Raw genomic sequence first — 60,000 nt, forward strand, 5'->3', positions numbered from 1 at the left:
GTAGTTAGTGTGTAGTCAGTGTGTAGTCAGTGTGTAGTCAGTGTGTAGTTAAGTGTGTAGTCAGTTTGTAGTCAGTGTGTAGTCAGTGTGTAGTCAGTGTGTAGTCAGTGTGTAGTCAGTGTGTAGTTAGTTTGTAGTCAGTGTGTAGTCAGTGTGTAGTCAGTGTGTAGTCAGTGTGTAGTTAGTTTGTAGTCAGTGTGTAGTTAGTGTGTAGTCAGTGTGTAGTTAGTGTGTAGTCAGTGTGTAGTCAGTGTGTAGTTAGTTTGTAGTCAGTGTGTAGTTAGTGTGTAGTCAGTGTGTAGTTAGTGTGTAGTCAGTGTGTAGTCAGTGTGTAGTCAGTGTGTAGTCAGTGTGTAGTTAAGTGTGTAGTCAGTTTGTAGTCAGTGTGTAGTCAGTGTGTAGTTAGTTTGTAGTCAGTGTGTAGTTAGTGTGTAGTCAGTGTGCAGTTAGTGTGTAGTCAGTGTGTAGTTAGTTTGTAGTCAGTGTGCAGTTAGTGTGTAGTTAACTGTGTAGTCAGTTTGTAGTCAGTGTGTAGTCAGTGTGTAGTCAGTTTGTAGTCAGTGTGTAGTCAGTTTGTAGTCAGTGTGTAGTCAGTGTGTAGTCAGTGTGTAGTCAGTTTGTAGTCAGTGTGTAGTCAGTTTGTAGTTAAGTGTGTAGTCAGTTTGTAGTCAGTGTGTAGTCAGTGTGTAGTCAGTTTGTAGTCAGTGTGTAGTCAGTTTGTAGTCAGTGTGTAGTCAGTGTGTAGTCAGTGTGTAGTCAGTGTGTAGTCAGTGTGTAGTCAGTTTGTAGTCAGTGTGTAGTTAGTGTGTAGTCAGTGTGTAGTTAGTGTGTAGTCAGTGTGTAGTTAGTTTGTAGTCAGTGTGTAGTTAGTGTGTAGTCAGTGTGTAGTCAGTGTGTAGTCAGTGTGTAGTCAGTGTGTAGTGAGTGTGTAGTCAGTGTGTAGTCAGTGTGTAGTCAGTGTGTAGTTAGTTTGTAGTCAGTGTGCAGTCAGTGTGTAGTTAGTTTGTAGTCAGTGTGTAGTGTGTAGTCAGTGTGTAGTCAGTGTGTAGTCAGTGTGTAGTCAGTGTGTAGTTAGTTTGTAGTCAGTGTGTAGTTAGTTTGTAGTCAGTGTGTAGTGTGTAGTCAGTGTGTAGTTAGTGTGTAGTCAGTGTGTAGTCAGTGTGTAGTTAGTTTGTAGTCAGTGTGTAGTGTGTAGTCAGTGTGTAGTCAGTGTGTAGTCAGTGTGTAGTTAAGTGTGTAGTCAGTTTGTAGTCAGTGTGTAGTCAGTGTGTAGTTAGTTTGTAGTCAGTGTGTAGTTAGTGTGTAGTCAGTGTGCAGTTAGTGTGTAGTCAGTGTGTAGTTAGTTTGTAGTCAGTGTGCAGTTAGTGTGTAGTTAACTGTGTAGTCAGTTTGTAGTCAGTGTGTAGTCAGTTTGTAGTCAGTGTGTAGTCAGTGTGTAGTCAGTGTGTAGTCAGTTTGTAGTCAGTTTGTAGTCAGTTTGTAGTCAGTGTGTAGTCAGTGTGTAGTCAGTTTGTAGTCAGTGTGTAGTCAGTGTGTAGTTAGTGTGTAGTCAGTTTGTAGTCAGTGTGTAGTCAGTGTGTAGTCAGTTTGTAGTCAGTGTGTAGTCAGTTTGTAGTCAGTGTGTAGTCAGTGTGTAGTCAGTGTGTAGTTAGTGTGTAGTCAGTTTGTAGTCAGTTTGTAGTTAGTGTGTAGTCAGTGTGTAGTCAGTGTGTAGTTAGTGTGTAGTCAGTTTGTAGTCAGTGTGTAGTCAGTGTGTAGTCAGTGTGTAGTCAGTTTGTAGTCAGTGTGTAGTCAGTGTGTAGTCAGTGTGTAGTCAGTTTGTAGTCAGTGTGTAGTCAGTTTGTAGTCAGTGTGTAGTCAGTTTGTAGTCAGTGTGTAGTCAGTGTGTAGTCAGTGTGTAGTCAGTTTGTAGTTAGTGTGTAGTCAGTGTGTAGTCAGTGTGTAGTCAGTGTGTAGTTAAGTGTGTAGTCAGTTTGTAGTCAGTGTGTAGTCAGTTTGTAGTCAGTGTGTAGTCAGTGTGTAGTCAGTGTGTAGTCAGTGTGCAGTTAGTGTGTAGTCAGTGTGTAGTCAGTGTGTAGTAAGTGTGTAGTCAGTTTGTAGTCAGTGTGTAGTCAGTGTGTAGTCAGTTTGTAGTCAGTGTGTAGTCAGTGTGTAGTCAGTGTGTAGTTAAGTGTGTAGTCAGTTTGTAGTCAGTGTGCAGTTAGTGTGTAGTCAGTGTGTAGTCAGTGTGTAGTTAGTGTGTAGTCAGTGTGTAGTCAGTGTGTAGTCAGTTTGTAGTCAGTGTGTAGTTAGTGTGTAGTCAGTGTGTAGTTAGTGTATAGTCAGTGTGTAGTTAGTGTGTAGTCAGTGTGTAGTTAGTGTGTAGTCAGTGTGTAGTCAGTGTGTAGTGAGTGTGTAGTCAATGTGTAGTGAGTGTGTAGTCAGTGTGTAGTCAGTGTGTAGTCAGTGTGCAGTCAGTGTGCAGTCAGTGTGTAGTCAGTGTGTAGTCAATGTGTAGTGAGTATGTAGTCAGTGTGTAGTGAGTGTGTAGTGAGTGTGTAGTCAGTGTGCAGTCAGTGTGTAGTCAGTGTGTAGTCAGTGTGTAGTGAGTGTGTAGTCAATGTGTAGTGAGTGTGTAGTCAGTGTGTAGTGAGCGTGTAGTTAGTGTGTAGTCAGTGTGTAGTGAGTGTGTAGTCAGTGTGTAGTCAGTGTGTAGTGAGTGTGTAGTCAATGTGTAGTGAGTATGTAGTCAGTGTGTAGTGAGTGTGTAGTCAGTGTGTAGTGAGTATGTAGTCAGTGTGTAGTGAGTGTGTAGTCAGTGTGTAGTGAGCGTGTAGTTAGTGTGTAGTCAGTGTGTAGTGAGTGTGTAGTCAGTGTGTAGTCAGTGTGTAGTGAGTATGTAGTCAGTGTGTAGTGAGTGTGTAGTCAGTGTGTAGTCAGTGTGTAGTGAGTGTGTAGTCAGTGTGTAGTCAGTGTGTAGTCAGTGTGCAGTCAGTGTGTAGTCAGTGTGTAGTCAGTGTGTAGTTAGTGTGTAGTGAGTGTGTAGTCAGTGTGTAGTCAGTGTGTAGTCAGTGTGTAGTGAGTGTGTAGTCAGTGTGTAGTTAGTGTGTAGTGAGTGTGTAGTTAGTTTGTAGTCAGTGTGTAGTTAGTTTGTAGTCAGTGTGTAGTCAGTGTGTAGTGAGTGTGTAGTTAGTTTGTAGTCAGTGTGTAGTCAGTGTGTAGTGAGTGTGTAGTTAGTTTGTAGTCAGTGTGTAGTGAGTGTGTAGTGAGTGTGTAGTTAGTTTGTAGTCAGTGTGTAGTCAGTGTGTAGTGAGTGTGTAGTTAGTTTGTAGTCAGTGTGTAGTCAGTGTGTAGTGAGTGTGTAGTTAGTTTGTAGTCAGTGTGTAGTGAGTGTGTAGTCAGTGTGTAGTCAGTGTGTAGTCAGTGTGTAGTTAGTTTGTAGTCAGTGTGTAGTGAGTGTGTAGTGAGTGTGTAGTTAGTTTGTAGTCAGTGTGTAGTGAGTGTGTAGTGAGTGTGTAGTTAGTGTGTAGTTAGTTTGTAGTCAGTGTGTAGTGAGTGTGTAGTCAGTGTGTAGTGAGTGTGTAGTCAGTGTGTAGTGAGTGTGTAGTTAGTTTGTAGTCAGTGTGTAGTTAGTGTGTAGTCAGTGTGTAGTGAGTGTGTAGTCAGTGTGTAGTGAGTGTGTAGTCAGTGTGTAGTGAGTGTGTAGTGAGTGTGTAGTTAGTTTGTAGTCAGTGTGTAGTTAGTTTGTAGTCAGTGTGTAGTGAGTGTGTAGTTAGTGTGTAGTCAGTGTGTAGTGAGTGTGTAGTGAGTGTGTAGTTAGTGTGTAGTCAGTGTGTAGTGAGTGTGTAGTGAGTGTGTAGTTAGTTTGTAGTCAGTGTGTAGTTAGTTTGTAGTCAGTGTGTAGTGAGTGTGTAGTTAGTGTGTAGTGAGTGTGTAGTGAGTGTGTAGTTAGTTTGTAGTCAGTGTGTAGTGAGTGTGTAGTGAGTGTGTAGTTAGTGTGTAGTTAGTTTGTAGTCAGTGTGTAGTTAGTGTGTAGTTAGTGTGTAGTCAGTGTGTAGTGAGTGTGTAGTGAGTGTGTAGTTAGTGTGTAGTCAGTGTGTAGTGAGTGTGTAGTGAGTGTGTAGTTAGTTTGTAGTCAGTGTGTAGTCAGTGTGTAGTTAGTGTGTAGTCAGTGTGTAGTGAGTGTGTAGTGAGTGTGTAGTTAGTGTGTAGTCAGTGTGTAGTGAGTGTGTAGTGAGTGTGTAGTTAGTTTGTAGTCAGTGTGTAGTTAGTTTGTAGTCAGTGTGTAGTGAGTGTGTAGTTAGTGTGTAGTGAGTGTGTAGTGAGTGTGTAGTTAGTTTGTAGTCAGTGTGTAGTGAGTGTGTAGTGAGTGTGTAGTTAGTGTGTAGTTAGTTTGTAGTCAGTGTGTAGTTAGTGTGTAGTCAGTGTGTAGTGAGTGTGTAGTCAGTGTGTAGTGAGTGTGTAGTTAGTTTGTAGTCAGTGTGTAGTTAGTGTGTAGTCAGTGTGTAGTGAGTGTGTAGTGAGTGTGTAGTGAGTGTGTAGTCAGTGTGTAGTGAGTGTGTAGTGAGTGTGTAGTTAGTTTGTAGTCAGTGTGTAGTTAGTGTGTAGTCAGTGTGTAGTGAGTGTGTAGTTAGTGTGTAGTCAGTGTGTAGTGAGTGTGTAGTCAGTGTGTAGTGAGTGTGTAGTCAGTGTGTAGTCAGTGTGTAGTGAGTGTGTAGTTAGTTTGTAGTCAGTGTGTAGTGAGTGTGTAGTTAGTTTGTAGTCAGTGTGTAGTCAGTGTGTAGTCAGTGTGTAGTTAGTTTGTAGTCAGTGTGTAGTCAGTGTGTAGTCAGTGTGTAGTTAGTTTGTAGTCAGTGTGTAGTCAGTGTGTAGTCAGTGTGTAGTTAGTGTGCAGTTAGTGTGCAGTCAGTGTGTAGTCAGTGTGTAGTTAGTTTGTAGTCAGTGTGTAGTCAGTGTGTAGTTAGTTTGTAGTCAGTGTGTAGTCAGTGTGTAGTTAGTTTGTAGTCAGTGTGTAGTCAGTGTGTAGTCAGTGTGTAGTTAGTTTGTAGTCAGTGTGTAGTCAGTGTGCAGTCAGTGTGTAGTCAGTGTGTAGTTAGTGTGTAGTTAGTTTGTAGTCAGTGTGTAGTCAGTGTGTAGTTAGTTTGTAGTCAGTGTGTAGTTAGTGTGTAGTCAGTGTGTAGTCAGTGTGTAGTTAGTGTGTAGTCAGTGTGTAGTCAGTGTGTAGTTAGTGTGTAGTCAGTGTGTAGTCAGTGTGTAGTCAGTGTGTAGTTAGTTTGTAGTCAGTGTGTAGTTAGTGTGTAGTCAGTGTGTAGTCAGTGTGTAGTTAGTGTGTAGTCAGTGTGTAGTTAGTGTGTAGTTAGTGTGTAGTCAGTGTGTAGTCAGTAGTGTTGTTGTGTGTCAGAACAATGAGGCGCCTGCTGAGTGTTACAGGTGTTACAGCAGTGACACATCTGCTGCTGTCAGGCCTGCAGGTATCAGGCTGTTGTTCTCCTTCATCTCATAGTGGACAGAAATTATTTTTTGGAGCGGCACAAATAATCTGTGTGGCATCAGATTTGATGCAGAACAGCTGATTGTTCTGTAAATAGTTTGAAATGTTTATTTAAAAACGCTTTGGCTGCATTTTTAGGTAAAGACTGAGGCAAAACTCAGTTACTTTTTTGAAGAAGTAACTATATAATTAATTACCCAGCATTGGTCATTGTTTACTGTATTTGCAGACAGAGTTACAGACTCTCTAACAGACCACAGACTCAGAATACAAGTCAGAGCTTTATGAAAAATAAAGAAAGAAAGCTTTGTTTTCAAACTTGGAGTTTAAGTTATTTTTCCTTCCAATAGTGTTAACATGCTACAGGTCATGAACAAGATTGTTTTTAATTGTCATTGTAAGTGGGCTAAAGCAGTTAATTTAAAGTAGTCTAACATAAATGCTGTAATTTGATTACTTTAATAAACATGTAACTTGGATGCTGGCGTGACCACACTGCACACGTCTGCTGTTGGGGCGCTCAGTTTGTGTTCGCTCAGACACGTGAAACATTAGAGGGAACGTTGGTTAGGACACCAGTGCTAATGAGGTCAGATGCATATTTCATGTTTCTGTATGAAATGGTTTAAATGTGATCACTGTGTGATGAACCAGTGGGCTCACTGCACGCTGTGCTTCATCCATCCTCCTCTTCATCGCATTCATTAACCTTTGAACCAAAGCAGAAGAGGAGCAACAACTCCTGAAGGAGAGCAGGACGATCCTTAACTCGACCTGCCAAACACTGATGACCCTGTTGGAGAATGTGGCCAATGTGCTGAGTGTGAGGTTCATGATGAGCCACCAACACAGTCAGAATGAACATTATCACTTTCTTTTCCTCTCACAGTTTCAGCAGTGGGACAAACTGTAGAGACATCAGTGTGAAGAGAGCTCGGCTCAGGTACGGCTCGCTGCGCTGACGGCCCACAGGGGGCGCCGTGCAGGTGTTCCTGTCACGGCCGACGGTAACCTCGGGATGAGTCGAAGCGTTCAGAAAGCTTCTGTGTACTTAGTGTAATTAGTCCATGTAAACTGGAGGAGCCGCCCAAAGTGGTGACACGCTGCACCTACGAGTCTGACTTTGTGACAAAGTGAGGACGGATTTAAAAAGCGGCCCTTTGGGGCCTCGCATGCTATAACTCACTTCTCCACAAGAGGGCACTTAAGAGTTTTGCAGCTTTACAAAATGAGGACTGTTCAGAAAAAGCTGACTTTGCAGATTCTTACAAGTCAGACATCAAAGGGCCCCGAGTGGCTGTACTGTGGACGCCTTCCTGTCATTACTGAAACCAACGCTGTGGTTTCCAGACATCGGACTGCGTGAGGACGCGGCGGGAGGCTGAACTAAACGAAACCTGGGAAACGTGCGCCACACAAACACGGTGTTAAGATTCACTTTAAATGCACTTCTGTGCGCCCGGGTGACTGAAGAGCAGGTCAGTGTGCATCCAGCTTACATAATGGAAAAGATCACAGGTCATGGTGCTCGAACTGCTCAGAGGTCAGAGGTCACGTTAGTTTGACAGCCACAACCGCACGTTTAAGCTGAGAGGCCGTCCCGCGGCGCTTCGATGACCTGGGAAGTTGGCGCGGCAGGAGGACATGCGGGCTGAACCGCAGGACGCGCCTTTATGGTCGATAGCACCGCCCACGTGTCGTGTGGCGTGCCACGTGACTCAGGTCTGCAGGCAGAGCGCCGCCTCGCAGTGAAGCTGAACGAACGAGCAGCACGGCGCAGGTCCCCGCTCAGGTGTGTCTGTCACACTCGGGCCAGCGACGATCACACAAACACCTCCACCCGCTCCTCTGTCACTCCAACCCTCCGCACGTCCTCCTCCGTTCATGAACCTCCCCTGACGTCTTCCTCTTTTCCACCTGCCCGACTGGCCCATCTTCATTGTCCTTCGTCCATCAGAGCAGAGGGCGCCGTGTGCTGCGATTAGCTAGGAGAGGACACGCCCAGCACACAGACGCAGCTTCCAGCACGCCTAATCCCAGCGTGAGCTCACTTCCTGTTCTCGCTGATTTTGAAATAAAACACGGAGGTTGTGTCCGTCTTCTTTATACAGTCTGTGGGAGATGAGCAGGTGCTGCAGGAAACACTGAAACACACACACACTTAATGCTGCACGCTTTATTAAACTCCTCCTACAAAAACACGATAGAAAAAGACTCAGACTCAAACACTGAACGTCGTACAGAGACGAAACACACTGTGAGGAAGCAGCGCCTCCTGCAGGACGCCACGGGTTACTACAGCCTCCCCGCTCCGTACTAAAGCTGTGATCGCTCACCTGCTCAGGTGTGTTTGTCGCCTCAGAGCTGCTCAAAATGACTCTGCCTCCATTTTTGTCATTTGTCCAGCTCGTTACAAAAACATTAACGAGTGACGTCGTTGTGTCCGAATCGTCACATCGAACAGGCTGAAAACAGCAAAGACCGCCTACAAAAGCACTGATTGGATAACGCAGCAGCTGATGCCTCAGGGAGGCGGGTGGCGGTCACTGGGTGGTGCAGCAGGATGGAGGTGGAGGCGCTCCCTCGCCTCCTCTAAAATCACTCTAAGTGTCAAACATCACAGCCAGTGTGCAACAAACATCACGTGACACAAAGACGAGCTCTGATTGGTCGCTCAGAGAGCAAAAAAATAAAAATAGAAGAGGCAGAGGCGCGGCTCCTCCTCCTCACCACTCCTTCTTCTTCTCGTCCATGGAGACGCCCCCGGGCCCGAGCGCCACCACCAGTAGCAGGCCGCCGATCACCGAGGTGGTCTGGAAGAAGTCGTACTTCAGGAAGTCGTGCATGGGCGTGTAGGACGGCACGCTCCAGAAGGCGTTGATGGTGAAGTTGATGCAGAGCAGCCACGCCACCAGCGTGAGCGCCGCCAGCTTCGTCTTAAAGCCCACCGCCACCAGGACCATGAGCGCCGTCCCCACCACGTTCTGCAGGAACTGAACACAACACGCCGTCAGCACAAGGACGACGGTCACGCCCATAATTATTCAGACCCCCAAAGTTACTTTTATTCAACCTGCAAGTTTTCGTCTCCCAAACGATGTGGAGACGAGGCACCAGAGGCATCGCCGCCGCAAACACGCTTCTCTGCTTTTGTTCTCATTGGAGCAAAACGTGCCCCGCCCACAATCATTCACTCGTCTCAGTAATAGAAAAACCTTTAATAGTTATTACAGCAGACGAACGCGTCCTATAATCGCACGTCTCCACGTTTGCTCATTTGTCTTTAGCAGTGAGCTTTCAGGTCGCAGGGTCCCCTTGCCCTGATCTCTAGCTCCGCCCACAGTCTCTGCTGGACTCTGTGGGCGGAGCTGCTCAATGTTAATGTTTGTGTCTGCTAACCGTTTACTTTGCTGTGCTTTGGGTCGTTGTAGTGCTGAGCTGTCTGCTGCTGCCTGATGATGAGGAGGAGGATCTTCATGCTGTTTTTCGTGGTGGCGTTTCCTGTGATGAGCTTCCCCCCGACCCCCAGGGTGGCTGTAGCTCAGGTGGCAGAGCGGATCAGCCACTAACCAGAAGGTCGGTGGTTCGATCCCAGACTGTCCACCAAGCCGCTGCCCACTGAATCGGCTTGGACTGTTCGGACGGTGATTTTAGGACTGTGGATTTCCCAGAGACTGTGACAGTTTGTGAAGAGCGCGAGTCATTCTGGACACTTTTTGCTCAAATGTAAATAAAAGCGACGCCTCTGGTGCCTCGTCTTCTTCTCTTTTGGCAGACGCCCGTGTCATTTCCTGTCAAAAACAACTTGTTGGTTGAACAAAAGTAAGCTTCTGTCAAATCTTGCCAGGAGTTTGAATAATTACGTGGACACGTGTGGACACGTGTGGGTTTGACTCACGCTGAGCAGGCTGAGGTCAAAGTGCAGCAGCGTCATGAACATGAGGACGAGGAGGACGCGACCTCCCAGCTGCAGGAGGTGCTTCGGCGAGCTCTGATGTCCGAGGGAAGGAACTCCGGCGAACACGCTACGCGCCTCCCCCCTGCACTCTGCCAGGAGGAGGAGGAGGCCCCCGCCCAGCGCCAGGTTCCTGCAGAGGAGGACGAGGAGGATGAAGAACAGCAGATCATGTCTTTGTAGCTCCAACCTGCAGCGTCACGCAAACGTGCAGAACGAGCCGTTTCTGTCCACGACGTCGATAAAGTTATTTCAGAAAGGCGTGACGACTTACCTCATGAGGAACTTGAGGTCCCACAGGATGCTGTAAGCCACCATCTGCAGGTCACACAGAGTCACATGATCAGACTCACAGGTAACATTCTGGGACTCACCTGTTTGAAAGTTCACCTGCACCGTGTTGGCAGGACGAAACACGACCTTAACTTTTTCAGTTTAACAGATCTGACCAATCACAGCACTGCATTTGGCATCGAGTGCATGCGCAGCTGCAAACTCGCACCAGTGCTGAACACGCCTGACCACAGCGAGCTGCTGCTCCGGCTCAGCCGGCGCTGCGACATCAGAAACACAGACTAAAGCTTCCGCTCTGGATCCTCAGAGACTGCGCATACCAGCTAGCTCCTGTGTTCACTGAGATATTCAACATCTCTTTATCTCAGTCGGTGATCCCCACATGCTTCAAAGAGTCCATCATTGTTCCTGTCCCGAAGAAACCCCACCCTGCTTCTCTCAATGACTATCGCCCTGTAGCCCTCACCTCAGTAGTGATGAAGTGCTTTGAACGCCTGGTCAGAGACTTCATCATTTCTTCACTACCAGACACACTGGACCCACTACAGTTCGCTTACCGTCCAAATCGTTCCACAGACGATGCCATCTCTCATCTCCTCCACACATCACTCACTCACTTGGACACTAGAAGGGGGAATTATGTTAAAATGCTCTTCATAGACTACAGCTCTGCATTTAACACCATAATTCCCTCCACACTCACCACCAAGCTGGAGCATCTGGGACTCAGCTCATCTATGTGTCAGTGGATCTCCAACTTCCTAACTGGCAGACCACAGGCAGTAAGGATGGGCGGACATGTCTCAGCCTCCACCACTCTCAGCACTGGAGCCCCCCAGGGGTGTGTTCTGAGCCCCCTGCTGTACTCTTTGTACACATATGACTGTGTGGCCACTACCAGCTCCACCACCATCATCAAGTTTGCTGACGACACCGTCGTGGTGGGCCTGATCTCTGATAACAACGAGACGGCCTACCTGAAGGAGATTAGGAATCTGGAGAACTGGTGCCAGAGGAACAACCTCCTTCTAAACGTCAGTAAGACAAAGGAGCTGATAGTGGACTTCAGCACTAAGCAGGAGAGGAACTACCAGACCCCCGTCATCAACGAGTGCCCAGTGGAGAGAGTGGACAGCTTCAAATACCTCGGAGTTCACATCACGCAGGACCTGTCATGGTCCTGTCACATCAACACCGTGGTGAAAAAGGCCCGACAGCGTCTCTACCACCTCAGACGCTTGAGAGACTTCCAACTGCCCTCCAAGGTGCTCAGGAACTTTTACTCCTGCACCATAGAGAGCATCCTGGCGGGAAACATCTTAACCTGGTTCGGGAACAGCACCATGCAGGACAGACGAGCTCTACAGAGGGTTGTGCGGTCAGCTGAGCGCACCATCCGCTCCGAGCTCCCTGACCTGCACTCAATCTACAGCAGGCGGTGCTGGACCAAGGCCAGGAAGATGGTGAAGGACCTCAGCCATCCCAACAACAGACTGTTCTCTCTGCTGAGGTCAGGAAAGCGATTCCGCTCCCTGAAGACCAACACAGAGAGACTGAGGAGGAGCTTCTTCCCGCAGGCGATACGGTCTCTCAATCACACCACCACACAGTACTGACCCACACATATGGTTCTTACACACACTGGACTTTCTGGACTTTGTTTTTGCACAACACTGGTCACTATATTCTTCATTTCCAGTTAATACTTGTACAGCTGCTGTTATTGTGTATATATTTATTTATATTTAGATTTCTTCATACATTCTTATATAGTTCTATATTGTGTATTTTGTTGTACAGTTATTTCATTTTCAACTTTAATTTATATATTTTATTTTATTCTTTCCTAGTTAAATTTACCCTTTTTAATTTTTCATATTTATTTCCTATCTTATTCATAGCCTTTTCCTTTTTTGTTTTCTTTAGGTCACGAGCAGTTGTCCAAGCATTTCACTGCATATCGTACTGTGTATGACTGTGTACGTGACAAATAAAATTTGAATTTGAATTTGAATTTGGATCAAACCGGGAATCGTCCCGGCCGCTGCCTGCTCCCGCCACCTGGATCGTCCACGTTTCTTCCTTTTCTCCTTCGGAAACATCGTCACCTCTTCCTGTGCGCTCCACTTTACCCGGAAATCACAGCGCTTTCAATGTGTCTACAGTACACGCCCCCCCGCACACACACACGGTCAGCTGTGGCTCTTCTTTCAGAGACAAAGAACAAAACGTTTATGTTTCAAACAGGAAACGTTTACTCTGATTTATCATTTAAGACCACAGCAACTTCCTGTTTGGGAGTCTGAAGGCGTGACGGCGCAGTGAAAACCGACTGAAGCTCGCTGACCATCACGTCAAAAACCTGCAATACTAAACATGAAACACGTGTGTGTGTGTGTGTGTGTGTGTGTGTGTGTGTGTGTGTGTGTGTGTGTGTGTGTGTGTACCTGCAGAGCGATGATCCCAAACAGAGCGCCGCAGGCGTGCTGAACAAAGTTCCTGCTGAGGATCAACACGCAGCAGCCTGCAGACACACACGTGTTACATGTTTAATGTGGAACAACTGAGAGCTCTAAATCACCAATAATCAATCAATCAATCAGAGACTGGTGCAACAACCCAGGTGCTCGCAGAGATCATTACACACACATACGTATAAATGTACAGGCAGGGGACCTCTGTCCCTAACTGTCACCAGTGTGCGAGTCCTCGGAGCCCCGTCTGCATTCGGACCTGCTCGGATCACCACGGTTTTCATTAGATCCTAGTACCTGGTACCAGGTGCTTTAGCAGGTGCTCGGCCGGGGTTCCCAGCGATCTGAGCAGGTATTAAAGTGTGACATCATCAGACTGCATGGCACAGATTGGCTGGTCAGTAGCGTCAGTGTGACGAAGAGCTGCAGATCGAGCAGCAGGTACACCGTCGCCTCCACGTCCACCTTTGCTGTAGCGTTCGCCTTGCATACTAATTATGCTGCAGGACGCTCAGACACGTTGCTATGACGACAGCCACGCAGGTTAGGTAGTCCCAGACAGTAATGAGAACCAGGTTAATGGAAAAGGGCCTCATATGTGTACAACGAGGTGTGAAACGCCCGTCCCCACAAGAAGGTGTCAGGGTTACAGTTAGGCTGGGCGTTCAGTGATGGTTAGGATGAGCATTTTGTCAATTAGATGAAAACGTGTGTGTGTGTGTGAGTGTTACCCAGCTGTCCCAGCAGGTTGATGAGGACGAAGAGGTTGGCGATGAAGAGGCCACAGCTCCAGGTGGAGTCGATATACTCGCTCTGCTCGCTCCACTGGAGCCACATCCTGATGCCGTCCTCGAGGAAGGTGCTGACCAGGCAGAGGCGGGCCACGTGGGGGAGGTAGTGTTTGGTCACCCGCAGGAACTAAAGCAGCGGGGTGATCAGCACACTGTTAGTCACTTTATTAATGTAGCACCGACTGCGTTTTTGTACATGCGGGGTTTAAAATACAAAGAGGCACCAAGAGCTGCAGTTCCTCTGACATCCAGCAGAGGCAGCAGTGAGTTGGTCCCCACAGACTCCCATGTTCAAAGAAGTAAACATGTTTACAGCCGGACATCATGCTGCGAGGTCACTGTACTAACAGGCTGAAGCTAAAAATCAGCACAATGTTTCCTTAGATTAAAAACACATCAGCTGCTGATTCATGAGCCACAGCTTCAGGTAGACACGCCCACATATTTATTATTACTTTTAAAATACTTTAACTTGACTCTAACACGGTTGTTTAAATGTGGATTAACCAAGAAGATGATGATCATCGTGTGTGTTTCACGGCTGCGTGGAGGACGTGAGCTACCTGCTGCTGCAGCAACACTTTCTGTGTCGCTCCGTGGCGGAGGGTTACTTTCAGAACTTCCGGTCAGCTGCGCATTGATCGAACCAGACTCCGGTAACAGGTGTTTTCATTGAACCGTTCCCGGTTCGTCAGCAGTGATTCACGGCTGTGAGAAGAAACTATACCGCTCGGGCACGTCAGGACCCCGGCCTCGCCTCCGCGTGAGACCCAGCTGAACCACGAATTCGTTACTTTACTCTCAAACGTACATTTTTATAAAACATTTAAATGTTAATGTGTAAAGCAGCCCTGGAGCGATCAGAGCTCTCCTGAGGTCGAACATCATCTCAGAGGAAAGTCACCCATCATTATTTCCGTTTTCCTACAAGCTGCGAACGTTTCACCAGACTCGATTTAAAATCTGTCACGTTTCAACTTTCCTCGAGTCTCCACAGACACCGTTGGTTTGTAGAAAACACCTGAACACGATCATCCATCGTGTAAAGTCGTTCTTCATTTCGGCCAACAGAACAACTCAATAAAGATCGCATTTTTGGTGTTTTAGTGAGAATGAATCTGCACCACGGTCTTTCCTGTTCCAGCCTCCCGATGACGAAATCTGCTGCTTTGCTTCAAACTTCATGAAAGTTCATTTTAAAGCAACGAAGCTGTTCCGGGGAGCAGCTGGCCTCTGCTTTTCGAGCTGACTAAACTTGTTTTGCAGCAGAAATCACCGAGCTTTCAACAACCAGATGTTTGCGATAACCGGACCGAGTCCCAGCTCAGCGTGTCGCCGCTCCGGGTGCGCGAGCTTACCTGGTCCGCCACATCCTCCGCCTGGCTCATGAGGTCTCCGTGTCCCATCTCTGGCTCCGACGGTAAGGCACTTCAGTGCGGAAAAGCAGCTGCCAGCTCACGTCCCGGTCCGGTCCGCAGTGATGATGAAGATGCCCCGCTGCTGCCTCCTCCGACCCACAATCCTCCGCCCTGAGCAGGTAGGGCGCCCCCTGCGGCCGGGCTGGGTACAGCATGCCACGTGGACCGGTGTTCTGACAAAACGTCCTACCTAAGTAGTTTATGCACATTTGTGCTGTCAGCGCAAATGTAAGTAGGTATGACGGTTTGCCACTTAACTTTGCCCATCAGAGTATGTTTCTAGCTCTTATTAACAAAGGTAGGATGATTTGCCACTGAATTTCGTGTTGTGCGCATGCGTAGAAACAACGGGTAGGATGGTTTGTCAGGTAGGATGGATTCCCAGAACATCGGAACATGAAAGTCTAACCCAGCTCAGATGTGACCCGAACACGTCGGTGGTTCTTGTTCTTTCACGTGGGCTGTGGGGATGTAGAAACACAATGAACATGATGCACGGCTGAGCCACCAGGGGGCGCTGAATGACATAAACACTGATAACTCTGCAGGATGAATAACAGTGTGATCGTTTCATTCTCTCATAATGGTAATAATTTATTTAACGAAACAGAAGTGTTAATAACAGTTTTATGACATCACACACCACGAGAAACAAAGCCGGTTATGAAAACATGATTTATTAATGTTTGCATATTAACAACGATGAAACTGACCGCTGTCAGTCATTGTGCAGGTGTCAGGTGGAAACCTGCAGCTGTGAAACGTTTCTCTCACTGCAAACAGAACACACATGGACAGCAGTCCACCTGTGACCTGCAGCTCCTGCAGCAGCCACCAGTCAAACAAAAGAAAGGTGATCAGAGCTCCACCTGGATGCAGCAATGCATTGTGGGACACGGTGAGGCGGTCAGGGTGGAGCAGATCGGTCCTTGTCCCTCTGTCCTCGCCGCCTCCTCCTCTGAGCACGGTGTCTCTAAAACAACAAACAACAGGCAGCTGGGTTACCTGTGTGTGTGTCTTCCTGTCTAGCTATCTTTGCGAGGACCGAAATCTGCATTTACCATACTTGTGAGAACCAACAGTCACTTGTGAGGACACACAACCTGGTCCTCACAAATTTGAAGCATTTTTGAGGCTCCAAATGTGGTTTTAGTGTCAGGGTTACAGCTAGGCTAGGGCCAGGCATTCATTTTTAATATGGGGCTAGGGAAAGGAAGGTCCTCACTAAAATAGCTGAACGGGGTTGTGTGTGTGTGTGTGTGTGTGTTAGTATTAGAGTGAAACCTGCAGGTACAGGTGAGATGAGGTCACCTGTCAGGTTCCCTCCTCCTGTGTGGTCTTTAGCTCGACTGCAGCAGCTCTGAGCTTTCACTCTGGGCTGTACCTGCTGCACAGGTGCGTCTGTGCTGCTGCAGGGACATTAGCTCACCTGTGACTGTCCACATATTTATGCTGCGCACTCTTCGCTGACACACCTGTTACATACATGAAGTTAGTCATTAAATATAAAGCAGATATGTACCTGCAAGTGGAGGTAGTGTGTGCGTGTCCTGCAGTGTGCGTGTCGAGCTGCAGCTTCACTGTAGAAAAACTTTTTGCAGAGTCGACACATGAAGCCACAAACAGGAACCACAAAACTGCTTCCTGTGGGGACAGAGAGTAAAGCGTCACTTCCTGTTTGTCGCAGAGACACGAGACAAAATCCACAGACACACTGATCTACGCCTTCTGGATTTTCTCTCTACAGATCGTCCACCGGGGGGCGACAAAGCTCCATCAGCTGGTTTCGACCTCCGGGACGTACCGCACGCCGTGCTGGGGTCATACTCTGCTCGCCGCTTGTCCTCCTCTTCCTCAGCCACCTGAAACAGTTTAAAGTCGTCACTCCTGAATCGTGATTTCACTCGACGCCACAGGACGTCCTGATTTTACCTTTTCCTTTGTTGCTGCATCCTCTTCCTCGTCAGCTACATCCACTTCTTCCTCCACCACCGCCCCCTCCTCCTCTTCCTCCCCCTCCTCCTCGAAGCAGCCGACAGCATCCACAGTGATGAGCTCCTCCTCCTGAGCCTCCTCCAGGAGCACCTGGGAGGAAACAGGAAACATCAGCTGTCCCACAGAGGGGCGGGACATCCTGCTGAGCAGCGCCCCACAGAGTGGATCCCGCCGTTGACGGTCACGCGGACAGTCGTTGCTTCGGTTTGTTTCACTGAAGTTTTTAGTGAACACAGACTCAGGATACACGTCACCACCAGCGTCTGCGACACTGACCACCTGACAGCCACAGCCATCCGGTTGTTCAGTCTGACGTCACTAGCCGTGTCTGGGTCTAAACTCCGCTGCAGGTCCATATATCAAACGATCACTATGGCATTACTGAGAGTTGAAAAACTGTCTAAAGTCTTTCATCTTTAATAAAATGATCAGCGTTCTGCTCTACCAGGTGTAACAATTGAGTTTAACATCCAGGCATCCATGAAAACGGAATTTATGACATTTAACGGAGTTAGAAGTTAGCAGGGAGTTAGCTCGCTAGCTTCTATCTAAATACAATATAGCATGTCCTGACTGCGGGGTTTTGGAAACAAATTAAAACGTACAGCTCTGTTATCACTTCCAGCATAAATGAAGACAGAAAACTAAACAGCAGTGACGTTTGTAGGGTTACTGAAGTTGGGCTAGCTGGTATATAATGATGTGCTACGTGACCGCTAGCGACATAGCTATGTTAGCATAATATAAACAAGCTAACTTTTTTTTCCACTCGATAAAAGTTAACGTGAGTGTTCTCGGTGGTCAGAAACAAATGTAATCGCATGGCAGGATGCTGTAAAAGGACCAAACTTCAGCCAGGAGAACAACTGAGATAATCCATCCACAATACGAGGTTAGTCATTCATATACTGCTGCATGGGCTGGGCTGTAGTTACATCCTAAGGTTTTAAAAACTGAGCTTAAATAAATGATTAGCGGTAATAAAAGCCGAGGGAGGTCAACAGGGATCACTGACTGTTTTAGGAGCTTTTTGAGATCAAATAGAAGAAAATACATAACATTAAACATGTTAACAACACAAAAGCCATATTAAACGCAGACTACTTTAGACCCGGAAGTAGGATTCTTCGCGTCATCACTGAACAACCGGATTGGCTTCCTGCTGTCACCTGACTGCCGACGCCCTCACTCACCTGCTGTTTATGTTCCGATGACTTCATGTGCTCCACAAACTTCCTGGGCGTCCTGAAGTGACGTCCGCACACCGGACAGAAGGGCCGGCAAAGCTGCTTGCACATCTGGAACGAACACACACACACACACACACACACACACACACACACACACACACACACACACAGTCTTCTATTGACATTTTAATCTGCACAGTTGGCAAGTACACTGACAGTAAAGGGCTATTCTATTCTATTCTACTCTGATCTCTGTTGGGTAAGGAGGCGTGTCTGCGCTGATACGTCATCATCACGTCTCACTCTCACCTTGTGTCGTTTGGTCCGCCGATGAATGATGACATCACCGCTGAAGTGAGTCTGACAGGTGTCACACCAGCGCTGCGACTCACGGCGGCGCCCCCTGCTGGCAGAGTGACACACCTGAAGGTTTTCAAACTAAACAAATCAGAGCCCCTGATCTGTGTGTGTGTGTGTTCACCTGTCCTGCGGTGTGTGTGTGTTGAGGTGGATGCAGTGTGTGATCTCCTGCAGCTTCTTCACGTGTTCAGGTCCTGCCATGTGCTCCTGAAACAGCTGGAAATAAACAGAGCACACCTGTAGACACCTGTGCACGTCCACCTGTCACATGACCTGACATCCACAGCTGGTGCAGATGTGCAGACTGAGGTTGGTGACGTTGTGTCTGGTCAGCTGTTCGTCACAGAGCTCAAGTTATTACAGGTGTGTCTGGATGAAGCCACCTGATTGGTCAGGACTCACAGCGACGGCTGCAGAGCCAAGCTCACCTGTTCCAGGACGTGCAGCAGTGGCATCGCATTATTCATCATCAAAGCACTGAGGGAGGGGCACGAACCGCGCTCTGACCTCTGTGGTCCAGGTGTAACTGGCTGCTCTTCACTACTGTTTCCCCTTCTGTTTACCTCGCGTGTCTGAATTTACAGTTTTTCATTTTGCAAAATCATCATGCAGAGCTCGGGTGCATCCCTGCTCCTGTTTCCCACCTGCAGACAGTCTTTACGCTGCCGCCTGCCTTTGGTGGCTTTTTGGCAGAACTGTAACGTTCAGCAGTCGCCTCAGTGTTCTCTCACACAACAAAACCACACGCTAACCACACGCTAACCACATGCTGACTGTACTCCAAACACGCTAAACGTCGCTAATCTTTCACATCTCAAAACTCTCTTTTTATCTCGCTCTCTCTCTCTCGCCGTCGTACTCCAAAAACTCCTCCCTCTTCCTAAACGACCTAATGTCACGTGTTGCTATATCATTTTTTAATTGGTCAACATGGTACATTTTTCCACCAATAGGAAAGGGTCGCAGGAGCGCGTTCCTTAGAAAACACCCGTTTTGTCTGCAGTTCGTGGCGGCTTTGAAGATGATGCTGCTGCGTCGGCCATGTTTGTCGGGTCATCCGTTGTTTTAAATCGGCTGCTAGTCGATCGATGAGCCTCGGAGCGTTCACAGCCACTCGCTGCTGTCAGTGACTCTGACTTTAAAACAGGAAGCAGGTGCATGCGCTAACTGGGCAGAGGCAACAGCAAATGTTTCCAGATGTTAGCAAAGACTTGCTGTGGAGAAAGCTGTGGATGTCCTGAGTAGGGGTGGGTTTTTATAATCCATTCATTAAAATCCTGAATCGATTTTTTAATATAAATTTATTTTGCCCGAAACGCCAGAACCTCAGGTGAAACCTCACAAAATTTCAACAACCACCAAACAGCTAAAACAGTAAATGAGAGCAGGAACACGATTCTGCACGGAGACGTGAACACACAGCGCGGAGCCGCGGATCAGAGTCAGCGAGATGTGACTTTCTGACCGACGGCACGGACACGGTCGGGGCTGAAAGCCGACAGCTCGCTGATGCTGATGTTTCAGCGGGTCGGCGCTTTGTGTTCACGCCCTTTTTGCGCCGATTCTAAAGCTGTTAGTTTATCTCTCTCCAAACAACACTGACCGAACCAGGATAAAATCTCACTTCATGCACAGCTCTCTCGCTCTCTGTTTCCTGCATTATTCGCTTGCTTGTTACGCACCAGTCTACTGTTGTTTACAGGCTGTCGGTCGCTGTTTTGTTTTTTCGTTTACATACTTCTGAAAAGAAAACCTCATTTCTGCTGTTCAATACTGAACAAATTTAAACTTTCTAAAATTATGCAAAATGTAAAACGCCGTGTCTCTAATAAAACCTCTGTAACTTCAGAGGTGACGTTCATATGTTGATTCATGGTTTTCTTTCATTTTTGATGTACTGCAGAACATTTTTATAAAATCCAGAACAGGAAAATCTCCTTCATGTTTCTGTGTTTTATCTTCAGCTACTTTGACACAAAGGCCTCACTGTGACGCTCACACCTGTGATAAAGTCTTGCGTGTGTCAGCTTCCTTTTTATTGATACAAAAATATGTAAATGTACCGATCTGAATTATAATATTTCTGACTGTCAAAATTTCCCAGATTCAAATCGAATTTAATCGAATCGATTCTAGAAATCAGTGACGACACCCAGCCCTAGTCCTGAGTGTGCTGAGGACACCTGACTCAGGTAAGACTGAACGAGGCAGAGGAAGAAGAAGAAGAGCCGAGGGTTTCTTACCAGGAGAGAGCGACACGTGAGGTCACAGACGTGACAGTGGAGTCCGCCCGTCTGTCTCTCGGCCGTCCTGTCCGTCTGTCCAAACTCTCGGCTCTCGCTGCTCTGCTGGATGGTGACCTTCAGTGACCCCACGCCCTGCAGCTATAAACACATCACGGTAGGTTACCTGACAGTCAGGTGTGTCTCCATTACTCTGTGGTTCCGACTGCAGATGGAGCATCGCATGGTTCTTTACCTCGGCCACTCTGCTGTCCTCGCTGTCCTCTGCTGCCCCCTGCTGGCCGGGAGGAGGAACATCTGGTGACACAGAGAGGGAAGCTTTATCAATCCGCAGCACAGGACTGAAAATCAGCCTGAAGGATGCCACAGAGACACACCTGCCGCTGGAGCACATGACCCGGGGACTCTGCTGGGCGGAGCAGCGTCGTCCTCCATCCTGTGAAAAACATCAAAAACACACCGAGTGAGTCGAGTTCCTCAGATGTCAGACAGTGACGTCGTTTGTTCCTAGCAGACGACCTCCCAACCTTGCTCGCTTTGAATCCGATTCTTCTGATCCTCCCTCCAACCCCACGCCTCCAGGCTGGCTCGGCCCATCAGCACCCCTCTCTTCTTCTGTGGCGGTGGAGCTGCAGCGTGGCCAGCTCTCAGTACTTCCTGTTTCTGACGCCTGGACAAACACAAGGCATTAAACCAGCAGGAGCTGGGGCTGCAGCGGGGACGGGGAGGCAGAGTCTGTTTTGGGTACCTGCTGGGGTGGAGGCGGCCTCCTCTGAGCAGCACAGACAGGGAATCGAACCCTCGCCAATGCACTTCCTGCAGTGGGTATAAAACACCTGCAGGTGGAGACCAACATGTGAAGCAGCGTTTATCAGCAGCACCCACAATGCATTTCACCTTTGTTAAGGTTCAAAATATTGGGGATGGAGACAAGAGAAAAACCACAATAACAACACTGGTCCGGTCGGGTTGAGTCAAACGATGATTTAATGATCACACACGTGGGAGATGGACACTGATGCAGACAGCCTCAAAATCTCAAAATGGTGGAGCATTGCTCAAACTTTTATAACCTCTGGTGCCTCCACCTTATCATACAAAGCCTAAACATTCACATGCTCTCTCTCACACAGCGCCTAAGCTACGACCTTGGCTCCCTGTTTATCTGCTCCTGCTGAAATGGGGCAGAAAACTCCAGCACACTCTGTTCTCTTCTACTCAGACAAATTAGATTTCTTATAACAATATCATTCATTCACAACAAGTCAGCAGTTTAATGTAATGCAAATCAGTTTAACTAATGCAATAGTTATCAGCTTCTTCTAATTCAGGAGAATAATGCAAACTAAAACTACATAATAATTCACAATCTTTAATTAGGGGTATAACATGGCATAAAATAATATTATAATCTAACACCTTCTATAAGTTTATCACACATTCAAATCCACGACAGACGTCTGAACCGTCACGCCTGCTCTGAAAGACCTGACATGTGTGTCAGGTTCAAGTCAGAGAAACAACACCTGACACAGGTAACTCACCTGTCTGTCCTCTGTGGCTGTTTGACCATGATGAAGGCGTGCTGACCTCTGACCTCTCAGCAGCTGTACCTGCAAAGATGAAGTTTCTCCTCTGACGTCCGTCATATATGAATGTAAAGCAGTTTTCTTACAGATTCATAACGTGTCTGAATGATTTTAATATGAATTCTGGGAATCAGCCGATAAACAAACCAGCTTTAAATCAGCACATTAAACAGAAATCTGGCACTAAATCAAACCGCAGTTCCAGGACAAGCAGAGGGAGGAGACTTTTGTCATTTCAAAGTCTTTAACATTACAGGCTTCACTTCTGTCACGGAGCTCATTACAAACCTCGAAGCGTAAAGCCGCGGAGAATCAGGTCTGCTATTTGGTGTGTAAGCCGAATTAAAACCGGGCTTTTAGAGACTCGTAATATGTCTTTATAAATTTCTTATCTGAAACTTTACTCAATCAGCAACGAAACAAACAATAAATTAGCACATTTTCAACAGAGACATCCCACTACTAGCTATTAGGCTAACAAGCTAAACTAACGTCTCCAAACAAACACAGTCTGACTTTAAACTTTTTCCTCTATCGTCCTGTTTAAAGACACGAACTAGTTTAATAATCAGAGTTTACACGTTTAAATTGAACTCCAGGTTACTTTAGCTCACCTTAATGTTCAGCAGATGCTAAAGCTAGCTCAGTTACAAGTAAACACATACTGACGATGATACTTGTGTCTTCTGTCGCCCCCTGCCGGCGCGGAGGAAGACATGCGGCCAGCTGAGGAACTACAGGGTTCAGATCCTGGGCCATCTGATCTCAGGAATTCGCATGATAAGGTGGGGCCAGGTTTCACAATGAGCTTACCTGAAACTCTGGCTGATTGTGACCCACACCCAGTTTCCCACCTTGGCTCAGGCGATTAGAGGATCATCAGGGGGTCCTTTTGTCCCTCTGTGGGGGGATACTCCCACTAGGTTTATATCTGGGACTCTCCACCATTTGACCTTAGAACTGAAGAAGCTTCTCGGATGAGAGGTGAAACGTCTTCAAGCAACTTAAAGAAGTCCAGACGCTTTTCTTTGCAAGCTCCTTAGACTACGATGACCTGGATGACTGAGAACCTTCACAGACATACAGGGTTCAGAGGTACACGGAATCATCTGTGCACGTTTATATTTGTGCTGTTTTCTGCTACAGTCGGCTTTTCAGAATTCTTTTTTCTGTGTTTCTGTTTCTTCCCAGTCACCAAAAACATTTCAGAAATAACAGATGGGCTGCAGATTTATCCAATAAATTCAGCTAACAGCAAGAAACAGTAAGTAAACTGCATAAAGAGCAAAAATGCAGTTTGTGTTTTTAGTTATTGTTTAATTTTTAATTTATTGTAAATATTGTGTATAATAAAAATAAATTTAATTAATAAAAAGTGAAATGGTTTTTTTATAGCTTTTGTGTATTTTACAACAGTTTTGGATTACATTGGTGATCAATGTGCATCACCCCTAAAATAAAACAAAATAGAATCTGTGCCTAGGCTGCGTATATTTGCATGTAGCAGTGAGTAAAACAATAAATGAAGTAGAGTGTTGTTTCTTCAGCTGTGTTTCGTGGCCTCTGATTGGCTGGTCTGGAAGTCTGGTAGTTATTTGCAGCTTGTGGTAAATCTGCTGGAATTTCCTGGAGAAGAGCCGCAGTGTGTCGCAGACAGGAAGCACTTCCTGAGATGATCTCTCAGAGATTTATGGCGGAATAAAAGCGTCTGAGTGTGAACGGTAATGTTTCTGACAGAGAGCAGCAGTCGTTATATTTCATCTTTCTGCTGTGTCACGTTGGGCTCAGCTGCTGTAACGTCTCACAGTAATCATCCCAGCGCTGACGGATGTACAGCTGAGGTTCTGATCCTGGACAAATGCAAGACTCCTGGAGGTCGTGCCTCCCTGTCGTCATTATTTTGATATGAGTGACGTGATGATGCCAATAAGCAAAGCAGCTGATGTCTTTATAGCAGCACACACACACACACACAGTTGTTTTCATATCTTAGTGGGGACATCTAACTGACATAATGCCTTCCCTAGCTGCTTACTCTAACCATAACCTAACTGTAACCCTGACACTAAAACCACGTTTCAAAAACAAAGTGCTGAGCTTTTTAAATGTGTTGTGTTGGGCTCGGGCTGCAGGACCTCCTGAAACAGGCCGGACTGAACCAGATTTAGATTCTTGGAAGTCGGAGTTCCTCTGAGACAGCAGCTGGAATGAAATCCTCTCCATGCATCTGTCTGACATTCACAGGAAACTGAAGCAACATGTGGTGAAACGATCAGCCAGAAGCAAAGCCAGGCCGTGCTCCAGCTGCTCTGAAGCCTCCACGTTCCATTCAGGCTCCTCAGCACCGTTAGCCTTCAGGACTGAAACATGAAGCACCAAAGCCTGCAGTTCCTCTAGCATCCAGCAGAGGCAGTAGTGAGTCAATCCACACCAGTGACTGTAGAAAACATGGGCTGTATCCCAATTCAGGGTCTGCAGCCTTAAAGGCCGCATTTTAAGGCCGATTACGGCATTAATTAGTTAGATGCCTTCTAACTAATAGCCTGCTAGCTAGCTTGGTTAGAAGCTAGCTAGCAGGAGTTGATAACTCCCTCTCTTGCCCAAATAAATTCATTTGAGGTTGCAAGAACTCAAAATGGTACTAGCCCAAACTGAAATGCCCCTTTTTAGAGTTAACTGGGCAAGCACTGCCCGCCCTGCTTGCCCAGACATGCACTGGAAGGAGGAAAAACTGTCTATAACCTCAGTGCTATGAGTGAAAATGTGAAGGTCTGTTAGAGGCCAGAGGTCAGTTTGTAAACCTTTATTCATAATTTTAAAAAAAGTTTCACACAACAGATCTGACAGGAGACGCAGGCTCGAACGCCCAGCACGCCAAGTGTCCATGTCACTGCCCCGTGTGATGTCAGAGTAATGTTCGCATATACAGAGAAGAAGAAAATCAGAGACGCCTGTACAGAGGAGGTGACATCATGAAGCTCAGTAGATGTCCTGGTCATAGTCTGCGATGTCCATCGGCTGCTTCCTGTCACTGTTAGCCAGGTAGGACGACAGCTCCTCTGACAGAGCCGCAGACAGGTGGAGACAGAGACACGTCAGTGAGACAAACCCGAGTCTTTTAGTTTCCGTTTCTCCCATTTCAAACGCCTGTCTCACCTGCTCCCAGCACTCCCAGTACAGCCGAGGCCGAGGCCGTCCCCAGGTTGTTACGAGCTGTGCAGCGATAGGTCCCAGAGTCCCCCGTCTCCGCCCCCTCAATCTGCAGCCAGCTGGAGAGCTCGAACTTCAGAGGACCGCCTCGAGACTGCGAGAGAGACAATCAGACAGGTACTGAAATCTGTCCCAGAGGGGCGGGGCTGCAGGCTCAGGCGCACGTGTACCTGGACGGAGATGTGCGGGTCGTCTCCGGGCAGGACGACGTCTCGTCCCTCCTTCGTCCACTCGACCAACGCCATCGGAAACGCAAACACTTCACAGAGAAAGATGAGACTGCTGCCCGTCCCGTTCACCTGACTGTGAGGAGGCACCTTAATGACCGGCACTGCCACAGGTGAGAGAGAGGTTAGGCTGGGCGGAGCAGAAATCTCAGACTGTGTGTGTCAGTCATTACATGTGAGGAGCGATCAGCTGACTGATGACCTCAGAGAGCTCACATACAGAGATGAGATGACCTCTGACCTGCAGTTTTACTCTGTGCTGATTTCAGGTGTGTGTGCTCGTGTTTTTGGGCCCTCTGGGGTCCCGTAGGCGCTCAGTGTGAGGCGACCGTTTCCTGGATGAAACGTGAGTTCGCCCCTTTGCTCGAGATCTGACGTCTGCTCTTCGTTTCCATTTTTAACTGAAGCCGTGCACGCCTGACCTCTGAACTCTAATGCAGATAAAATGGCGCTCAGCTTGTGGAGCTCAACACATCAAAACAGCTAAACCAGCTCGGCCTGGGCTCCTCCTCTTTACTCCGAGGGCTAAACCACAGAGACGGGGTGAACTGAGGAACTCATCATCATCATCAATAGAGCAAGCGCAATCGTATAAATATTTCAGGACCATGATCAATGAAAACTGAACTGCGATGAGAATTGCAAATCAGTCTGCAGAAAGGGTCACAGCGCATTTACTGCCTCAGAAAACCTGCTCATTTCCACACTGACCGAACTATTTGAACTTTGTTGCGTGGTTCGGTCACACCTCTGTCACAGAGCAAACTCACTGGTGGTCTGACAGGTGAGTCACAGCCCTGTTTACCTGCCTGTACTCTAAACAGGTACAGACGATGCTTTATCACTTCTTAATAATGGCTCCATCCTCTACGGGGTCAATTTCAGCTTCTTGCCTCAGAATATGTGTGTGTCCGGTTTAAATATGTGTGCTGTTTTGTGAAAGGAAGCCAAACGATGTCATTCCCCTATAAAGCAAATTTACCTGCAGGTAAAAGTAAAGGAATCATCACCATTATCATCACATGTGAGCTCTCCCAACATATGTACCTTTAAAAATATGAATGAATGAGGTGAGCAGTGGAACAGCAGGTGGTTACCTGCCCTGCGGCTCCCACCTGTCCTGCCTCAGGTGTTCCTACCTGTCCTGCAGGGGCCCCTCCCCGCGGTGTGGAGCTCGGGTGTGGAGTAGACGGCCTCCCTCAGCTGACACATGTTCATGTATGTTCTCCCGTCAGAGCCGCACACCGGCTCCTGCTCCTCACACACGCACTCCTCCTCTTCATCCTCTCCTCCTCCTCCTCCCGCCTCACACCGCAGTCCGCTCCCACACAGCCCGTAGAACACGCTCCGGTTCCCGGGGTCGCAGGGCTGGCCCTCTAGGTTCCCGCACTCCAGGCAGCAGCCGCAGGAGTTCGGCACCAGCCCGGCCCGGCAGCCGCCGGGCAGCGAGCACCGGTCCGGCTGGCACGGCCCGCAGAGCCCCGGCGGCGCTCTGCACGGGCGGAGGCTCAGCCAGAGACAGAGCAGCACCAGAGTCCGCATCTTCATCCGCCGGTACCGGCGGGACTCTGACCGGGAACAGAGACACAACAGAGCCCGGGCTCACACCGGCATCCCCCGCGTCAGACACCGACAGCCTCCGGTCAGAGTCTCGGTAGAGTCTCTGGTTCAGTCCCGGTAGTGTCGTTCAGCGTCCCGGGCTGCTGACGGGCTTTCTGTCTGTGGCAGGTTTGAACAGCTGAGCTGCTCGCGCTGCTTCACTGCACACACGCGCCAGACGCCGCTGTCACGTGTGTCACAATGGACGCAAACAACAGACAGGTTCCGGTTTGACCTTTCAAAGTAAAACATCGTTACAGAGAGAACAGCAGCTCAGACTCTTCATATTCAAATCAAATCAAATCAAATCACTTTTATTGTCACATCACATGTTGCAGGTACATTGGTACAGCACATGTGAGTGAAATTCTTGTGTGCGAGCTTCACAAGCAACAGAGTTGTGCAAAATACAATAATGTAAACAAGCAAAATACAAGAATGGCTACATCTGAAACTAATAAATATATGTACAATATATAATAGTGTATGCATTTCTGGATGTGTATACTAAATATTTTTCTACGTGTGTGTGTGTGTGTGTGTGTGTGTGTGTATACACATATTTTACAAATTAAATAGAGTAAACAATAAATAAAATATATAAAATAAAATATACAGAGTGAGACATGTGCAAAACAGTGGCATTACTGTACAGTATGTAGTGCATAATGTTAAAGTTCCAGTAGTGAAGCTGAGGTGTCTATGACGTGTTCAGCAGTCTGATGGCCTGGTGGAAGAAGCTGTCTCTCAGTCTGCTGGTACGGGACCGGATGCTGCAGAACCTCCTTCCTGATGGAAGCAGTCTGAACAGTTTATGGCTGGGGTGACTGGATTCAGGCCACTAAATTTGGGATTTGGCACCAAGAAAAATCTATTTAAACTAAAATCCAGCACTCTGAGCTCAGAGCAGGGATCTGAGGCTCCACCCACTCATGCCCACTCATCACCACCCTGCAGTTCCTCTGACGTCCAGCAGAGGCAGCAGTGAGTGAGTTCCATGTTAAAACTTTAAAGCAGAAATAAACATGTTTACAGCCGGATACACAAACTGTTGGGTCTCTAAGATCATTTTAAAGCTTCCATTATTAGGGGGCGTGGCCTCTTTGACTGACAGGTGGATGGTGACACAGGTGGCTGTAGCTGCTCGCTTCACCTAAGCTGGACCTCTGGACTGTGTTTATGCTTCTGGAGCATCTTTACTGACATCATGTGACCAATAACATGGCTGCCATGAGGACACTGTTTGAGGAGGCTATACCAGAGTTTTTTGTTTTTGTTTTTGTTTTTTTTTAACTTTTTATTTTCATTTTTTAAATTGAAAATGAACAACAAACAAACAGAAACAAACAATAAAAGACGTTTACAGTTATGGGACAAAGTATCATCAACTAGCCAAAGCTTGACTGGTCATTATGACCAAAAAAAAAAAAAAAAAAAATTCTCAGGAACACACTCTAGTATCTTTATCTTTCTAACATTGCCTCAACCATCTGAGGACCGAACACAGAAAATACGGGCGTATTAATAATAATAATAATAAATAATAATTATAATAGTAACAGTATTAGTAATTACAGAAATTTAAAAAAAAAAAAAGAAAAAAAAAAAAAGAAAAACATATCGTGTGAACCCCTCCCACCATCCCCCCACCCCTTTACCCCTGTATAGCTCTCAACTTCATCACATTCGTGTATCCAAACAGCCCATATTTACACCCGTCTATACACAAGAATCAGCACAACATTCAAGAATTCTGATCAGAAGGGCCTAACCGAGGATCAATTCAGGGTAAACCCAGAGGAATTTACATCATCTCTATATTCTGTCAAGTCCAAAGACGGTAATACTGAAAGAAATGGTCCCCAAATTTTTTTAAAGGTTCCGTATTTCCCTTTTACACTATGCGATATCTTCTCAGGTGTACAGTAGGATGCTAACTCATTAATCCAATATCTCAGTGTTGGAGAGTTTTCAGATTTCCAATGTGTCAGAATACATTTTTTAACTGCAGTACTTGCAAGTAAAATAAAATATTTCTTGTGGTAATCCACGTTTATAGAATCTATGTCACCTAAAATCCATAGTTTTGGGTCCATTTCGACTTGGATCCCAATTACCCTTGAAATTATTTCAGTGATCCGTCTCCAGAACTCCTCTATTACTGGGCAATTCCACATCATATGAAGGAGCTCACCATCTATCACCTTACATCTCAAACATTTGGGAGAGTAATTAATATCAATTTTATGTGATCTGTAAGGTGTATAATATGTCCTGTGGAATATATTAAATTGCATTTGTCTATGATTTGTGGAAATTAACATGGTCTGTGCCTGTTCCATTAGATGGTACCATTCTACCTCTTCATAAACATAGCCCAGATCTGCCTCCCATTTTCTTTTCAGAGCCGTTTTGTTGTAGTCAGGTAATTTTTCATTAATAATAGTGTATATTGAAGATGCTATTCCTTTTATTGACTTCCATGGTTTGGTGCAAAGATGCGTTTCAAAAGGACTTTCTTTAGGAATTATACCAGAGTTTTAATCAGTCTGTGTGATGCTCCTGTACAGAAAGGGTCACCTTTGGATTCACCTGAGATTTTGAGCTTCACAAACCTGAGGTTTCTGTACAAGATAAGATAGAAGATAGAACTTTATTAATCCCTCGGGTGGGTTCCTCTGGGAAATTCGGTACAAGTAAAAAGCTGCCTTTGGTCTGATCACGTGGAAAAAATTTGAATGCATGTGTAACTGAAAAATCTCCAAAATGAAATGACAACAAAATGAAAACTTCATACCTGACCTGCACTTCCTCAGAGCAGGTAAGGTTCAGTCTGCAAGAATGAACACGTTCCAACTTTTATTCTGAAAGTCCAGTACTCTGACTTCCTGTCTCGGTGTCTGACCTGACAGTCTCTGAGCAGCTGAGCAGCCTGCCGGCTTCCCCCACAAACAGCAAAAACGAAGGCAGCTGTTAAACTCATCCTGAGGCTGAAGCTGGGCTTTACAGAGTGGAGGCTCCCAGGGTCCTCCAGGAGGTTCAGGAGAACCCCGGGACCTGCTGGGGCCTCAGAGGTCGCAGTGGGGGTGAATGTGATTCAGGTGTCATTCAGCAGCAGTTCCTGAGTAAACGTGTTGGTTTGTCTCCTCAGCAGCACCAAAGCGACTCAGGAAATAAAGCAGCGGCGGTGGTGCAGGTTTTGGGCGTGGCGCCCTGCTGGCAGACAGGAATAGAACCGTAATGGAGGGTTTAAAATGACGTGTCTGCAGGCTTTTTTTACACTCTCGTGCTCTCGCACTGTGCCTGTGTCCCAATTCAGGGTCTGCACGCTTGAAGTACGTGCACTACGCGTACTACGTACGGTGCGTACTATAAGTACGAGAAGTACGGAAGTGAGAGGCTTGTGAAATGGGACGGTCTAGCCTTCGTCCCGCTGTTCAGGTTGCCTAGCAACCATGATACTAACCGAGAGACACGTTACATACAGCTTTGTGGGCGACCGTGGCTCAGGGGGTTGGGAAGCGTATCTGTAACCGGAAGGTTGCCGGTTCGATCCCCGGGCTCTCTTTCCTGGTCGTTGTGTCCTTGGGCAAGACACTTTACCCTACCGTCTACTGGTGTTGGCCAGAGGGGCCGATGGCGCGATATGGCAGCCTCGCTTCTGTCAGTCTGCCCCAGGGCAGCTGTGGCTACAACCGTAGCTGCCTCCACCAGTGTGTGAATGTGAGAGTGAATGAATAGTGGCATTGTAAAGCGCTTTGGGTGCCTTGAAAAGCGCTATACCCCACTCCTGGTATAATTTGGAGCCTCATGACTGGTAAACTGAAATGTATCTATGGAAAAGCCCTATATAAATCCAATCCATTATTATTATTATTGTGTGACAGAAATGAAGGAGAAACATGTTTTGTTGGTCATTCATTTTTGTCATGACATCACTTTGATTAGTTGAGTATCTGAGGCTGAGACCACAGGACTGTAAACATGATTGTTGGGCTTCATTTCTGTGCTGGGGCCCGTTCTTCGTACGTCGCTTACTACATCCAAGATCAAATGACACATCCAAGATCAAATCATCGCGCTAACTCTGAGCTCGCTATTCCGGTTCCCCGAACACACCTGCTGTTGACGATCAGTACAGCTGGATGAAGTAATGTGAGATCACTGGGTGGCCCAACAGGGGCTACGCATCGATAGTAGAAACATTGATCGGCAACCCTTTGATTGGTCGGCGAAAATGTCGAAGGAGCGCGCTCGGTATTCTTCGGCAGCAGAGCAAGAACTCTTGAGTGAGGGATTTTAGGAGTTTCAGAGTCTAATTAAAACGCAAGGGAACACTGCAAAGGCTGCAAAAGCAAGGAGAGAGGGCTGGCAGAAAGTTGCTGACAAATTAAACTCGTAAGTAATTTAATAATAACAATAATAATGGAGTGGATTGATATAGCGCTCTTCAAGGCACCCAAAGCGCTTTACAATGCCACTATTCAGTCACTCTCACATTCACACACTGGTAGCTGTCACAGCTGCCCTGGGGCAGACTGACAGAAGCCAGGCTGCCATATTGCGCCATCGGCCCCTCTGGCCAACACCAGTAGGTGGTAGGGTAGATTTATCATATCACACCATATTATCCAATATTATATTACATTATATTATATTATATTATATTATATTATATTATATTATAATATGTTATATTATATCCTCTTTCACATTAGAGCCACGACAGGACCCACTAGAACATGGGAACAAGTAAAAGTGAAATATAAGAATATTTTACAGAATGGTAAGATTTATCACTTATATTGCTTGTCGTCTCTTGGACAGAGACCCTGAAATAATCTGTTTGTTTGTTTATAACAGCAACCAAGAAAAGGGGCAGCGCAAAAAAAGACAGGTGGTGGTCCTGCACCCCCTCGTCAACAAGTTGGTTAAGTGAATAATACCCTCACGGGAATATCGATATCTCTCAATGAGCACACTGTCGCGCTGAGCTAAAGGATCCTGTCTATCCCGCAATATACGCTGAATTCTGAGGACTCTCCTTATCAATCTTGCACCTTCCACAATGGGTGGCTCGCGTATACGGACAGGACATGGCTGCGACAGGCTTCCCAAATCCACCTTCACTTTTATAGCCGTGGTCTCCCATCTTGATTACACGAAGTAAATTACAATTACTACTCTGAAATCTGAATTACATCTGTAATAATCACATACATGTAATAGAATGTTAATAGTACATTTCCCTTTTTTAGGAAATGACCTGTATGTATCTGTGTGACATCAATAAAAGGATCAAGTGCTGCATTATCTTTAGTTACATTGATGTTATTTATTTATGGTACAACAGTGGTAAAATATCGCTGTTGCTTTCGTATAAATGACGCGGACATACCTGAGTGGCCGCGATCTAATCCTGTTTACATAAAGTAAACCTGCTCCCGAGCAGGTTTACGCTTACGGCTCTGTTGCTATGACAGCAAGTCCCGGATGAGCTTCGGAGAACCGAACGATCCACGATCACGCGAAATCGTCAACAGTCAAATCCGGCTAACTTACTTAGCGAGGTACGAAGAACGGGCCCCTGAACAGTCATTTAAGATTAGCTAGTAAATGACAATTAGCTAATGTTGCTCATGAGACTAAAGTCATCTCACTGTGGTAATGTAAATATAATATGGCCAATATTATAGTATTGTCAGATTATTATGAGATATATATATATATATATATATATATATATATATATATATATATATATATATATATATAGTCAAGCGTGCAGACTCTGAATTGGGACAGAGCCAGAGTGTGTGTGAGTGTGTGAGCCTGGTCTTTACCTGAGCAGGTGTGCGTGTTTCACCTGCGGGACGTGATCAGTCCTGAAAACCAGCATGGAGGAGTTTTTACTTCTCTTCATGCAGCAGCTGCTAAAGCAAGTTTTTTAGCTCCTCCCTCATTCAGAGCAACGTTATTCTGATTGGCTGCCCATCCTGAACAGGAACTTTGAATCCCCCTTCTATGCAGTGCACAGTGATCTGACGACCTCATCATTACTAACGTTTTTAACATGAACGCCCGCCACAGAAACAGGAAGTACGCGCTGGCTTCAGATGCACATCAGTAAAAACACCGCTCATGAATGGGAGACGTATTTGGATCGCCCCCTGGTGGCTGCTACACCATTCATCATGTTCCATCGTGTAAAGGCCACGCCCCTTCATATGAACAGAAAAGGCGGTTTGCGAGATTCAGAGAAGGAACCTTTGACGTCAGCACGTTTAAGATTTTTTATTTTGATTGTTACATTTTTATTAAAACTGAAAACCGTCCCGAGCCGTCATCATCATCATCATCATCAATGACACAGTGCTGACTTGGCACAGCAGGACTGGACCAGACCGGTCAGAGGTCACGAGCCCATCTCCCCCCCTTCCTCCCCCAGGGGGGAGCAGAGGTGTGAGATGAACACACAGTGGTAGTTCCACAGCAGCAGCAGCACCATCAGCAGCAGGCCGCAGAGCAGCAGGGCCACCAGCAGGGGGAGACGGCGCGATGCTGACGGAGGGCAGGAGTCGCCGCAGCTGACGGGGAGAGGGAGAGGAGGGGAGGAGCAGCGATGGAGCCACAAACAGAGACGTTTGAGTCCCGATGGGTCAGACTGAGATGAGCTGACAGGTGACGGCATGGTCCTGGAGAGGTCAGAGGTCAGGTGGAGCTCAGCTGAGAATCAGAAACAGAAACATTGGTAAAAACCAGAAGCTCCATAACGCTCCAACCTGAGGGGGGGGGGGGGCCCACTAAAGGTCACATAGTAGATCTGAGGGGAGGGGGGGGGGACAGGAAGCAGGTTACTCTGATCACATTTTAAAAAGTAAAAGCGTGCAGAGAGCATCAGGCCCGGGCTCAGGTGTGCCCCTGACGCTCTGACCTCTCCGACTCGCTATCATGGCCGACAGTTTGACTCAAACACGAGCTCTTTAAATGTCAGCACACGTCTCAGCAGAGGAAGGCTCGGAGCTGCTGAGGTGTGACGAGCCCAGCGATACCTGCAGATGTTTCCAGATGTTTGTGAACGAAATTAAAGCGAACTGAGTGACACTGAACGTCTCACCGGCTGCTCGGAGAAACCAGCAGCCTCAGCAGGAAGTGTGTGGACTGGGTCGCATCATGCACGGTCTCGCTCTGACCGTGTTCAGTGAGGTTTGGATTCGAGTTTACGTTCCCGTTGAAGAAGAGCCTGAAGTGACGGGAAACCAGGAAGGAGCCTTCAGGAACTCCACAAGAAGAACATCAAAATCCCTCAAAGAGGAAAATCTGGAAGCTCCACGGAGCATCGAGGGGGAGGAGGAATTCAGCCTCCTCGTCTTCCTCACTCCTCCGCTTCATTACAGGCTCCAGAAATAACACAGGGTTACCATGGCAACAGCCAAAGGGCTTCAGGGTTACTGTGACGACCACCGAGAGGAGAAGCACGGGAAATACACAGACCCTCCACCCCACGCTGCGTCTGTCGCTTTTACTCCACATTCATTAAAACAGAACGCTCTGAAGCCCCGTCTGAGGCCCAAGGCCTGGTCCCTAACCAGTCCCTGTCTGCGGCCCAAGGCCTGGTCCCTAACCAGTCCCTGTCTGCGGCCCAAGGCCTGGTCCCTAACCAGTCCCTGTCTGAGGCCCGGTCTGGTCTGAGTTTTCATGCACGGAGCTGCTGGTTTTTCCTGCACATACGAGGTTTCCAGCTGACTGAGCAGGCAGAGAAAGGCTCTGTAAACAGCTGAGGGTGAGCGTTCAGCTCAGAAACACTCACCTGTCTGCTCCTTTCCTTCTGCGTCTGCGGCGAAGCCCAAACACCTGCAGCCTCTTCCTCTGTGTAACTGTGTAACATGGCCGGCTCAGCCAATCACAGCGGCCGGTCGGAGGTGGTCAGCTGAGTTTCAGTGCACTGACCGGCGGCATCACGCCGTGACCTTCAGACTGAGAGTCAACAATAAGACCGCGCACCGAAAACGGCTGCAGAGCCTCGAGCTGCAGCCACACACAGAAACTGCCCCAGGAAATACCCCCCAACGCCCCCCCCACGATGAAGAACACAGCTGCTGCCTTTCACTGCCCTCCAATCCCCTGTATGCTTCTTCATTACGACACAAACGTTGACCTGCAAGACTACAGTACCCACAATCCTCTGTGGCTCCAGCCTGTTGGTGCTTTGAGCTTTACTCTGTCCTGCACTTCCAGTGAAAGCTGTGCAGTGATGCAGAGCGGCATCAACGTCTCTGAGCAGGCTCAATAACCACTCACCTGTACGCCCCCCCAGCCCCACCCCCCAACCCGCTGACCCCCCCTAAATACTTCTGAAACTATGCCAGTAAATAACAGATGACCCAAATACCAACAAACCCTCTCCTCAGCAGCCAATCACAGCAAAACTTAACAGTACCGCCTCAAAACCAGCCCCATATCAAACCACAAAGCCCCTCCTAACACTCCCACTATAACCTGTCACGCTCCCCACCAATCACTCCCAACCCCTGCAATACAACCAAACTTTGAGCTTTGATTGGAGGGTTTACCTGTTGTTGCACGTGAACACTCAGACGTGTTTACACGAAGGTAAGACTCGGTGAGGACCGCACGCTGCGGCCAAAACTGCTCTGCTGGCCTGAGATCAGCTGACGAGCTTTGAGAAAATCTCACATCCTGGGTTGTTTTGGCTCGGCCCCCAGAGAGCACGTCCGCTCACGTCCTCGGGAAACACCAGAGCGGCTCCCCTGTGCCCACGCCATAACGCTGCCTCCGCTGTGTTAGACGGATGCTCTGCTTTCCGCTCTTTTCTCGCCATCGTTAAACGTCCACCCAGCTTCACCTGTCAAACGTGTTTTCACACGTGTGCACTTTCGTTAGATGTGACAACGTTCGACCTTCCTGGGCGCACCCGGAGTTCGCAGCTTGCTGTTTCCATCCGTGACGGCGTGTCCTGGCTGTCGACCTTCGGTGCTCCTGACTCGGCTCGATGTGGTGAATCATTCTGTCATCGTCTTTCATGACTTTATGTGTTTGTTCGTTTTAACAGTGAGCAGCTGGTTTGGACACTCCCAGTTTCTGCTTTCTGATTGGTTTATTCTGGTGGTTCAGCCTAATGAGGGCCTGCCTCTTGTCTCCAGGGGCCCGTTCTTCGTACCTCGCTAAGTAAGTTAGCTGGATTTGATTGTTGACGATTTCGCGTGATCTTGGATCGTTCGGTTCCCCGAAGCTCATCCGGGACTTGCTGTCATAGCAACAGAGCCGTAAGCGTAAACCTGCTCGGGAGCAGGTTTACTTTATGTAAACAGGATTAGATCGCGGCCATGTCGGCCTCATTTATACGAAAACAACAGCGATATTTTACCACTGTTTTACCATAAATAAATATTATCAATGTAACTAAAGATAATGCAGTATTTGATCCTTGTATTGATGTCACACAGATACATACAGGTCATTTCCTAAAAAAGGGAAATGTACTATTAATCATTCTATTACATGTATGTGATTATTACAGATGTAATTCATATTTTAGAGTAGTAATAGTAAATCACTTCGTGTAATCAAAATGAGAGACCACGGCTATTGAGGGATTGTGCAGGACAGCTGGCTGGGATCTTCACCAGGATCTTCAACAAATCCCTCGCACAGGCGACTGTCCCACTCTGCCTGAAGTCCTCCACCATAGTCCCCTTGCCTAAGAAGCCCCACATCACCGGCCTGAATGACTACAGACCGGTGGCACTCACCCCAGTGGTAATGAAATGCTTTGAGAAGCTGGTCCGCAGACACATCACAGCAGCCCTGCCCCGCAGCCTGGATCCACACCAGTTTGCCTACAGAGCAAACCGATCCACGGAAGACGCTGTAGCCACAGCACTCCATGCTGCATTAACTCACCTGGAAGAGCATGGTAGCTATGTGCGGATGCTCTTCGTGGATTACTGCTCAGCTTTTAACACCATCCTTCCACACAAACTGGTGGCCAAGCTACAAGACCTGGGGCTTCCATACAGCACCTGCATGTGGATCAATAGCTTCCTCTCGGGCCGTAGACAGAGAGTCAGAGTTGGCCATCACACATCCTCAGCCCTGAGTCTCAGCACTGGCTCACCCCAGGGCTGTGTGCTCAGTCCACTGCTCTACTCTCTCTACACACACGACTGCACTCCTCGCCACCACAGCAACATCTTTGTGAAATTTGCAGATGACACCACAGTGGTGGGGCTCATTTCCAAGGGAGACGAGTCTACGTACAGAGACGAGGTGGAGCAGCTGACGTCATGGTGTAAGGCCAAAAACCTCCTCCTCAACACTTCAAAAACCAAAGAACTCATAATAGACTTCAGAAGGAAAAAGGCAGAGATCCAACCACTATTCATAAATGGGGACTGTGTAGAAAGGGTGGCAAGCTTCCGCTTCCTGGGAGTCAATATAGAGGAGAACCTTTCCTGGAGTGCGAACACCTCCGAGCTGCTGAAAAAGGCCCAACAGAGACTGTACTTCCTGAGAATTCTCAGGAGGAATAACATCACACAGAAACTGCTGGTGTCCTTCTACAGAGCCACCATTGAGAGTGTTCTAACTTACTGCATATGCATCTGGTACACTAGCTGCACAGGGGCTCAGAGGAAAGCACTCCAAGGGATCATTAACACCGCCCAAAAGATCACTGGCTGCCCTCTCCCCACACTGGAAGTTCTACACAACGCCCACTGTTTTAAAAAGGCCCAAAACATCATAAAAGACACCTCACATCCTGGCCACTCCCTGTTCGAACTGTTGCCCTCAGGCAGACGGTACAGGGCAATCAGAGCAAGGACTAATAGACTCAAACACAGCTGTTATCCAACTGCAATAACACATCTGAATACTACAAAAAAATGTCCATCACGCCACTCTTGTGTTAATCTATGCACGGTCTGAAGCATGTGTGTGGGAATGTATGTGAATGTTTTACTGTTATATCTTATTAGTATTTTAAGTATTCTATCTATTTTATTTATTGAATTTTATTGTTTTATTTATATTTTGATATTGCTAGGGATGATGCAATGATCGGGGACCATTCTTAATTTCGTTGTTCTCATGACAATGACAATAAAGTTTCTGATGATTCTGATGATTCTATAAAAGTGAAGGTGGATTTGGGAAGCCTGTCGCAGCCATGTCCTGTCCGTATACGCGAGCCACCCATTGTGGAAGGTGCAAGATTGATAAGGAGAGTTCTCAGGATTCAGCGTATATTGCGGGACAGACAGGATCCTTTAGCTCAGCGCGACAGTGTGCTCATAGAGAGATATCGATTTTCCCATGAGGGTATTATTTACTTAACCAACTTGTTGACGAGGGGGTGCAGGACCACCACCTGTCTTTTTTTGCTCCGCCCTTTTCTTGGTTGCTGTTATAAACAAACAAACAGATTATTTCAGGGTCTCTTTCCAAGAGACTAAAAGCAATATAAGTGATAAATATTACCATTCTGTAGAATATTCTTATATTTCACTTTTACTTGTTCCCATGTTCTAGTGGGTCCTGTTGTGGCTCTAATGTGAAAGAGGATATAATATAACATATTATAATATAATATAATGTAATATAATATAATATAATATAATATAATATAATATAATATAATATGATAAATTTACCCTACCGCCTACTGGTGTTGGCCAGAGGGGCCGATGGTGCGATATGGCAGCCTGGCTTCTGTCAGTCTGTCCCAGGGCAGCTGTGGCTACAACCGTAGCTGCCTCCACCAGTGTGTGAATGTGAGAGTGACTGAATAGTGGCATTGTAAAGCGCTTTGGGTGCCTTGAAAAGCGCTATATCAATCCACTCCATTATTATTGTTATTATTAAATTACTTACGAGTTTGATTTGTCAGCAACTTCCTGCCAGCCCTCTCTCCTTGCTTTTGCAGCCTTTGCAGTGTTCCCTTGCGTTTTAATTAAACTCTGAAACTCCTGAAATCCCTCACTCAAGAGTTCTTGCTCTGCTGCCGAAAAATACCGAGCGCGCGCCTTCGACATTTTCGCCGACCAATCAGAGGGTTGCCGATCAATGTTTCTACTATCGATGCGTAGCCCCTGTTAAGCCACCCAGTGATCTCACATTACTTCATCCAGCTGTACTGATCGTCAACAGCAGGTGTGTTCGGGGAACCGGAATAGCGAGCTCAGAGTTAGCGCGATGATTTGATCTTGGATGTAGTAAGCGAGGTACGAAGAACGGGCCCCTGGTCTAACGAGGGATCAGACTAGGAAGCCGCTCACCCAACTGTCCGCTTACTTCTGGCCGTGTTTAAGAACTGGTCACAGTGGAGACACGTGGTTTTCACAGGACCGCCACAAATGATGTCACAAGCAGAAAAACTCGGACGCGTTTCAAATAAATATTAGTTTATTACTGAAAGTGTCGTCGGCAGAGACGACGGGCAGGTTAAGCTCAGTTACACAAACACGGATTCAAAAGTGTTCACGTGATGACACGGCGCCGCTAAAATCTGAAACAAATCACACACCAAGCTCTACAGCAACACCCCACTTCCTGTCTGACACAGGAAGTGGATTAGAGTAAAATGTCTGCAGTGGAATCGCTGAAACTCGACTTGAGTCGAGCGGCTACATGTGTCAAAAAACAACCAAACACTAACGGGCTGGAGGTCAAAGGTCAACGGTGCACAGACAGAGGGAAACTTCTTCTACAGTTTCAATTTTTATGATACAGGAAGTAAAATGTGAACACAAAAATAAAACTTCTTCTAGCGAGCCACAGTCAATCAGCTTACAGGTGAGACCTTCATCATCATCATCATCATCTGTACAGTGTGTTTACATCAGAAACAAAGTAAACAGCAAAAATAAATACAGACTGTGACATCACAGCACGTCACGTGTCATGTGACACAGTTTAGGGTGAGCTGCACCAACACTCATCAACGTTTCTAAATTAAACTACCGATAAATACGTTTAAGAAGTCTTTTATTTTGAAAGTGCCAAACCACTTCAAAGTAAAAGACAGTTTCTTAAAAACAGCTGAGGAAAACTTTCAGATATTTTGTTCTTGACTTTCTTTTTTTTTTTGAACATAAACGTCTTCCTTTGTTTCCCGTGTTACCTGTTTCCTGTTCAGAGGGAGTTCTTCCTCCCCACAGTCAGTTTCAACAAATCAACATGAAGTGCCTCCATATTTCTGTGATGCCTGGATATTTAAACGGCGTCACATTGAAACCACTTTTGTTTTGCTTCTGGAGTTTACTCTCGTGTTCCTCAGTTTAAACAAAATAGGAGCGTGAATGAGTCTGCGGATCAGCGTTAGACTCCCATCACCAGGCTGAATCTGCAGATGTGCTCCAGCTGTGAAGCGATTGGTGCAGCTCGCCTGGTGTGAAGCCGAGCGTCACCGAGAACGACGGCGTGAAGCCCAACTCGTCACAAACCTGATCAGACCTGCACAGGTCACGCCGGCACGAATACACGTCAGTGTGAGGAGAATCGGAAACGTGCAGCTCAACACTGAGAGAGGAACCTGACGCTCACATGACGACATCGACACTTTATCACATATCATTTTATTCAGCTTTCGTTTCTGGAACAAAGCAGTACTCTTATTGTGAAGTGCACAGGAAGGATCGTAAACTGTGCCAAAGTAAAAGTCATTATTAATAACGTGCCCTGCCTTATGAGGGCGTTTCTGAATGAAATGATTGAACTTTATTCCGTAAAAAGAACAAACACGTTTCTCACTGATGTGAGCGTTTGTGGATTTTCTAAATGTTTTAAAACATATTCAAAACTGTAAAAACCTTCATATAAAAACAACATCTGCCCGTACAGATGTGATGTGTTTGAGACACCGACATACAGACGTGTGTCTGATAAATATACATAAATACAAAGGTATTAATGTGTGTTAGTGCGTGAACGCGTCACACAGCACAGCCATGCATCTGTCACTGATCTGTGAACTGAGCTTGTAAATAAATTAAAACTATTATAACTTCGCTGTTAGTTTTTCATGGACTTTCTGGTTGACGTCTTGCTGCTGACAGACGGGTTGACCTCGCTCGGTCTGCAGGTCGATTCTCAGAGGGCGTGTTCTCGGTGACGCACTCGGCCGGCTGCTGTCCTTAACACCAAAAACGTGGAAACCTCCTAACTCCAGCTGGCTCTGTGTGGAGTTAGCAGCTTTCCACGGGACATCAGGGTGGAGCTAAAGGGCTGTGGAGGTAGGCGGAGACTGACATCATCAGTGGGGACACAGTGGAGGAGGGGCAGTGACTACATCTCCCAGCATGCACTGGGACTGTCAGGGGCGGTGGGAGGAGCTTTTGGGGCAGAAAGCATCCCTTTTACGTGCACGAGGACATCTCTGTATTATGGGGACGTTTTTCCTTTATGAAGACAGTCAGGCACTGTGGGGACACTCTGCATTACGAAGACATGGTGACATTAATGCCAATAATAGACTGAAATGTCCCCATGTCCACTCACAGCTGCACAGTGCAGAAGCGGGTTTAAGGTTCAAATAAAGTTTTACCAAATTTTCCTGAACACAGAGAAACAAACTTTCTGGATCGCTGAACCAAAATGGCGGAGCTTCCTGCTAACAGGTCATGCGTCGCTGTGAAAGGACATCACCCAAAAACCTCAGTGGGATGACCCCACACTCTGGTTCGGTGATCCGGGCGACATCTGTGACTCTGTGTAAAGGAACCACCTCCTGTCCCAGAGGCTCCTCCCACCGGCCAAACTGTAATCAGTAATCGGGGACACAGGTGATCCTGGAGATCGATCCCAATTTAGGCTCATGGACTCAGATCAAGAAGAACGGCGTCGCCAGTTATGACCAGTTCCACAACCAGTCATACTTTTGATAATTCAGTGCGATCAACAGAACAAATTGTACAACACCACAGACATCCACCCGAAGGAAACCAGTCCCAAACAGTTCTTTCAAAATAAAAGACCCTCTGGTGGGAGGAGGCAGACAGCTACAAGCAGAGGAAGGCAAGTGTGTGTTTGTACAGTGTGTGTTTGCTTTGTGTGGTGGGAGTTAGTGTGACAGATGGTGTGTGTGTTTGTAAAAATGTGTGTGTGCTGCTTAATGTTTGTAAATGCTTCTGTTGATATTTTTGTGGGGTCCTGTGATTTAGGCAAATTTTGTGGGGACATTTCTGCATTATGGGGACATTTCTGCATTATAAGGACATTTCTGCATTATGGGGACATTTCTACAGTGTGGGGACATTTCTGCATTATGAGGACATTTCTGTATTATGGGGACATTTCTGTATTATAAGGACATTTCTGCATTATGGGGACATTTCTGTATTATAGGGAAAATTCTGCATTATGGGGACATTTGTGTATTATAAGGACAATTCTGCATTATGGGGACATTTCTACAGTGGGGGCATTTCTACAGCGGGGACATTTCTGCATTATGGGGACATTTCTGTATTATAAGGACAATTCTACATTACATTACACCGCGAGTAGTGCGGTGCTCTGAACGGATAATTGGAGGTGAGCTTCCCTCCCTCCAAGACATCTACAGGAAGCGCTGCCTGAGGAAAGCGGGGAGGATCATCAAGGACTCCAGTCACCCCAGCCATAAACTGTTCAGACTACTTCCATCAGGAAGGAGGTTCTGCAGCATCCGGTCCCGTACCAGCAGACTGAGAGACAGCTTTTTCCATCAGGCCATCAGACTGCTGAACACGTCATAGACACCTCAGCTTCACTACTGGAACTTCAACATTATGCACTCCATACTGTATATAAATGCCACTTGTTTTGCACATATTCAACTCTGTATATTTTATATATTTTATTATTATTATTATTATTATTTTATTTTATTTTTTTTTACTATTTAATTTGTAAAATGTGTATACACACACACACACACACACACACACACACACACACACACACACGTAGGAAAATATTTAGTATACACATCCAGAAATGCATACACTATTATATATTGTACATATATTTATTAGTTTCAGGTTGGCCATTCTTGTATTTTGCTCGTTTGTGTTGTTGTGTTTGCACATCTCTGTTGCTTGTGGGGCTCGCACACAAGAATTTCACTCGCATGTGCTGTGCCAGTGTGCCTGCACATGTGATGTGACAATAAAAGTGATTTGATTTGATTTGATTTGATTTGATTTTATGGGGACATTTCTACAGTGTGGGAACATTTCTACAGTGTGGGAACATTTCTACAGCGGGGACATTTCTGCATTATGGGGACATTTCTGTATTATAAGGACAATTCTGCATTATGGGGACATTTCTGTATTATAAGGACAATTCTGCATTATGGGGACATTTCTGTATTATAAGGACAATTCTACATTATGGGGACATTTCTACAGTGTGGGAACATTTCTACAGCGGGGACATTTCTGCATTATGGGGACATTTCTGTATTATAAGGACAATTCTGCATTATGGGGACATTTCTGTATTATAAGGACAATTCTGCATTATGGGGAAATTTCTGTATTATAAGGACAATTCTACATTATGGGGACATTTCTACAGTGTGGGAACATTTCTACAGCGGGGACATTTCTGCATTATGGGGACATTTCTGTATTATAAGGACAATTCTACATTATGGGGACATTTCTACAGTGTGGGGACATTTCTACAGTGTGGGGACATTTCTACAGTATGGGGACAATTCTGCATTATGGGGACATTTCTGTATTATAAGGACAATTCTACATTATGGGGACATTTCTGCATTGTGGGGACATTTCTGCATTATGGGGACATTTCTGCATTATGGGGACATTTCTACAGTGTGGGGACATTTCTACAGTGTGGGGACATTTCTGTATTATAAGGACAATTCTGCATTATGGGGACATTTCTACAGTGTGGGGACATTTCTGCATTATGGGGACATTTCTACAGCATGGGGACATTTCTACAGTGTGGGGACATTTCTGCATTGTGGGGACATGCTTTAAAGTGTTCAGTGTCAGCATTAAGGTTCCAGATCAGTTTTTCAGTCCCCACTCCATAAGGAATAAAGGTAAGCGTGTGTGTGTGTGTGTCACTATGGGATACCGTCCAAAAGCCCTGCTGTCATTACATCGTCCTTCCTGTCCATCTGTGTGTGTGTGTGTGTGTTTGTGTATCCAGAGGGTCAGTGTGTGTCTGTGTGGCTCAGCAGCAGCAGTGAAGCTCGCTCGCTCTCTCAGACCACGGTGCTGACGGAGGGATCTGATAGGTTGAGCTGGCCGGTGATGTCGGTCGGGTACGGCTACAGAGAGAGCAAACACACAGGTTATAAACAGCAGCATCACACACTGGCTGATCCTGAGCTGTACCCTCTCATGGGTCCTGCCTACATTCCTGTTTTCATCTGAAGGACTTATTAGCAGTGGAGGAAGCGTTCAGGTGTTTTACTCAGGCGTTACCTGCACACAAGCAGCTGTTAGCGTGAAGATGCTAACAGGTCTCCTTTGTTAAAAAGATGGATTTGCACATTTGCACCACAGCGAGCCTGTCAGACTTCACTGCAGACACACAGGATCGTTACGTTAAGAATTACCTCCTTTAAACAGATTAATATCCTGGCATCAGTGCAGGGCTGGACATTTGAATCCTACATCACTTTTCACTCGTCTACAAAGTTCACCGTGATATTTTGGGACGTGTTTAAAGGACCGTCCCTTAAAGGTTTCAGGCTGCTGGACATGAATTAAACATCGTCTTCCATTGTGTGAGCCAGGCTGAAGCTCTGCCACGGGCAGCATCAAACTTTCATGTGTGAACAGAAGCAGCAGCACAGGCCAGGCTGTCGGTTCGATTCCCAACAGTGTGCGTTGGTTTCTTTAGGAAACCTGATTGTTTGTCAGCCTGAGAGCGTTGTTGACACAGGCCTGCAAAACACACGTGAGTTTCTCTAAGACAGAGAAATGATCCAAGCCATGCAGTGCAGTGCTGTGTACAGCAGGCTGTCTGTCTGCTGTGTGAGCACAGTTGGACTCACGAACGAGTGCTGTTCTCAGTATGGACGAAACGATGATCACACTCCCACAGACGTTCACTGTGGACCTCACCACTCTGTCTCACTTCATAAGACAATTTTTCTAACATTAGTTTCTGATGCTAAATTAAGTTTTAATGCACATATTTTTCAATTATGTATAATATATAAATTTATACTGTGAAATCAGTTTTCCTGCAGGGATTTTAATCCTAACATTCATTTTTTATTCTAGCATAGATTGTTACTGACAACATTTGAGGGTCACTGATTTTATGCTAATGCTAGTTTATTTATTATGTTATTATTGATGTTTTTACATTTTCTTATATGATTTTAACCTAAATTCTTTCTGCTTAATGTAATCTTAACTGTTCTGACTCACAATAATAATTACCATCACATATAAAGAAAAATGGTGATATTTTTTAAATGTCACACTGTCACTAGAACATGTCGACGCCTGTTTAATCATCATAGAAAGTTGGTTCTGTTCATCTAAATGTTACAGTGGGGCAAAAAAGTATTTAGTCAGCCACCGATTGTGCAAGTTCCCCCACCTAAAACGATGACAGAGGTCAGTAATTTGCACCAGAGGTACACTTCAACTGTGAGAGACAGAATGTGAAAAAAAAATCCATGAATCCACATGGTAGGATTTGTAAAGAATTTATTGGTAAATCAGGGTGGAAAATAAGTATTTGGTCAATAACAAAAATACAACTCAATACTTTGTAACATAACCTTTGTTGGCAATAACAGAGGTCAAACGTTTACTATAGGTCTTTACCAGGTTTGCACACACAGTAGCTGGTATTTTGGCCCATTCCTCCATGCAGATCTTCTCGAGAGCAGTGATGTTTTGGGGCTGTCGCCGAGCAACACGGACTTTCAACTCCCGCCACAGATTTTCTATGGGGTTGAGGTCTGGAGACTGGCTAGGCCACTCCAGGACTTTCAAATGCTTCTTACGGAGCCACTCCTTTGTTGCCCGGGCGGTGTGTTTTGGATCATTGTCATGTTGGAAGACCCAGCCTCGTTTCATCTTTAAAGTTCTCACTGATGGAAGGAGGTTTTGGCTCAAAATCTCACGATACATGGCCCCATTCATTCTGTCCTTAACACGGATCAGTCGTCCTGTCCCCTTGGCAGAAAAACAGCCCCATAGCATGATGTTTCCACCCCCATGCTTCACAGTAGGTATGGTGTTCTTGGGATGCAACTCAGTATTCTTCTTCCTCCAAACACGACGAGTTGAGTTTATACCAAAAAGTTCTACTTTGGTTTCATCTGACCACATGACATTCTCCCAATCCTCTGCTGTATCATCCATGTGCTCTCTGGCAAACTTCAGACGGGCCTGGACATGCACTGGCTTCAGCAGCGGAACACGTCTGGCACTGCGGGATTTGATTCCCTGCCGTTGTAGTGTGTTACTGATGGTGACCTTTGTTACTTTGGTCCCAGCTCTCTGCAGGTCATTCACCAGGTCCCCCCGTGTGGTTCTGGGATCTTTGCTCACCGTTCTCATGATCATTTTGACCCCACGGGATGAGATCTTGCGTGGAGCCCCAGATCGAGGGAGATTATCAGTGGTCTTGTATGTCTTCCATTTTCTGATGATTGCTCCCACAGTTGATTTTTTCACACCAAGCTGCTTGCCTATTGTAGATTCACTCTTCCCAGTCTGGTGCAGGTCTACAATACTTTTCCTGGTGTCCTTCGAAAGCTCTTTGGTCTTGGCCATGGCGGAGTTTGGAGTCTGACTGTTTGAGGCTGTGGACAGGTGTCTTTTATACAGATGATGAGTTCAAACAGGTGCCATTCATACAGGTAACGAGTGGGGGACAGAAAAGCGTCTTACAGAAGACGTTACAGGTCTGTGAGAGCCAGAGATTTCCCTTGTTTGAGGTGACCAAATACTTATTTTCCACCCTGATTTACGAATAAATTCTTTACAAATCCTACCATGTGAATTCATGGATTTTTTTTTCACATTCTGTCTCTCACAGTTGAAGTGTACCTCTGGTGCAAATTACTGACCTCTGTCATCATTTTAAGTGGGGGAACTTGCACAATCGGTGGCTGACTAAATACTTTTTTGCCCCACTGTATGTCTCCAGTTCAGCTGATTTTATGGGATTGTCAGCAGAAAGCGCAAAAACACAGCAGCTTATTCTTCATGCTAACATCAGTGTTTTTATGCTAGCAGTAGGTAGCACAGAAACACTGTTTGTGTGATTCTAACAATTTTATTTTATTTATATCCACCAAATATGTAGATTGTTTGTGTAGGCCTGACACTGTGTCTTCTGTCACACTGCACACCATGCTAAGATTAGTTTTCCACTAACAGTTCTCTGGAAAGACTGGAGCTCTGTGGCTGGAGACCAGTTTAAAAATCACAATAGGTTTAACTGTTTGACACTAAAATATAAAGACATGATCAGTGGCACAAGACTTTTGCACAGTGCTGCATTATCAATAAGTTATAATATAAGCATGCTAATGCTAGCATGCTAAGAGCCCAGCACGCTCTTCATTCATTTGTAGCCACAACTTTAAAAATGTGAACAAAATGCAGAATGTTACGTAGTTTTTAGCTATTGTGCTGTTTACAAAAAAAAAAAAACTAGAATTGATGAAGAAGATCAAAGCTGTTCTTAATGCACAGTTTTGATCATGCTAATGTTGTTGTTTTTTATGCTAACATGAATTGTTTTCATGCTAGCGTTTTTTATGGCAACATAAACATTTTCGTGTGAATGTCAGTGTTTTTTGACAAAATAAGCTTGTGGAGCTTTTTTCACCTTTTTATCTCCAAAGCACTGAGTAGGAAGTGGCTTCCAAAGTTTAACCAATCAGATGAAAGCTGGCTTTTAGAGACGAGAGACTTAAAGAGACAGTAAACTGGCTTGTTGTAGACAGGATTGTTTTTGAGTGTGAATCGTGAGCGGGTTAGCTCCATGTAAACATCAGAAACCACTGAGGGAGCCATCCAATGTAGACCACAATCAATGCTGTACTCTGAGTAAAAGTACTTAGTTACTTTCCACCACTGCTAATGTGACGACTGATGGAGTTTGCCCGCAGCGAGGCGGGGCAAAGCTGGGGGTCTGGTTTAGAGTGCGGGTGTGTTTTCAGCCTACAGTCGGTCGTGCTTGCAGAGGAGGACAGAGGCAGTGTGTGTGTAGTACAGCATGTAGTCTGGACACCATTCAAATCCACTGAGAGAGAAAAACACTCATATAGAAAATAAAGAGAGATGATCACAAGAGAAATGAGTCAGCTCTGCTCCAACACCCGCTTCAGCTGGCTGGGTGTGATCAGCAGCTGGTTCTTCTGCTGCTGATGAACATTAAAGCATTTCAATGAGCTCTCCTCACTGAAACAGTTTAACGTGCAGCAGCTCCTTAAATCCCTGAGATGACACGCTTTGGCACTATTTTGACTCCCTTTACATCAAACCACTGCTTATCTGGAGGGAGGAGGGATGCAAAATGTGCCAGAACGCTGCAGATTTTAAGACACATCACAAAGTTTGGCACATTTCAGATCGTCCGACTGAGGAGGAGAGTTTCACCAACGCTGCAGAAAAACAGACCTCAGAAATCCTGCAGCTTCGCTCAGATCTGAAGCTGCCACAGTAACAGCACTGAGGTCATTTATAGATCGTTAACAGCTGAGTCCTGTGGGAACAAGAGACGGTCAGGAAGACCCGAGCAGCCGACCAGACGCTGAAACAGACAGGAGTTAGAGGAGACGGACGAGTCTCTGCTGGGCAACCTGTGAGGGCGAGAGGCCGGGAGACAAAGTGTGTGGGGACATTTGGAAATGAAGGGACAGAGCGATGACAGGACAGGAAGGAGAGGAAACAACCAATCAGAGAGAGACAGGACAAAGGACAGGACAATGGACATGACAAAGGACATGACAAAGGACAGGACAAAGCACATGACAAAGGACAGGACACTGGACATGACAAAGGTCATGACAAAGGACAGGACAAAGGACATGACAAAGGACAGGACAAAGGACATGACAAAGGACAGGACAAAGGACATGACAAAGGACATGACGAAGGACAGGACAAAGGACAGGACAAATGACAGGATGAATGACAGGACAAAGGACATGACAAAGGACATGACAAAGGACATGACAAAGACATGACGAAGGACAGGACAAAGGACAGGACAAAGGACATGACAAAGACATGACGAAGGACAGGACAAAGGACATGACAAAGACATGACGAAGAACATGACAAAGGACAGGACAAAGGACAGGACAAAGGACAAGACAAAGACATGACGAAGGACAGGACAAAGGACAGGACAAAGGACATGACAAAGGACAGGACAAATGACAGGATGAATGACAGGACAAAGGACATGACAAAGGACATGACAAAGGACATGACAAAGACATGACGAAGGACAGGACAAAGGACAGGACAAAGGACATGACAAAGACATGACGAAGGACAGGACAAAGGACAGGACAAAGGACAGGACAAATGACAGGATGAATGACAGGACAAAGGACATGACAAAGGACATGACAAAGGACATGACAAAGACATGACGAAGGACAGGACAAAGGACAGGACAAAGGACATGACAAAGACATGACGAAGGACAGGACAAAGGACAGGACAAAGGACATGACAAAGGACAGGACGAACGACAGGACAAAGGACATGACAAAGACATGACGAAGGACAGGACAAAGGACAGGACAAAGGACATGACAAAGACATGACGAAGGACAGGATAAAGGACATGACAAAGGACAGGACGAACGACAGGACAAAGGACATGACAAAGGACATGACAAAGGACAGGACAAAGGACAGGACAAAGGACAGGGCAAAGGACATGACAAAGGACATGACAAAGGACAGATCAAAAGACAGGACAAAAGACAGGACAAAGACGGGAGAAGAAAGACCACACAATCTGACCCTCTTCACTTCTCCTTTGCAAGAGGACGATGTGAACCGTGTGAAAACCCAACAAGCGGACCCTGACCTGCCTGAGCGGACCGAACCGGACGTTTCTTTCTGTCTTCAGTCTGTCGCCTTTTGTCTGTCTCAGTGGGACAGATGAGCTGATTGAGGTGGGAAAGCAATGATGGCTGACCAACAGACGGGCGGCCATGATGAGTCAGCAAGGAGATGATGGAGCTGGAGATGAGACGAGAGAGCGAGAGACACACGTGACGAACCGAAGACAAACAGGAGGCGATTACAGACGAGCGAGAGCAGAGAAAAGAAAGACAAACAGATAAAAGATGGAGTGAAGCAGAAGACACGTGGAGGACAGGAGGGAGGAGGGTTGGTGGTCTTCATCTCCTTACCGTGGCATCCCCGGAGGCCCTACGGCGTTTGAGGTCGGAGGTCGAGGTGATGGACCTAAAAGAGGTTTTCAGTTTGGGCTCGGGCTCTGCTCTACCACTTTTCCTATCCTAAAATAAATCATACGATAGGTGCACACACACGTTAACACGCAGCAGAGACACTCGACTAGCTGCATGAGGACACACCTGAGTGTGTGCTGTCAGGTAGAGAGTGTGTGTGTGTCTGTTTGTGTGTGTGTGTCAGACACACTGATCAGCCACAACATTAGAACCACTAACAGTTCACCTGAGTAATAATTTAGCAGGAAGTCGAGTCGATGGAAAGTTTGAAGCTAAAGTGGCGTGATGAGGAGAGCAGCTGCAGGCGGAGCCGGGACTATCGTTCCTTCAGTATTTATGTGTCTCGTTGCTGTTTCTTGATTAGCGGCGTGTCGTCTAATCGAAGGTCAGCTGGTGGATTTAACAGGAAGCAGGTGAAGGTTGTTAAAGTGAACCTTTGTGTCTGAACCTTCATCATCATCATGACTGTGGCTCAACACAAGCACAGAGCGAGAGCGCCTCCTGCTGTTCAGGGTGTTGGTCTCATTACTGCCCGTGAGGTTTTCAGGAGCACGGCCATTGGCCTTCTGTTGAGCTCTGTTTGTTTTACTTCTGTGATTTTCCTCTCTGGACCCTGAAAGATGATTTCTGCATAACCAGTGAAGGTGATCTAAAGGATGAACTGTGGTCGAGTCAGGGACAGGTCGTGGGTGCCTGAGGCCCACTGAGACCAGATCCCACAGAAGAGCTCCTGCAGAAAAAAGCATCGCAGCGCTCTGACTTCTTTCCAACATCGAACACTCGTACAGTGAGCTGTGTGACGGGTCACTGCCTGCCTACATGTTTGAAATGTCATTTCCTGAGGAGGAGACACTCGGCTGTAGCTGCTCTCTACCTTTGATAGGAACTCACTGGTTTGTCTCTACAGGTGTACTGGAGACTTCAGAAACAGAAAGGTGCTTGGTGACCTGAAACACAATATGACCTCGTTGTTTTAGTCATCCCAGAGGCTTCAACTCTTATCAGCTGTTCCTATTTACCTGGTGATCACCTGAGGTGGTCGTTGGCCACCCTGTCATCAAGTGAACCACCTCAAGGTTCCAGTAAGGCTTCCACTGACTGGAAAAGCATCTTCTGACTTAGTTATAGGTGGCTGACCATCAGAGCTGTGAGTCACCACCTCATCTGTAGGGTAAAAAGAAGTCCAGGTGCCATTGAACGGCCTGGTGGTCAGAAGAGTCAGAGCTGGACCGTGGAGCGCCAGAAGAAGAGTGTCCAGTCTGATGAAGAGTGTTTTATTTCCCATCGTCAGGACACACTGGAAACCAACGCTGCATCAGCAGTTTGAGGAACATGACAAGGAGATCTGATCCACAGAGGCTCATCTCACATCCACCCAGAGTCACCTCCACCTTTTATTTTGGCGTCAACTATTAGAACAACCAGCTCACTGTGATATACCCACGACAATTTCCATGTTCAAGTTTTGATTGGTCTGACTGTGTCTTCAGCTCTTTATCTCTCTCCCTGTGTGTGTTGGGTAGGTCTCCTGAGGTACGCCGGTCACCCGGGTCTCCCCGAGCCCCCCGTGCCTCCCTGAGCCTCCCCGAGCCAGGGACTGGCAGCTGCAAGTATGAGATGGGTTTTATGGTTAAACACCCCGCCCACCACTGAGTATTTGTGTGCGTGTTATTGGTTAATTAATTCACGCCTGCGTGCAGCGTCCTGGCTCAGAGGATGGAGGCGATTGGGTGCTTCTAATGCTGCGGCTGACGGCTGTATCCCTGTTATGTGGTGTGTCAGTGGGGCTGTTCTCGGTGCCGCAGTGAAGCTCTCATTCAGTTCACTTTGATTTCTACAAAAACTGCCTCAGAGCGCTGCACAGAACCCAGAGCCTGAAGTCCCTACAGCTTCAGATGAAGTGATGCTTCAGTAAAACGGAGCAGCGCTGTCCTGTTTTACTGCCCACACAAACACACAGCAGCAGGGAGACACCAACGTGAGGCTCAAACACAGGAACACGACAGGAAATCAACCTCAAAGCAAAGGAAACATCGTGGGGGAGGGGTACGGGGCAGGGGAGGGGGGTGAGGCAGGGGGAACAAAGATGGCGTATGAGGCCCGAATGAAGCCGCGAACACGTGGGATCATTATACCAACACTGCTGTTATAATGCCATCTCTCCTGGGAGGGCGGGGAACAGAAAACAGAACGGGGGAGGGGCGGCGGCACATGGCTGATGATCACATGGTGTCTGACCTCTAACATCGTATGAAGATATAAGTTTGACCTTTGACCCAGCACAGTGACAGTTGAGGTGAGAGCTGGGCATCAGTGGCGAGACGTTCTTGCTCTGTTCTTTTTAGTGCCAACAAACCGTACGAGGACGTAAACACGGGTCAAAGCTGAAACCGCACAATCGAGAACCCGTGATGTCATAGGTGGGGGCGGGGTTATTGTTACCAAACTCAGCGCCCACCAAAATGAAAAATCTAACTTAACTAAGAGAAACGAATTTTTATGCTACTGCAAATATCAAAGCAACACCTGAAATATTAATAAGTCCACTGCAGAGATGGGCTGTGACATTTTACTGTAATCACATTACTTTTTTCAAGTAGCTTGACCGACTCTGGTCCAGTATAACCTGACATGTACCTCTGCACACATTTCAGCTTCTTCTTTCAGTGTCAACATTTCTCAGATGTACTGGGAAGCCTGAAGCAGAGAAACCACAGCTGACCAGTGTTTGGCAGCGAAACGTTAATGGTACGAAGTCAGTTACATGTTGTGTTGCAGGTTTGTTGATAAAAAGAAAAACAGAAGCTGAAAATCTGTTTGAATTTCACACCCAGCTCTCGTTTGGACTCTCAGAAACACGTTCAAAACAGAGAAACCAAAAAGCCAACACTAATCTGACACACAGGTTCAGCCAAAGGCCCAAACTGGGTGTCAGACTGGTTAAACTGGGCAGACTGGTCCCAGTGAGATGTTTCTGGGCCCAGTGACAGAACAGTGGAAGACTTGGATCGGAGCAGCAGTCAGTAACAGCACATGAAAAATAAAAAAACACCATCATTACAGGTTTTCAGTCGTTGAGTAACAGCCATTAAGGATGCGATGAACACACTTCCTGCCTGGACTCTGCTGACTTTACGAAGACGTGCATGAAAATGAAACAGCAGCGAGTCTTGGAGCTACAAACCACATAAAGCAAAGAGATGCTCGCACTGAGTTTCATCCTACAAGAACTCAAATGTTCACAGTGTTTTCATTAAAGAGTGACGTCTTTCTGCAGGTGACGTGTGTCTGGATCCCCCAAATATAACTGTGACCACACTGTACAGATGTCACCGTTTCACAGCGTTCTCACGGATCAATAAAGTTCAGCTTTGGTGAGATTATTGTATCTGTGTCTGTCTGGTAGATTTCCCCTGAATGTTCTGTACTTTGGTATCTCTGTGTCTTATTTTGGTTTTACTTCCTCCTTCTGACCATCTGTCCTCATGTCTTCCACCACGTCTTCTAATAGTGTCGGGAGGACGTCTACGTGACCCACCCAAAGACATGGCCGCCATCGGCATGATCAGCAACTTTGGACAAACAGCTATTTAAGAAGCCCCCCCCATACAGGTCACCTTACAGATGTGAGTGTTCCAAGTATTCAGAATCAAGTTTGAGTCTCACACACGTTACAGGAGTGTCCTGGGGGAAACGAGAGCCCGTCAGTCGATCGTTACTTGGAGACACGAGTGTTAGCAGGTTTGCTGGACGGGGACCTATCAGACTGATCTGTCTGAGGCTAGCTGTCTGAACGTCCTGCCCCCTTGAAGTCTGCTCTCTTCTAATTGGTTGTTTTCTGGAAGCCTGCTGAAGGGCAGCAGCTTGTGAGCTGTGCAGCAATGGACTCGGTAAGTAAACCTGTAGACAGTGATCCATCATTATTTGAAACTTGGGCTCATGTGACGTGAGTAATCACCTATTACATGTTAGCAAATACTCAAAACCACAACAGGTTTAAGGAATCTGTGGAAAATACAGATGATTGTGTTTCCGAGCTCCTCCAGCTGCTAACACCTGTGCTAACTCTGGGCCTTCAGTCACAGCTGTGTGAAATGCTAATCATCCTCAGCTAACTGCTAGCCTGCAGCGGCTGCTGTTTGAAGTGCTCATCCCGGCACGGCAGCGAGGATTATTCATGTGACAGCTGAGCACAGCTGCTGGCAAGAAAACATCTGGAACAAAGGAGAGAGGGAGCAGATTTCTCCTGTTTTCTGATCGTGCAAATGTGGATCCAGTGTTCAGTCTTCAGTGTGATGAAGGATATATTTATGAGATCATTTTAATTTGTTAGCTACAGAAAAAATAAAGCAGCTTAGAGGAGGCCAAAATGAATGAATCGTGAGGAGGACAGCATTATTATTATTATATCAAAGCCTGGGCTGCATCATTGCCATTCCAGGACTAACTGTCAGTGTTGGGAAGGTTACTTTTAAAATGTACTCCACTACAGATTACAGATTACATGCCCCAAAATGTATTCTGTAACGTATTCCGTTACGTTACTCAATGAGAGTAAAGTATTCTGAATACTTTGGATTACTTAATCCAATAGCACACCACGTTATTATCACTGTGACTTACACTGTACATGTTTTGGCTCTCCAACATATTACTAGAGCCTTTACAGTAATCTGATTCCTGATTCACTTAATCCATTCTCCATGTGTGAAATTAGAAATATCACACATGGAAATATCCTGTCTCAGAGTGACGCTGAAAAACTAGTTCATGCATTTATTACTTCCAGGCTGGACGACTGTAATTCATTATTATCAGGAAGTCCTAAAAACTCCCTGAAAAGCCTTCAGCTGATCCAAAATGCTGCAGCAAGAGTCCTGACAGGGACTAGAAAGAGAGAGCAGATTTCTCCTGTTTTGGCTTCCTGTTAAATCCAGAATTCAAAATCCTGCTCCTCACATACAAGGTCTTAAATAATCAGGCCCCATCTTATCTTAATGACCTTGTAGTACCATATCACCCAAGTTCCTCTCTCAGGTGAAGTGTCAGAGGAATGAACGAGTCAGAACCAACTCAGCCTGTCTGTGTTTTTTAATTTGTCTGTTTGCTGTGTGAGGCTTTGCAGCGCTCCCAGAAAACCCAAAGAAACCGTGAATGAACCAGCTTTATTACAGCTCAGGTCATGTGACTACAGGTGCACTGTGCACAGCCATATCTGTAGATTCCCGCCGCCCTTCGATCGCCCTCACAGAACCATTAAGTTTCATTTAAAGCTTAACTACAGCAGCCATTTTAACAGCGTGTAATCGAGGAGACAGAGGTTGTCGGGAGCATTTCCACACCACCGCCAGACGAACTACATTAAACCAACTGTGCATGTTTGTACCGGATGTGCTGCAGTCCATCCTGCAGTGACTGCAGTAGTTGTGTGTGTGAGTCCCCGCGGTGCTGATCTGATCACCCATCGGTCAATCAACAGCAGGAAGTCGTTAAAGCTTGGAAGGAAATTAATCAGAAACCCAGGTGGAGCGAAGGCATCCTCGCTGAGGCAGTGTTAATGGAGCTTCCTGTTTTACCTTATCATAACTCTGACTATGACGATGTGTGGATCTACACACAGACACAGCTGTGTTTTCATTCTTCCACTGACGTGCACGTCACACATGCAGCAGCTGAAGAAGGGCAGAAAATTACATTCAGGCTACGTCCACACCGGCCCGGATAGATTTGAAAACGGCGTTTTTGTCTGAAAACGCTCCGCGTCCACACTAGCGTTCACAGAGTTGTATGTCCACATTGAAACGGCCAAAAACGCTTCCGTTCCAGTCCTGCACATGCGTGAAACGCAAGAAGATTCGACCTGCCTCATTTCTGTCTGCCGTTTATTTACGTTCCGGCTCGTTGACACGTCGGCAAAATGTGGAGGAAAAGCACAGAGTTTTTTAAATGGACTCACAATGAGGTGGAGTCGTTGCTGCAAGTAACACAAAAGTACAAAGTTGCAAAAGCGAGTGAGAATTAAAGAATTTGAAGAAAAGCTCTCAGGAGCATGTACAGGCTGATGTTGATCTTTAATAGGGCTGTCAAACAAAACAACTGCTGTGTAACGCCCTCCGCTATCTCAGTTTAATAGGTCACATGACTGCATCACATGACTAAAATGCGTCATCATTTTAGAAAGTCTCCGTTTTCACTGTCCACACTGCGACGGGACAGCTCCATTTTGAAATGTATGCGTTTTCAAAACGCTGCGTTTTTCAGTGTCTCAGTGAGGACGGGAGGCCAAAACGTGTGGACGTAGCCTGTTTTTACTTGTTTGTGAAAACAGCTGCTGACCTCACACAGTCCACAAACTCATCACTACAGAAAGCAGCAGGTCAAAGTTCATATTTTGATTATGTCATAGTGGTGGTTTTCTACACCCACTTCCTGCACGTTGTATTTAGAATGGGCAGCCAATCGGGGGAAAGTTGACTTAAAGGGGGAGGAGCTAGAACGGCTTGTCTCAGACAGAAGACGAGCTGCAGGGTGGCGTCAGATAAAGAAGGATTATTATGAACCGTGAATCATGCGAAGCTGCTCTGTGAGAGTCCAGGAATAAAACCACGGAGTCGACCAAGCTTTCCTCATTTCTGTGACTCATTAGTGGGCTGAATAACCCCAGACTAACCTCAGACTAACCCCAGACTAACCTCAGGCTAACCTCAGACTAACCCCAGACTAACCTCAGACTAACCTCTGGCTAACCTCTGGCTAACCTCAGGCTAACCTCTGACTAACCTCTGGCTAACCTCAGACTAACCTATGACTAACCTCAGACTAACCCCAGACTAACCTCAGGCTAACCTCAGACTAACCCCAGACTAACCTCAGACTAACCTCAGACTAACCTCTGGCTAACCTTAGACTAACCTCAGGCTAACCTCTGGCTAACCTCTGGCTAACCTCAGACTAATCTAAGGCTAACCTCAGACTAACCTCTGGCTAACCTCAGGCTAACCTCTGACTAACCTCAGGCTAACCCCAGACTAACCTCTGACCAATCTCAGACTAACCTCTGACTAACCTCTGGCTAACCTCTGACTAACCTCTGACTAACCTCAGGCTAACCTCAGACTAACCTCAGACTAACCCCAGACTAACCTCTGACTAACCTCTGGCTAACCTCTGACTAACCTCTGGCTAACCTCTGACTAACCTCTGACTAATCTCAGACTAATCTCAGACTAACCTCTGACTAACCCCAGACTAACCTCTGACTAATCTCAGACTAATCTCAGACTAACCTCTGACTAACCCCAGACTAACCTCTGACTAATCTCAGACTAATCTCAGACTAACCTCTGACTAACCTCAGGCTAACCTCTGACTAACCCCAGACTAACCTCTGACTAACCCCAGACTAACCTCTGACTAATCTCAGACTAACCTCAGACTAACCTCTGACTAACCCCAGACTAACCTCTGACCAATCTCAGACTAACCTCTGACTAACCACAGACTAACCTCTGACCAATCTCAGACTAACCTCTGACTAACCCCAGACTAACCTATGACTAACCCTAGGCTAACCTCTGACCAATCTCAGGCTAACCTCTGACTAACCCCAGGCTAACCTATGACTAACCCCAGGCTAACCTCTGACCAATCTCAGACTAACCTCTGACTAACCCCAGACTAACCTATGACTAACCTATGACTAACCCCAGACTAACCTCTGACCAATCTCAGGCTAACCTCTGACTAACCCCAGGCTAACCTATGACTAACCCCAGGCTAACCTCTGACCAATCTCAGGCTAACCTCTGACTAACCTCAGACTAACCTATGACTAACCTCTGGCTAACCTCTGACCAATCTCAGACTAACCTCTGACTAACCCCAGACTAACCTCTGACTAACCTATGACTAACCTATGACTAACCCCAGACTAACCTCTGACCAATCTCAGACTAACCTCTGACTAACCCCAGACTAACCTCTGACCAATCTCAGACTAACCTCTGACTAACCCCAGACTAACCTATGACTAACCCAAGACTAACCTCTGACCAATCTCAGACTAACCTCAGGCTAACCTCAGGCTAACCTCAGACTAAACTCTGACTAACCTCACAAAAGAGAAAATGACACATTTTCTGTTCTGGGGGCTCTGGGCTGTAGGTTGGGCATTTTTCACTTGTTGGTCACAGTTACAGAATAAATCACTCACCGGTGAATCAGAAAACGACCCGAGCTTCACGGAGCCACTGAAAGCTAACCAAGCATCAGTGAGCACGCTCTTGATGATCAGCAGTCAGTTTAATTAACACAACCCTTCATCCTGAGCACAAAACTCATGCTTCTCCTATTAAACAGCAAAGATGACAGATGTTTCCTAACAGATGTAAAAACAAAGGCCTGATCCTGATCTCAGTCCTGCTGCTGGCTATAATGACCTCGCTGTGAGGATCACACATACTGAATACTGTTTACCGCAGAGCCACAGACAGGTGGGCTGAGTGCCATAACGCCACACAGAGCTTCAGCAGAGGTCAGGGCGTAAAGTAAAGTAGAGTAGAGTAAAGTAGAGGGACGGACCTGCAGGTTCTTCCTCCACACATTGACGGCAGCAAAGGCGAGCTGCATCTGTTTCCTGCGGGCGTCTTTGTGCCGTTTGTAGGCGATCTCGATGAAGATGAGGAAGATCCCAGCCACGATGCCTCCAGCAACCAGCATGAACACACCTGAGGGGCACAAGTGACGAGAGACGGCGTGAAACGCTTCACAGGTAACATCTGCTAAACGGCACAGCCTCAGGGGCGCAGTTCATGCAGCAGAGGCAGCACTGAGTCCTACCCGCCATGTTCTCGAAAGTGAGGGTGGCCGGGGCGTTGCTCCTGGAGTCGCACTCCTGGTATCGAACCCACGTCTTGTCGAGATCCTCCATGAAGCCGTTCTCATGAGAACTGTGGAGAGTCAATGAAGTGTGAGCGGACACGTATTTGATTGCTCAGATGTTGGTTTGTGCTCAGGTGTTTTTAATGTGGAAATATGTGTCTGTGTGACATCCTCCACACCCCAGGTCACTCACTTTTTATGTTTTCACGGCCCTGGCGGGGCCTCCTGTGAGATTGGTCTCGTGTGGGCGTGTCCTGCCATCTCGCCCGCCTTTTTGTACTGACTCTAATCATCAATTAAGAGTACTTAAGGCCAGAGATGCACACTTTGTACAAGGACTGACACTAGCAGCACTGACTAACAATGTGCTGAGGTCAGTTTCATCATCATTGATGACCCTACAGCACAGAGCCAACATCCCCACAGTCACAGTGGCCAGAGAAGCAGAAGAACATCACATGAAGAAGGCCCTGAGTAAATGTGGATATCCCAGCTGGACATCTGTCAGAGGGGAAGGCTCCTAAAGAGACGTTTCTCCCACTGAAAATGTCCAGATGAACAGAATCAAGGTTTTGGGAAAATGGTTCGACATTACGAGGTGGAGGAAACACGAAAGCTGTAAGCACATACTCCACCAACACCCTCCCGCTGGTTGTTTCAGGAGTGTGTCGGCGGAGTAGAAATCCTCTTGGCCATCATCGGTGATGACTCTCTAACTCTGACTGTAATCGCAGCCAATCAGAATGTGTCTTTGGTGATCAGAGAAAAGAATCGCTGTGACACAACAGAAACATCTTTCAGCTTCTCAAAGTTTTCCTGTTCGCTAAAACACACCCAGGAT

The 60,000-nt window shown here is 46.6% G+C and overlaps 4 protein-coding genes across 4 annotated transcripts in view; all 4 read right to left on the reverse strand.

The window, feature by feature from the left end:
• Window positions 1-7,642: 7,642 nt before the first annotated feature.
• surf4l (surfeit 4, like) lies at window positions 7,643-14,501 on the reverse strand. The gene is made up of 6 exons (XM_085366953.1): window positions 14,343-14,501; window positions 12,925-13,111; window positions 12,167-12,243; window positions 9,700-9,743; window positions 9,369-9,558; window positions 7,643-8,463 (listed from the first exon to the last, which is right to left on the reverse strand). Exons 1-6 carry the CDS (start codon window positions 14,388-14,390, stop codon window positions 8,197-8,199), a joined length of 813 nt encoding a protein of 270 aa, XP_085223079.1. The 5' UTR covers window positions 14,391-14,501; the 3' UTR covers window positions 7,643-8,196.
• A 564-nt stretch (window positions 14,502-15,065) lies between these two features.
• On the reverse strand, window positions 15,066-22,454 carry ciz1b (cdkn1a interacting zinc finger protein 1b). The gene is made up of 14 exons (XM_085366954.1): window positions 22,394-22,454; window positions 21,735-21,803; window positions 20,939-21,026; window positions 20,718-20,860; window positions 20,568-20,626; window positions 20,426-20,487; window positions 20,191-20,331; window positions 18,069-18,163; window positions 17,897-17,990; window positions 17,591-17,695; window positions 16,335-16,487; window positions 16,207-16,264; window positions 15,925-16,046; window positions 15,066-15,375 (listed from the first exon to the last, which is right to left on the reverse strand). Exons 2-14 carry the CDS (start codon window positions 21,761-21,763, stop codon window positions 15,310-15,312), a joined length of 1,215 nt encoding a protein of 404 aa, XP_085223080.1. The 5' UTR covers window positions 21,764-21,803; window positions 22,394-22,454; the 3' UTR covers window positions 15,066-15,309.
• A 2,225-nt stretch (window positions 22,455-24,679) lies between these two features.
• On the reverse strand, window positions 24,680-26,764 carry kazald3 (Kazal-type serine peptidase inhibitor domain 3). Its single transcript, XM_085366955.1, has 4 exons — window positions 26,356-26,764; window positions 25,160-25,320; window positions 24,936-25,083; window positions 24,680-24,838 (listed from the first exon to the last, which is right to left on the reverse strand). Exons 1-4 carry the CDS (start codon window positions 26,762-26,764, stop codon window positions 24,759-24,761), a joined length of 798 nt encoding a protein of 265 aa, XP_085223081.1. The 3' UTR covers window positions 24,680-24,758.
• Window positions 26,765-44,063: 17,299 nt separating this feature from the next.
• grin1b (glutamate receptor, ionotropic, N-methyl D-aspartate 1b) overlaps window positions 44,064-60,000 on the reverse strand; it is a 63,409-nt gene continuing 47,472 nt past the window's right edge. The window contains 6 exon segments of the mRNA XM_085368585.1: window positions 44,064-44,129; window positions 49,892-49,956; window positions 49,959-50,046; window positions 50,220-50,327; window positions 58,860-59,005; window positions 59,118-59,227. Coding sequence (XP_085224711.1) covers window positions 44,064-44,129; window positions 49,892-49,956; window positions 49,959-50,046; window positions 50,220-50,327; window positions 58,860-59,005; window positions 59,118-59,227 — 583 coding nt within the window.

This window comes from Diplotaxodon limnothrissa, linkage group LG12 (genome assembly GCF_057381915.1).
Source record: "Diplotaxodon limnothrissa isolate DT_005_m linkage group LG12, D_limnothrissa_male_GT1.1, whole genome shotgun sequence".
NCBI classification, from domain to species: Eukaryota; Metazoa; Chordata; class Actinopteri; order Cichliformes; family Cichlidae; genus Diplotaxodon; species Diplotaxodon limnothrissa.

Excerpts from the sequence above, each read along its gene's own strand:
- surf4l (XM_085366953.1), bottom strand. The coding sequence starts at position 14,390 with ATGGGACACGGAGACCTCATGAGCCAGGCGGAGGATGTGGCGGACCAG. Across the intron at positions 9,744-12,166 it reads TTGGGATCATCGCTCTGCAG|ATGGTGGCTTACAGCATCCT; the intron begins GTACACACACAC and ends TGTGACCTGCAG. Across the intron at positions 8,464-9,368 it reads TTGACCTCAGCCTGCTCAGC|TTCCTGCAGAACGTGGTGGG; the intron begins GTGAGTCAAACC and ends TGTTGTGTTCAG.
- kazald3 (XM_085366955.1), bottom strand. The coding sequence starts at position 26,764 with ATGAAGATGCGGACTCTGGTGCTGCTCTGTCTCTGGCTGAGCCTCCGC. Across the intron at positions 25,321-26,355 it reads GAGGGGCCCCTGCAGGACAG|TGCCGGTCATTAAGGTGCCT; the intron begins GTAGGAACACCT and ends CACCTGTGGCAG. Across the intron at positions 25,084-25,159 it reads ACCCGCACATCTCCGTCCAG|TCTCGAGGCGGTCCTCTGAA; the intron begins GTACACGTGCGC and ends TCTCTCTCGCAG.
- ciz1b (XM_085366954.1), bottom strand. The coding sequence starts at position 21,763 with ATGGTCAAACAGCCACAGAGGACAGACAG. Across the intron at positions 16,488-17,590 it reads CATCGGAACATAAACAGCAG|GTGCTCCTGGAGGAGGCTCA; the intron begins GTGAGTGAGGGC and ends GTTTCCTCCCAG. Across the intron at positions 15,376-15,924 it reads CACACTACCTCCACTTGCAG|AGACACCGTGCTCAGAGGAG; the intron begins GTACATATCTGC and ends TTGTTGTTTTAG.